This window comes from Lytechinus variegatus, chromosome 19, assembly GCF_018143015.1.
Source record: "Lytechinus variegatus isolate NC3 chromosome 19, Lvar_3.0, whole genome shotgun sequence".
NCBI classification, from domain to species: domain Eukaryota; kingdom Metazoa; phylum Echinodermata; class Echinoidea; order Temnopleuroida; family Toxopneustidae; genus Lytechinus; species Lytechinus variegatus.
Window position 1 is genome coordinate 12693712 of NC_054758.1, and position 72089 is coordinate 12765800.

Below are 72089 nucleotides of genomic sequence, written 5' to 3' on the forward strand. Positions count from 1 at the left end.
AATATCGTCCTACAAAGGAAATATGACATATTGAAATATATTTTTTTAGAAAGTATAAATTGTTCAATAGGAAGCATGATGCACTCTTGCTAGCTATGATTAATTACCATTATTTGTAAATTTATGTTAGAAATTTGACTGATTGTCATATATGAACCATTTTAGAAATCATTTATACACTTGACTTTATGAATGTTATGGATGTATTGTTTCGGAAAGGCATTTAGGGAAAATAAAAGGGGCTTGTGCGCGTATTGGTGTGTGTGTATGTGAAAGAGAGAAAGGGTGTGTGTGTGTATGCGTACTTGTGGAAACGTATATTTATGTATATTGCAATATCCTAATATGAAGCATGTACATAGGATGAGTAATGGGCTGCGAGAGACCATACGACGAGAAGTATTGTGGACCGAGCACAGACCCTTGCGGGATCACCACTTTTTTTAGATGAGAGGCTTGTGACTGGCTTCAAAACACAGAATTTGGAAGGGTCTTATGGTCAAAACATTTCCTTTCTCTGCCGGAAACAAATAAGATAAACACCAAACTGACAATTAAATGTTAAAGTACCAGTATCTAGATTTAGCTTTGAATCGCCATAACTGATTGGATAAAGAAAAGGAGGGTGGAGTAATGGAACGAATAAGAGGGAAAGAAATAATACTAAAATAAGCCAAAGAAATTAATTAATGAATGATGTGCACGTCCGTGGATTCCCCTTCTCGAATACAAATAGTGCAGTGGGTTCTTAACGTGCGGATGTTCATGGAGACTCTCCTCTACACGGGGTCTCAATTTAACGTCCTATCTGAGGGACGGAGTGTTTTCACCGTAACATATAGCCTGCATCTATGGAGCAGGGGAGATATGTTTATACACAACGCAGCCGGCTTCGGTCATCCGCCCGGGGTGGACTCGAACCTACATGTACGGCCTCTGGTTCGACAGTCACACGCTTTACTGGGCCAACTTTGTTCTCTCTTATCATGGTCACAGATCAATCACTATAGTTCCTGAAACATACAACTGCTACTCTTGTTCATCTAACACGATAAATGAAGAAATGCGTTCGCCTGCATTGTTACATTATCTTGCATTATAGTATACGACGTTCCATCACGAGGATCTCAGTCTTAGTCTCATTTCCAGTCAAATATATTGCTGTACACACGCGTGACCCCCCCCCCCAAAAAAAAAAATAAAAAAAAAACGCGTTTAAAGTGGGGTTTTTTCAGTTTTGGACGCGGTCCGCGCGTGGACTCGTTAAGGGTATCAAATACACCGATTTTCAAGAAAAAGGGTGGTTTTGAAAGACTGGTCAATGGTCAATCGCGGGGTAAAACGTATTTAGGGGATGTTTTTTCCAAAAAATCTTTTTTTAAAGAATAGCCAATCGTGTTTAGGGTATGATTTTTCTCCAAGCTTTTTCCCCCGATATCATAATTTGTTGACATCTTGTTTAGATGCCAAAATGTGTAAATAAAGCCCGCAAAAAACTTGTTTAGGGGATTGTTTTGCACACAGAGAAAAACTCGTTTAGGGGGTGTTTGGAAATTTCTTGGTCACGCGTGTGTACAGCAATATATTTGACTGCCGCCCCCCCATGATTTCTACGCCCTACTGTCTGTATGGATTTACTTATCAGTTCTATGACTACACGTGAGCAAATAATGCACTTGTTTCGCTAATTGGACTTTTGTATCAGCACGTCCGTAGAATGGGAAGAGAATGGCATTCATGAAGATGATAATAATGAAATAATCCTGACGCCGCTTGATCCGATCAACTACAAATATGGAAAGCCAGCAACGTCAAAATCTAAAATGTACATTTATTCAATTCAATTCAATTCTTTATTTCATTTCCATTCAAAACATAATACAAAGTAATATAAAGTAATACAAATCAAGTACAATTATACATGCATGTTTAAAACATTCTTTTTATAGATATGATGTATTTCATACAATCATAGTTTTCTCGAAAATTCAGTGTGTTTCTTTTTGTTTACAATGGACATTGTGAAAATTTCCTAGAGAAAAAAAAATATGACACTGATGGATTTCCATATAAATGAGTTTGACTGGATCAATTGTAACTCTTTATGAGATAGGGGCCCTGGTTCTATCTTATAGTAGTCGCTGTTGTTTTCGACATCTCAAAGTCGGCATCATCCATTCCATGGAGGATAGCGACATTATCCATCTAGCTTGTCAACAGAAAACACCATGAATTGCATTAAATTGTCATTTCAAAATCCAAACAAACAACCCGGAAAAATCTCCGATGGGCGACATCTCGAGAAAATTATTCCGGGCGAGTTCTTTTTAGTAAACCTTAAAACGGTCTGTGTGCGTGCATGCGTGATCTCTACAAACGAACTAGTGGACACGTGCGCGCATTGTCATGTAGTCTTTACCGAGCAGAGTATGAGCGGACCGTTACGGCTTTATGGCTTCGCTCCCCCTTTTTTCTCTTTTATTTTCACCACTCTTTTCGAGAAAATACGACTAGTTGATTTTTAATTTCCCACCAGTTTTTCTCACTAGAACATCAGCCAGATGGCGTTGGGAGCGTGGGAATTTGATTTCTCATCGATAACCTTGATAGTTTGGTGTCAAGGGATGCTTTGAAACTCGGGGAGATGGATTAGAATGATGTAAGACAAAAAGCCAGCCAAATGGAAAATACCAAATCACATTTATCGGTATTTCTGTATTTCAAACAAAAATACCTGTGCCCAGGCTTGTCTAGGATGCGGTAAAAATTTAAAATTATAACAAAGTACAGTTTAAATATATACTTGTTTCAGTATAAAATGTAACAATGCAAAGCTTAACAGAGGGGAGGAGGGGGGGGGGAATAAATAATGGCGACTTCATTATTCTCTCGGTTTAGTAGGGGCATAAAACAGTACCATGGACCATTTCTTTCCTGACTCTTTTGCCCGAATTCTTCCCTTTCTACCTTGCTTTTATAATGGTCTCCTATTTTAAATAATTTGATGAAAAATATCATTCCCTTGTTATTCTACTATTTTGTGCACGTTATTAAAACAACTAAAACAAATTTTTACTAAAACAAATTTTAAAGGCTCGCTTAAAACACTCGCTTGCAATATTAGATTTAGTAATGATTGAAGCACTTTCCCCCGTTTTTGATGTAAGTACACCCCTTGAACGAATGATTGGACACGATGCGATCTCCCAACTACCGATAATTCGATCTCTCGCTTCGATCGCTCTCACATTGATATCAATGGAGGTGCCGTGGCCGAATGGTCAGGCGCCTGGCTATACATATTAAGTCCGCGGTTCGATCCCGGCCGCGGTACCTATGCCCGCGGACAAGGCATTTAATCTACAATGCTCTTTTTATCCTGCTTTAAAATAAATGGAAATGCTATATGCATTATTGGTAACTTGGTGTGCGTTTGTTTGGTTAAAAAAAGAAAATTAAACCAAATTGAATTTAGTATCTATGTCTGTATATATTTAAATATATATATATAGCATTGCCAAAAGTGAGATATAGTAATGTTATGCGCCTGTTTTAAGAACCAAAATAAAATAAATTTTTTCGTGTACCCTAATTTTTTTTTTATTCATTCTTGTTTTCATATCAATATTATGCAATCACCCACCCCAGTTTTGATTAGGGCACGGCAGTGCCATAATCAGAACTAGGATTTTGGTACAAGGCAAACTTAACGAAGAATGTTTGGATCATAAAGCTTTACCCGTAAACATGGTAAACATGGTAAAGGGGAATCCATGTACGTGTTTCGTTGCGAAGCATTTTTGGATTGTAAAGCAAACGCCGTGAATCCGGGAACGCAGATAATTTAACCTCATAATATTTACCCTCAAAAGAAAACCATTATCTAGCATACCGAAACCAAAACAATCTGGAGCCAAACAAATGACCGTATATACATGTATATATGCGCATCAATTCTATGCCAGGGTGCTGATTATGGGGTAAACGGGTATGCTGAAATAAGCTTGGTTGTTAAGTAAAAATAACACTAATCCTACTCAATAATGTTTGTAAATTTCCCCATTAAGCCAAGATTTTTTTCACAGCATCTTCATTCCCCTTTTACCCTCCTTTGGATAGATTTTTACCCAAACATATGACCACCTCAAAAATCGGCCACCTCTTTTTTTTTTGTATTACCATTATTGCAGCAATTGCCGACCTGGATATTCCTACCATTGAAATAAAATGTTAAAACAAAATAAATGAAGAACTAGCTAACTAAAATGAATGAATGAATAACTTACAAACTAACTAGACGAATAGATACGTAAATGAATAAACAAGTAAATAGATGAATGATGTGATATATTAATTAATTGATTAATTAATTAACCCATTTACAAATGACTGATCAATCGATTCAATTTTGGGCTGGTCCCCGTGACACAAAGCTTAGCGATTAATAGCAATTATAAAAGAACACTTCTGATTGGTCCCTGGTCAGTATTTGGCGCCAGATGCGCGTGTAAACTTGATCTTGATTGGTCAGTTCATATAGCGATTGATCGCTAATCTTTGTGTTACGGAGCCCAGAGAAGAGTTGTTATCCTAGTTACGATCTTACCGACCGTGCATATTTTACAATTATTTTGTAATGATGCAAGACATGATTTTAATATTAGATTTCGCCAAGAAAATGCCTTGATTTCACAAAAAACAGGCTCTTTGTTCCCCCGCCCCCCTCAGTATATTCTCTTTCTTTCTCCCATTACTCTTCATTTATTTATCACCATTCATTAAATTTTATATACATAACTGTGTATCTATTTGGTACGCTCTAATACATCTCTGAAGGCTCGTTAATGATAACACGTTATACCACAAGACATCACACACCCCATCTGTATATCCTTAGGTACAAATTCAAGATCGTCTCTCTTGTAAACTTATACATGTTATAGTAAATAAGTTGCCAGTGTTTAGTTATGTTTCTCGATGGTCCTTGATCTTTGGTCACAGTAATAGGGTCTCACTCAGTCAAAATTAGCGTCTGATCGCAATGTAAATTTACCTAAGAGGGCTATGGTACGCGTGGCCAATACATGCATGGCGTAGGGAACCCGCTCGCGACAAGCACACTTTACCATGTTTACTGCCTGCGCTGATGGATGCGGGGGGCACAGGGGCATGCGCCCCCATTTAGAACTTATGGTTGTGGAATGTTTCTTCACTGTGTATAAAAGGGTCCCTTTACTGAAGCGATTATAAAAAAAATTGTAACATCTTGTCATGTGTTTGTTTATTTATCTATTTTTTTATCTGTTTATTAAATATTTATTTGTTTATCAATTCATTTATTGAAAACATAATATTTTATGAAGGTGTGGGGTGTGTTTATGCAATTACATGCTATTCTTTACAACAATTAGTTTTATTTCGCAATAAGGACACCCCCATGTTTGTTCTTTTAAGAAAAAAAAGCAAGTAATAACATGAAAAGAACAATGAATGAATAAGAGCCTTTCCCCTTTCTCTCTTTGTGTGTGTGTTCAACAAAGTTTTGATAAAAAATGTACCCTTAACTCTGGCGGAATAGTTTCACCCCACGTTTTTTTGTTATATCTTGCTTGACTGTAAATAGAAAAAATGCGGAACAAACTAGATGAACCTAAACTACTGCCACCCCCCCCCCTCATTTTATTAAATATTGGATTCACCCTCCTTGATTCTGAAGGTTACTGGGTCACACTTTGAATCGAATGTTGCTCCGGGGGAGGTTCCTGAAATTAAAGTTGGCTGTAAAACAGAAGATATTGACCTGGATCTCATTTTTGCGATTCTTATCGAATATGTAAAAAATGGCGATATCAAAATATTTTTTTGTATTTTATGTGATTTCAATTTCTAATGTATTTTTTTTCTACTTCATGTTTTTTTTTTCGAACATAATCGTCGATGACTCTATTTCGGTCGCAAATTGAATTCTATTGCTTTTTTTCTTTTCTTTTTCACTTATTGGTTTTTGCAACATTTCTCATAACGAAAATCTGGTCAAGAAAAGGCACTTCTAAAATTTGACATCAACAACGATTTGGGATATATATTATACATAAATAAACTATTTAAGTGGTATTTTCTCTTACACAATAAATAGTCATGTGCTAGACAAAAGTCAATGTCTCATTAAAATGATAATGATTACAATAATAAAATCGTTTAATTTGTTAGGTATTGGTTTAATTGCAACTTTTTATTGCTCGTTTAAAGGAATAAAATTATCTTGTCTGCTGATATGAATCTGGCAATACGTTCCAAATATCAGGTCCATGATACTCATGTGTTTTAATGTGCATATGGTGTCCTGTGATTATACATGTGAATATTATTGCATGATCTTGTTGGATATGAGTGTAAATTGCTATCATTTGAAAATAAATCCGTGAATACTGGAGGAAGCATGTCAACTACATTTGCGCGCTGATGTTGCAATTTTGCACATTCGTACAATTAAATTCAACAATCGTAATAATTTTTTTTTCCATACCTTCAAATTTGATAAGCCAATAAAAGGTAATAGCTCCTGGATGACCTCTATATAATGATAATAAGTAGCAATGGTGTAATGTTGATATCTTGAATTAAAGAGAAAGATATGGAAACAATTGTCATTATTATCTCCTCAAATTTTATTCAGCGTGCAAAGAGTTTAAAAGTGGTATTTGTAGAGTATTGATATCATCTATCTTAAACATTTTCAGACGATAAACAGAGGGCCGACCTGTTTGGAACAAATTCTAACCGCTTTCTTTTGCAGCAAAGTATACGATCAAATAGTCTTGCGGCTATTTCCCCAAATGAGGTTACAGTAGTGAAAATATGATAAAATAAATGTATTGTATATAATTTCACGAGATTTCTCTGGTAAGATTTTTAATTTATAGAGTATTCCAATTCATTTAGCTATATTTTCACGTTGCTTATTTGCGGAGTTCATGATAGATGCCTTTTCGTCTAAAGGCACATGATCGATTGTTATATCCTGTGTAAAATTGTCATTTCTATGAGATGATTGAAAATGCATAATACGAGTTTTACTTATAATAACAGAGAACTTATTACCTTTAAACAATGATGAAACTTGAATTCTAAATTCATTATATTTATCAATTCTGGTAAGTTATTGTGAGATAACAAAATATTCGTATCATTGGCAAATACGATGAAAGAAAGAATGGGAGATGTAACAAAGGTCCCAGAATAGCACCCTGCGGGACGCCGCAATTGATTAACGATACTTGAGATTTGACATAATCGATAGAAACGTATTTTAAATCATTAAAAGATAATGAAGCATTTTGAAATATTTGCAGCATAAAGAATTTGCATTGGATTTATTTTACATTTGTGTATACATAGAATTACGTTTTAAGCAATTTTGGGTCTGACATGCATTTACCATGTTTACGAAAAGTTGTGAAACTAAGGAACCGCGTATTTCCTGCTTTGCGAATTTTAACTTGACGCAAATAAGTCGTTAGACGACGCGGCGATCTTTTCGCGTAATACAGATTCATCGCGGATAATATTAAGGGGGGGGGGGTTAAAATGCCCTAGGCTACATAGGATTAAGCGACGTCACAACAAAAACTCGGTTAAAAAGAATATCTTTTTATGATAGGTCTTAACATGCCATTGCCGAGACGTGGCAGTGTTGTTTGCAGTTTTATTCCCTCCCTCCCTCTGAAAAGAAATGAAATGAAATACTTTCCGATTTATGGGGACCCTACAATTCATATCAATAATTGGATCGAGGCCCACAATACAAGTAAGACAATGTAACATACAAAATGTAAGAGGATGCGCAAATATACACCGTCGCTAATAAAATGAATAAGATTTATCCAAAGATCCTTATTTCTTCACAAAACCCTGTCACAAAGCCATGTATTATAATGTATGTAGCTAGTTTTGAAAATAGTTTCTGTGTATTCTTCTTTTTTTCAGTCGATTGATATTCTATTATGTTCATATTTTGCCTATTCATTGTGTGCACGTGTTGTTGAGCTTATGTTGATGCCATCAGGCCAAGCAGTTGGATGTGGTACCTTTTTGAAAATTTATCGAACGATAATACAAAAAAATGTTGTACAATGAAAAACTTTATAGGGGATTTTTCTTTATTGATTTTGCTGGCTTGTAAGAAAACGAACATTATAATTTGAATTTATACCCTCCAAAGACCACTCATTACGGTTTGTGAATGATCTTTGTGCGATAAATTAATCCGGATTAATGAAAGTTGTTTTGGTTTCATCTTAATTGTAAAAGCAACAAAGCTTTGCAAATCAAATGTATGAAATCTCCCCAAACAGATTTCTTGTAAATAGTTTATTACAAAGAATGGTTATTCATGAGTAGTGGTGGGGATTGTCTAAGATTTCCTACTTGCTTTTTTTAGACCGTCTGCACATAAATTTGCTTTTTACAAACATTTTTGTGGAACTTTTATACAAAGCGGCCAATTACCACTAATTGATTATTTGTCTTTGCTACATAACAATACTTTTTATTCCTTAACCATGTTAACGCATTGAATATATATATGCATATATATATATATATATATATATATATATATATATATATATATACACATGATTCTTTTATCTTTACCTCATTTCTTTCCCATTTGTACAAATTTCAGGGCGGTTACACTATATTCATGTAGCATGTTCATATATCTTTTTTGTCTTTTTAATAACGTATATTTTAGATCTTCATGACAGATGTGTAGAAGTGTGCGCGTTTTAAAAAGTGTGTGTGTGTGCGAAGGCAGTGTGTACCTTTATGTTTCAAAGGGGTGCGAAGCTGAGTTTAATCGTCAGTAAAGACATTTCAACCCGCACGTACGCACCGGCAACCAATAGCGGCAATAAATTGCCCGCGCGTGGCGGGCAAAAGAGTGGCTGCGCCCGTGTCAAAAGCATGCTCCTCGCTACCAACTGTTGCAGTTCGGCCTGACCTTTTCAACATGTTCAATATGTCAGGAAAATCGTCGGCGTGCAATTTATGGGCGACATTTTATCTCCCCAATCACAACATTCGACTCTACGACATCTGTCGCGAAGGGACTTGAACATTGGAGAGTGCATTAAGTTCTGTAGTTGCCTCTGGTTATCATTGCAAATTAAAATTCACTTGTTAAGATATACATTTAGTGTTTGTAACAAGAGACTGGTGCTGAATATGATTCAAACATCAAAGCCAAGGACAAAAGGTTTCATATTTAATGAATTCATTATTCAATAGATAAAATATCAGGAATAGGCATATGTAAGTTTACGAAGGGCCATGACTGTGTGTATACATGCAGTCAGCCTACAATAACATCATTGCATACATGCAATGCTAGCCCTGGCCGTCTTGAAAGAATCAAAGCAATGAATTAAAAGGGGAAAGTGATGTGCGTTTGAGCGAGTGATTTCCCCCCCCCCCCCATTCTCAATATTCCGTTCTATATAGATTTGGCATGTGAAAACCTCAAATGGTTTTCGACCAGCATACTTAATTTTCATTAAACAAAGTAAGTTTGCGGAAAATCGAATGATATTAAGACATTGCTCCTTACATGATTATCATTTCAAGATGCAGCAAAAAGTGCCCTCGGAGCACTTTTAAAGCAAAATCGACAACCAAATACAAAAGTTCCTCACTTCAGGGGCCGTGGAAGGCTGGGGGCTTCAGCCCCTCCTCTTTTTTTTCCAAAAGCGTAACAATTACCATATGATTGTAATTGTTTTCAAGGTCAGCCCTCCCCCCTCCCCCACTTTGAAAACCGTTCCACGGGCCCTGCACTTGACTTGCATATGCATGAAATATTTTCCTAAAATGTATTAAAGATGCCTCTCAAATTGGGGGGGGGGGGCGGATGTGCCCTTTCCTGGATCTGTCACTGCCTTGGAGGATACTGGAGCCAGGCAGGGGCATGGGGAGAGGAGTTAAGGTCGACAAGGAAAATGAAGAAAATAGCAATAAAAAAAATGATTGCTTTCATCTCAATACGTTAAAAAAAGACAATGCGCTTCTAACCAAGCAACCTTCTAAATATCGATATGTAATAGATAAATCAATTTTGTTCATTTTTTTGCTTGTCATTTAATTCATTACGTATATTATTATTGTATTTTCTTTGATAATGTGATTATGAAAAGTGCTGCAGAAACCAATACATGAAATATGTATAAAATGTGTGGATTCAAAGACCATGTTAAATAATGACTATGATTACAACTAGTACAAAGCGTTCCAAAGTCAAAATTCTCGGCATGAATGTAACTCATCCCCAATGTCTATCCCAACCATGACAACCTTCCCTCGTTCACTAAACAACTTTCTATCTTCGTCTGTCTCCCCCCCCAGTAGCGTAGTAGGGCAGACTGCCCCCCCCCCTAGGTACGCTAGTGCCCCCTCCCCTTTATTATCCTCTCTATTCCCCCTCCGTCTCTGTTTCTCTTTCCCTCTCCCTCTCCTTTTCCATTTCCATAAGAACAGTAGAAGAAACCATTGATTCTCTCCGTCATTAATAATTCAGGCTTCATGGTTTCAGTAGGCGTAAGCCATTCGCGTGCCTTTTTTAAACTACAGCGTAACATATCGACTGAGGATTAAAGAAGAGTCTAGAATGAGAAGAATGGCTGAAAAGAATCGACCAAACAACTTTTATCCTTGAATGACCAATAAACTTTGCGAATTAGCAGTAATAGTTGGCAAATGAATGTTCGATTCATTGGAATGAGAATGATGAATGTGATAAAATTTATATTCATAAAAATGATATGATATACTTGGCTAAAACATATTATATCTAGCCTCTTCTTTAATCTCTAGTGACTTAGTCGACATTTTTACGCTGTAGTTAAAAAAGGGCACGCGAACGAAATCATTAAGCCTGAATTATTAATGACGGAGAGAATCAATGGTTTCTTCTTCATGGGGCGTCGTGTTCTACTGGTTAAGACCCTCGTCTTCCAATCTGAGGGAATTGGGCTCGATTCCCAGCTATGGGGTGCTTTTCTTTAACAATAAATTTACCGACATTGTGCTGCACTCAACCCAGGTGAGGTAAATTGGTACCGACAAGAAGTGATTCCTCAAAAAAATGTGAGCGCTCTGACCGGTAGACTAGATGAGCTGGGGTAATTATGAACACCTTGAGCACCTAACAAAGTAGATATGTTCGCTGTATAAATCCTACATTATGTATTTCATTATTATCATATAGGCCTACCGTTTTAAGTAACTATTGATTTTGGGGGTCTGCACCAGGCGTGCACTAAAATATTCCGCACCACAAGCGTTCAGTAACTACATAGCAGAGCGGCGCTACTTTTACCATCACCCATTCAAATATACTCTGGTGCTGTTAATAACAGTGTCAAAATAGCACCGATCTGGTTCGAGCTACTTAGCACGCAGCATTCATACACTCAAAATGTTACTTAGCCCGGATCTAGTTTGGACCAGCGAGTTACTGAAAGCGGTATTAATCAGGCAGGTTACAGGAGCAAGATTTTTATTTTAATATCAGTTGACAGTAATAAAAACGTTCGTGAATGAACTGAAAAATCTTGGCGATAATGATTTCAATAATAATCTTGGTAGAGATAACAATAAAATGAATGAGAATAATGATAATAGTAATAATAACAACAATAATAATAATAGTAATGATAATAATAATGATATTACTAATAATAGCAATAATGATGATAATAATAATGACTGTTAGAAAAATAACAGTAGTGGTAGTAAAAGTAATAATAGTAATACTTGAAGCAGTGTGTGTTGAGTATTAGAACCCCCCCCCCCTCCAAAAAAGAGAGAGTCATTCGCCTACATTCGATTGGCTTACATTTATCAAATGCAGGAGAAGAATGGGACTTAAAACCACATGGCTGGAGAAACAACTGAAAGTAGTTTCATCTTTTAATGACGATCTCGAAATACCCGCTTAAGGTACTCCTCTTTCATTATTGATTATGTCCACAAAAATTAAAGAACTACAAAAAGTATGATAGCTACGATCTGCTTAGCAAAGAAATAATCTTCTAAGCCCTATTCATTTCACTTCGGCAAACGACTTTCCTTTAATCGTATTTGGTTCAGCGGAATATTGATTTTGTTTTCCTTTATCGAATGTTTGGAATTGTATTTTGGGGATTATCCCGGTTTTCTTTGTTGTGTGTCGCGTGGTCCACGAGTTGTAGATTTGGGGCTTATAAAACAAACATCAAGGAGATGTCTTAAGAATGAAAAGAAAGAAAATGTTTCTAAATTGATATAAGCGCGAAATTAAAGATTATCCGATCAAGGGTCGGCCGGACAGAAAACGGGCAGAAGATTTTTTTTTCGAAGGAAACACAATTTTTAAAATGTTTTTGTTATACTCTTTCCTCACCACTTCGGATAGTTCTCTATAAGATGATAATCTTTAACAGCCAGGACAAGGAAGCTTTAGATGATGGTCTCACTGTAGGGTGTTGGGGTTGTTTTGTGAAATAAATTATGTTTTCCGAGTCTGTTAGTAAGTATCACACATTTACACCTAATATTTACTGAAGAAAAGAAACTGTTTACCTGCATGACATCTTTGGGATCTATGATGTTTTCAAACGTATATAGGGTCAAAAGTTCAGCTAAGGCCCCATATATCATACCTAAATATATAAAGGTACACATATAAATTGTAGATGATTTACATTCCTTGGGTGAAACGCAATGATTCTGACGTTTTTGAGCTATGGAAAAATATCCTTTCTGAAAGCAGTTACCGTCCCAAATAAAGAGCAAAGTCTTTGAGTTGATATTTATGTATCCCACATCCTTGTCTACACGTTTAACATTTCTTTTGATTTCAGAAAATTTTCATTTTTTCAATTGTTATGATTCTTTAAAATTTTGAACCCTATTATTACCTCTCAAAGTTTAATATAATCGGCATTTGTCATTCAGTTTCAACTAAAATGTAATTCTTGAATCGCCATATCAAAATCGGTACTCAAAAAGTAGTTTAAATCATGGACTTATTACGTTGTAATAGGTCCATGTTTAAATCATGTTCACAATTGGTCGATATCATTTCTGTTTACCATAAATGCAATTTTATCACCACTCTCCTCATTTTCTCATTTAACCGTCACCCATCCCCCCCCCCCTATCTACATAATTATGTTAACATACAAACATACAAACGCATATTGATTGGGGAACCAAAACGTTTGTTCTTGTATGCATTCCCTTGTATGTAATTAACGTTTGCATGAATCACATAAAAGGTAGGGAGAAACCCCTACATGAAACCCGATTCCAAGAAGCTTTTATTTGATTTCGAATTGCATATCATCTTTACTTGCTCCACTTTTCGATTTGATAAGGATGATGATGTGGCATGTATTGTTTCCAAGCCAAATTTGCATTGAATTCTCAGCATGGGTATATACAGGCGATGTTCAAACTGACGTCAAATTTGATTTTGGTAAAAGAAAAAAAAAGAAAAAAAAGAGGTGCCGTAGCCGAGTGGTCTGGCTATACATGGAAAGTCCGGGGTTCGATCCCCTGCCGCGGCTCCTATGCCCATGAGCAAGGCATTTAATCTACAATGCTTTTTTATCCTGCTTTCAAAAAAAAAATAGAAATGCTATATGCATTATTGATAACTAGGTGTGCACTTGTTTTAAAAAAATAAAAAAATAAATAAAAAATTAAAAAATAAAATAATTATGATAATTAAGGCTAGGTAAAGATCAATAGAATAACATAATCATTCGTTATGCATTCTTAAATTTTCAATTTCATTGATAATTATGCAAACATCTTTTCAAACATCCCTGCTTTAGAACACAGCGTCACACTCTGTCATCACACAGTAGACTATGCTCAAATTCAACAGTGTGAGGATATTATTAAACTGTGGACACCTCAACAATGTGACTGTTGACAGTGTGTTCACATAATCTACAATGTGAATATGTGACATGGTGATCCACACTGTTGAAATGATCAAATTGAACAGTGTGAAGGTAACTTCCACACCGTGAACACACTGTGTTATCCTCCAGTAGGAATAGTTTACTCTATGAAATCCAGAACCATGCTAATTTTATTTTTCAAGGGTTTCTTTGTTTCACCATTTGAATGAAGGGAAGGAATAAAGTGAATAAATCATGGTATAAATCTGACTGAATGAAAGATTAATTCCAGCTGGTGTATTCATGGGAGTTGAATATTGTGATGGATGAAGAAAGATTGTATTCTTTAATACAGCTCGTATAGGCCCGAGGAGATTTTAGAGTGATTTATTTCCATTATTCCACTCCACCCCTCTCTTCTACCTTGTCTTCCAGTCTCTTAATCTGACGCCCCCCTCCCCTGCTATCCAGCCTTCAATACATCCACGGGCCAGAACCCATCCATAACCCACCAACATTTTCGCCACACTCCTTTCTTTTTCTGAAGCACCTCTCGATCGTTCAGTTTTTTACACTTAATTTCTTTCTGCAATATTGCATACCCACATTCATCCATCTATTTTATCATTTAATCTTCCAATGTTTTTTTTCAATTCTTGGGGCTCTTACGCCCCACCCCATCACACACATTGTCTCCCCCCTCCCTCTCTCTCGCTTATCCACACGGACATGACGAATACACACCCACTCCCTCTCTTCCTCTCATTTCTAATTCTTTATCCCACTTTTGTTATCTTCCGTTTGTCGTCCAGCAATTACTGTCTATTCCGCATCTTGTCATTCTCTCTCCTGCTCTCTCTCTGTCTTCTCCTCTCAATATCGTCTTTTTCCCCTCTGTCTCTTCATTTCTCGTTTCTCTTTGAATCGTTGCATACACGAAATTCTGAGCACCCGCAATGAAATTAGTGCTTAGATTTCCAAACAGCATTGATATTATGGTATCCGTGAAAAGAACAAAGCAAGATGGGGCATTACTCATCGAAACCAAAAGAGGAAACAAAATAACACAAATCGTGTATTCGTTTTATCTGCATATTTAATTGGCATTCTCCGTCTTCAACGGCAAAAATAGTTCTATATTTTCTTTTGTACAAACAAATTTACAGACATACATTATAGATCGACATGAACACAGAATATTTTGCAATAAAAAGCTTGTAAAAAAGATCGCTATGCGTAGAAAATTCATACAAAAATATACGTTACAAATTAGCCAAGCATGGAATCCCGTTGCAGATTACAAATGGTGTAATCACTGTAAAAATCACTTTGTTGTTGTTTTTTCTCCCAAGGCACTTAACTTATTACGAAATTGATTTGAAGGCAGTATGTTGCATATTCTTCAATCCAGAATAGTAGTTGTGAATAATTAATGAGAAAGGAAGAATTCAGATTTCACACACATTCTAACCTACTGAAGAAAATTTTGAGGGAATCGTTTAAAACACAGTCTATTTCAATTTTCATATCAAATGAATTTGGAATTGTGAATTCCATTGTGAATTTCAACATGACATATTACCAGAACAGTTTGATAACTTTAGTTACAAAGTAACATAAAAATTCTGATTAATTCAAATAAATATCCACATGTACATGTCAATCAAGCCTCTTGATGTACATTTCCATTTTACAATGCCCGCACCTCTTCTCTTTTGCGGAGCTCAGTGGACATTTCGTGATTATCCCCTTGTCATACCATGGCATTGACTATAATATGTTTTTAAAAATACAAAAATAGGAAGGAATCTCTCGTTTGAATACATTTCAGACCGTTTCTACTATCTACGAGGAACTATGCTACGAAGAAACATGCGAGGTACAGCAATTATGGTATGCGACAGATTTTTAGTGTCTAAAGTTTAGCGTCGAATGAACACTATGCTATAGCACACAGTTTCTTATAAAATGGAATGTTACGAAGCTTGTATTAAAGACACGTCTTTTTAGAAAAAAAGACCGGTAATAAAATAGAAATAAAGCGATATTTTTAATAAGCAACACTGGTGTTTTCTCTTCAACATTACTGTGGAAGAATGGGGAAAAACACTGCTCTGGTCCAGAAAACCGATGCAGCTAGAAAATCCCTATAGTATAAACATTTCAGAATGAAAGCAATATCTATTTTGTATATCAGTATTTAAGTTTAAAAAATACACTATATACACGTTGAGAAAAAATATCTTGGAAGTATAGAAGACGACTCCCCTCTGATAATAATCTTGCTATATAACGATATAGTACATACATGTTTCATTAATCCTCCATAGACTAAATAAGTTATAATTACACTAGATGTCGATAGAATTTTAGACAATATATATATTATGTGTTTCAATAATAAATCTTGACAATAATTTGCTTTTGTAAGAGATAAGGATCACTGGGATAAAGGGAAGAGCATATGATCCGAAGGCAGATTGTGAAATTTAGCGTGAATCAATTTGAAGTATCTTTCTTTCTTTTTTTTTCGAATGGCAGCAAATGGCAGAAAATGAAGCAGGCAATTTTAACTGAAATGTTTCCATTGCATAGTTTGCATACAGTTCTTCAGGATTTGCAGTCACGTTTAAGTGTTGAAAATAAACTTCAATTAGTATTGGATTCAAAGAAACTGTTCTTTGGTATATTCCACGTTCAAACGAGGAATACAACTTTCCTAACTGTTATTCATATACAGGTATACTGTTGTATGAAGAGTGAAATGAAATGATAGATCTACATAATTATTTCTTGATATAAAGATTCATCAACATCAGACAGTTATAATGCAAACTATTATTTTGTTATATAACATAATTTTACAAACAATTGTTGCTTAGAAAGAGTGAATTATACTTTGATTGAAATAAAGTGTGTCCTCAGATCGGGCTTAAGAGCATTTGCTTGCTCACGCTTGTGGAACGTTGCTTCGGAAGTCTAGATGGCATTAGAGAATCCAGGGGAGCAGCGAAATTCTTGCCTTGCTTTGTTTCGAACGGACGGGATTCTGCCGCATTGGCAAGCCCCGCCCATGACGCGTTCCAGTTGAACGATGGATGGCTCCCGCCAAGGGTCAAAAGAAGCCCCTATTGGTCAACTTCAAGGTTAATGCATCCAGGTAGCCACGCGCCTGATTCCGATTGGTCGAGACATCAACAAGCCACGCCCATACCTGAAAATGATTGATAAAGACACGCGACTAGTTAGCAAAGTGGATGATCAAACGAGCAAAACAAAACCACAACCTTGTTGTGCAACCGTAATTATTGATTTCTGAGGTTTTGTTTTCACATATCCTCAACGTCAAAATAACGATCGACAGTAATTCGAATGATATATATGACACATGAAATTATCATCATGCACCTCATTAGATTGCAATAAAAGACGAGTTAATGTTCCGAGATATGAATTATTATATGATTTTCGAAACAAAACAAAAACTCCCTGGTCGTGTGGACGTAAAATAAAACTTCGTAGTCACTCCTACCATGCCTACGTGCAGTTATCCCGCCAAATGTGTTTGAGTTCCAACTTCCAAAATAATATTTTTACAAGGTTTTTGTGTGAAATAATGTTTACGTTGCTAAACTTTAGGTTGAATTAAAAAAAAAACGTGATTTGTGTAGATGTATTCTCACAATCAAATTATATCACAATGGGCAATTCCTTGCATTGTCAATTATGAAAAACGTCATATTATTGGTAATAAAGGTTTTTCCTAAGATGCATATACTGGGTATCAAAATTATTGGAATTCCCTTTTTTTGTATATCAGCATTTATTTCAAATAGTAACAAAAACATAAAACTGACTCACATAACTTTTAGTATTACCATTACTACTATAATACTAATTTAATGGTTACATATGTAATATTCTTATCGCCAAGAAAAGTATCAAGAAACGATTTGTTATTTTAACCCGAATTTCGTTTTCAAATATATATCTTCTTCTGGCTGGCAGACTTGCATTTTGCCAAGTATGCTGATAAAATTAAAAAGGGTTTTGATGATATTCACAAACAGAGCACAGTGGACTCAAGCAATACTTGTATAATTTCCACAGCGCTTGTGGTTGGATCGTTATTTCTTCTTTTATTTTCATGCGACCCGGCAGGTAAGATCGGAAAATATAAGTAGAATCAAGAGTTTTCCACTATCAGAATTGATCCTGAAAAACCTTTCGTCTTTCTCCATTCTGTGTACTTTTCTCCGCAACAAGAATAACGACTTTTTCAAAACAATAATACAAATTGGACTTTTTTAGCCTCAAGAATGACAGGCTGGTGACTTAACGTAAGAAAAAATATCATATGTTTGTTTCAAATTTTACATAGTTATGAAATATTTCCGCCAACTCGATAACTATGAATATAACGGTAAATTTATCTCAATATGCATTTTAGTTAGATTTGTTAGATCGTGTTAGGCTTTGTAAACAAAAATTGAGTGGTTTTGATCGATATTTTATTTGGAAAGTCAGTCAGTGATAATATTAAGGCTTTGCAGTAATATATTTACACTTTTGATATGTTATAATTGTCTTTTTTATTATTATTAATTCGCATTGATGCTCCAGTGGTATTTTTGTCATAGTAGTGATGATCTTTGTTGAAATAAGCAAATACTTGTGAAAAAGCATTTTTTATTAACCAGAAGAAATATGTGAACCCGAAATAAATAATAAAAATTATAGTGCCCACAGGAATGCAACAGTGGTATTTGAGTTTGGCAAACCTGATGCCTATATACATCATATTCGCAGCTTCTAAACCTTTAAATGTTACATCTATAAAACTAGTCTTACCTTTAGTTTAAACAAAAGCTGGGTTGGGTGGTAGCTGGGTAGGCTTAACTCTAGAACCATTCGTGGAAGTTGAGCAGGTCTTCGTCTTCGGGGGAAAGGGGCTCACAGGGGCTCGACCCACCGGGTGAACTAGCGGGTGACGAAGCCGAGCTTAGGCTGGCTGTGGTCGGCGGCAAACTCTGACCGTTGAAGACTGCGTTGACGGCTGCTTCCTCGTCGAGCATCTGTTGGAGTTGCCTGATGTACGAAACCGCTGATCTCAGTGTTTCCACTTTGCTCATTTTCTTGTTGTTGGCGCCGTTTGGCAGCTGCTGGCGCAAGCTAGCAAACCCGAGGTTGACAAGTTTGACGCGATTTCGTTCCCGTTCGTTACGGCGGGCGACGGCAGCAGGGGCTGGTTGGTTCAGTTCGTAGCCGAGATGGTTAAAGTGGATTCTCCTCTTACAGCGAGTAAGCTCGGGTGTTTGTGAATCGTTTACTCGAAGTCGTCGCACACGCTTGGGGAGATCGTCCATCGACGTCGTCCGCACCGTCGTTTGGTTGTTCACACTGACGGCTTGAAGAAGCTGAGTTGTATGGATGGAAATTGGAACAATGTTCTCCATTTTGTGTCCTTTTTTTAATGAGATGCAGAAATGATGTTTCTATTGCCAAGATGAATAGGAATTGAGCATCCCTGAAATAATACAAAATCGTAGATGATGCTTAGGAACAGAATATTCTTCAAGATTCTTGAAGAGGCAGATCGACTGAGTTTCTGTAAGAGATTAGATTTCGGCGATTTGTGGCAAACACTTGTTGATAATCAGAAAAAAAGTGTCGAGGGATGCCGAGAGCTGCGAACCGAGCAACAGGTAGAGCGAAGAATTCTAGCAACAGGTTGTTTGGTTTGTAGAATATGGAAGAACAAGTCAACAGCCTTTAAAAGTTTGATGTTGTCCCTGCGACTATGTCACGCGAATGTGGTCGATCAGCTCTGGTGGCACGCGTCTAGTAGTACCTCGGCACACGAAGGATAAAAGCCTAACTTAAACAATAGACTCCACAAGGTGAACTATTGAGACACCTTCAATGGCCTAACCTGCACGTCACAGACTCACGCGACACCAACTTTCAAGCCACGCCTCCTTTTTTTTCTTTCCGATGGCCTTAAAAGTTTACTCTTCTACTCCAGTCTCACTCTGTCTTGCTCTCTCTCCCTTTACCTATTCTTCGACCTCTCTCACACATCAGGCACGGGGGGACAACAAAACAAACTTCATGGTATATAGTTGTGAGTAGTTGACAAGCTATTGTCTGCCTCGACATGCGTGCCTCTGGCTTCCATTTTACCTGTCTCAAAAGCTCCACGGCAAACAATAGCCTTCCAGTCTTTACTCGCGTACCCCGGCGCGTGACTGATTTGCATAACAATTGGTCCCGATCGAAACCGCCCACTCAGGGACGATTTGTGTGGTAGCCTACCCGCAGTGAGCTTTACAAGTTGCTCAACGTGGGACCTCAGAAGGGGACACTACAGCTATGTTTGTCTTGGCGAGGAAAGAGAGTTGCAAGGGGTGAAGAGGTGCACCCCACTCTAAAATTCCTCGTTATTTATTTTCCAAATTATTTTGTACAGCCACTATTCTCCGGCGGTAATGGTATTTTTTTTGCTAAGATTTTGCACATGTATCCCCACACTGACACACCCTCCCTTCCCTTTAAACCCACACAGAGTCAAATATATATTTTTTGGCAATAATTTGCTGTACCTGTTCTTTGTCCACAAAGCAATTCGAGTTTTGTAATTAAAGAATGATTATAGTTGTTAGTATACAGTCGTATGGATGTGTGGAAGTTTCTTGCATTATTTTTTTTTATCTAGAGTTGTTTCCCTTAGTTCTTCTTCTAGTTTATCCTAGTTCTGTTACGATCCCTATCCATTCTCATACTAGTCTACAAAATAATGTAGACCTACATCTGCAATGTGTGTATCCCATATGTATATTGTCTGTGTATATAGCCTGCTGTGCAAATATATCACTCGCTATTTCAGGCTGGTTTTTCCTTTGCGAACCAGTAGCAGCGCGCTTCGCGCGCTGAGATCCTCCACGAGCCATTCAGAATCTGCATAGGAGACTATTCCCATACCTCCAAAACAATCTGAATAAGACCATCTGATTTCAAAGGTCCGGTTTGTGCTGCTTTCGATATGGTAAAAAGTGAGGTTTACTTATGGAAGTCGAAAAAATGGTGCACCTCGACATCCCAGTGTAAAAACAACATAACTTTTTGTTGTTGTTAATACTGTTCATACTGCCTGTCCTAGGGGCGTTGCAAGAAAATATTTGCAATCATTTGCAAATTCAAGATGCAGATTTACAAGTGAAAGATCAGTATTAACTAAAGCAAACCAAGTTGTATTTGCTGATGCAAGGAGCTGACCATAAATCAATTGCAAATTTGCAATGAAATGCTTTGCTTTCAATTTATTTAGGGACCTGAAATCGAGTTTCAATGAATAAAAGGTTTCTTGCAACATCCCATTAGGCCTCACACTGTTTTAGCTTCAAAAGTACCGTTCCTGCCCCCCCCCCCGTGTTAATTTCCATACCCCGCCTTCTTTAGTTGCCCTCAGAATCAACCACGTTTTCCACTGGATCCTCCCTCAACCCAAGACCCCAAGACCTGGAAGAAAAAGGATTCAACTGGGAAGGTAAAACAGAGAGGCTTACACCCTTTGAGCCCTAACTACTTTGATCCTCCAGATTCAGTTCCCAATACAAAAGCACAGTGGTGGGTACTATAAACGATGTTGTATTTTCTCCTTGGGTTCTTAACCTTCAGCACACGGACACGGGTTTCTTTGCAAAATTTGCAAGCAATAGAATAATTCACACTAGGCCGAGAGCCGCAATTACATCGTTGATAATGATTGCTAATCTGTGACTCTTATAACTCCGTGGGTTATAACTAAGTGCGATTGGTACTACTAATAATGCCATTAACGTTACCATTTCTATTATTACTATTACTACTACTACTACCGCTACTACTTCTACTACTACTACTACTACTACTACTACTACTACTACTACTACTGCTGCTGCTGCTGCTGCTATTACTACCTCTACGACTATTTGTAGTACTGCTACTACTGCTACTAATATAAACTAATATTAGTTTTTTAGAGATGCATAATACCATATTAAAAGTCTCTGTGCGTGTAGAATAATTTTTTTAAAATTTTTATAGAGCTAATGCATGTACTACTTAAAGGGGTGGTCCAGGTTGGAAATATTTCACAATGTCAATAATTACAGTACAATCCACAAAGCAAAATGCTGGAAATTTGATCAAAATCGGATAACAAATAACAAAGTTTTTGATTTTAAAGATTTGCATTATTCCGGTGAAACAGTTTTAGTCATGTACTTATGAATGTTCATTAGGTGGGCTGATAATGTCATACCCCCACTTGTTGTTTTGTATTTTGTTATATGGGTTTATTAAAAAAATATATACCAAGAACTAAAACAATTGGATTGACAACTGATTAAGTGCATTAGTTATTCATTGCTGTAACTTATTTCATCATAATGGAGACACATCATTTCCACATATATGAAAAATGAAACAACTATGATTTCATGTAATAACATAGTGTGAATGTGACATCATCAGCCCACCTTATGAATATTCATGACGAAGTGGATATACATGTAACTGTTTTCAAAGAATAATTAAAAATTCTAAAATCTAGTAACTTCGTCATCATGGTCATTCTATTTTGATGAAATTTTGATAAACAGGCCCGAGAGTGATAGCTGTCGTCTATAACGTCAGCCACTATGACTGATTAAAACCTAGACGTATAAAATGTTTCATAGGTAATTGGTTTTATACCAGCTTGGCGTTTACCAGCAAAATGCTGTCCTGCCGAGTTCCTACGGGAGTTACCACAAACAGAAACAGAAATTTTCAGCATTTTGCTCTGTGAAGTTTACTTTGTTTGATTATATATGTTTTGAATGCACAGGTTTGAATCCGTTGAAATTAGTTATTCTTCTTATATCATTAGGTACGTTGTTCCACAATTTTAGCGCCATTTCCCCCAAAACTCTATCACCAGATGTCATGGACTTCGGAAGGTCCTTTGAATGTGAACGAAGATTTCGACTGGGTCGATATTTCTGCATTAGATCACTGAGGAAGGTAGGGGCATTCACATTAACAAATTTAATACAAGAGCTAGGATTTTAAACAAAACGCGAGCCTTCATCAGAACCCAGTTAAGACTACGTACATGTAGGATCGGTGTCGTTTGTTCATATATCTTTTTTTTGCGATTTGATAGCCTGGCAGCTGAATTTTGTATGCGCTAAAGTTTAGAAAGCTGAGTATCTGGGACTCCTAGAAGCAGTCTATTATTACAGTCTAAGTGACTGAATATAAATGCATGCATGAGCATTTCTGTTGCTGACTTATCCAGAAAATGCTACCACTGCTACCTCTATGCGCTACTAAGAGCACTATTACTACTACTACTGCTGCTGCTGCTGCTACTTCTACTATTATTGCTATTATTCATACTACTGCTGCTCCTGCGGCTACTACTCAAACTAATACTCCTACTACTTCTACTACTACTTCTACTACTACTACTACTACTACTACTTCTACTACTATCATTACTACTACTAATAGTACTAATACTACTACTACTACCACCGCTGCTGACATGATCATCTTCATCACCTCCACCATTTTCCTCTTTATTTTGTTTCATAATTATGGTCATTATAATCCTCTTCGTCTCCATTATCATCACAATTATAATCATGATCTTTATCAACATCATAATCGTCTTTATCATCGCTATCATCATCATGATCATGATCATCATCTTCATCATCACCATCGTTATCATCATCGTTATCATCATCATCACCGTTATTATCTTCATCAACATCATAATCATCATTATCATCGCTATCATTATCACTATCATCATCATCGTCATCATCATCGTTGTCATCGTTATGATCACTATCATCATCATGACCAACACCATTACCACTATACTTATCTTTCTCATCGTCATCTGCTATTCTCATCCAATTCTGCAGGGTTTTTCCCCAAGCTAATTTATACATCTTCTGAAGATGTGAACATGTTTACCATCTATTGCATGAAACCTTTTTTTATACTCAAACATCCACCAAGTTTTAAAATTTTAGAGGAAACGATATCACTGTAATGAAATCGGTGTGTTGGCTCAGTTGGTAGAGCATCCGTCTCACAACCGGCAGGTCAGGAGTTCAAACCCCGGCCGCTTCAGACCAAAAGACGTTAAAAGATGGGAGTTGCCGCTTCCCAAAATGAGTTTTGGAACATTTCAATTCTCAGATTTCTATTTCGAATTTCTATTTCTAAATCCATATTTACGATTTGATTTTGAACAACAACAAAACAATAATCTTATAACTTACTACGTCTAGAGCTCTATTTAGGGTGGCACTGGTGTATGTAATAAAACACGACTTATAAAGGATGGTGCAGTCCCTTAATCGAATAACAGTAGTACTATTGAGTAACACGTCCTAGCCATTTCTGTAGTATACTCCCTAGGCCTCCATGGATAACAACGTCTATTCTAAGACTTAAAAAAAATTTTTTTTTATAAATACGAAGCAAATAATGAGACTCGTGAAAATACACTCGTCGTAAAAATATGTTGACCAATGTACTGCGATAAGTGATACAATATCATACTATGCAATTTGTGAGCTTAATAAAAGTAACACGAAAAGCACATGGAGAATAATTAGCAGAGCATTGAACAGAAAGAGTTAAACACCACAAATTATCAAAATCAAATCTCAGACTAACAATTTCACTTGACATGCTTGAAGAACCGCAAGCAATAGCTGATACATGTACATTTAACTCGTACTTTTTCCAAAGTGGAAAAAAGCTAACAGAAAAAAAAAATCGGACAACTGATATTCAATTCGATAGTTGCTTTGAAAATCCATATCCATCTTCCGTTATTTTGTTGTCCCAACCAACCGCGAGAATGTTCTTGGGGTAGTAAGGAAAGAATTCAGTTCCACAGGGAAGCCTACATGGCCCTTTGTTATTTATCATATGCATAAACGACTTTTTAAAATCTTTTAATGTTCTTCTATCTTTCATTTTTTTGCAAACGATTCCAACTTATTTTATTTTCATGCTAACCCAGTTACGCTTCTTTCTATTAGAAATCCTGAACTAAAACGTGAAGTGCAGTGGGTTAACGCCAACAAATTATTTCTTAACATGCTTAAGACAAATTTTTATGTTATTTAGTAATACTTTGCAAAATCTTTGCAAGATATTTCGGACAATACGCCTCTCAACAGAGTCATTTCAACCAAATTATTTGGGCTCATGATTGACGATAAATTGAAATGGAACATTCACATCATTAATATATCCAAAACTATATCGCGAAATATAGGTGTAATAAATAAACTTCGATATTTATTTCCGAAATTAACACTCTTTATACTTTATTTTACGCTGATACTTCCGTATTTTAATTATGGAATACTGGCATGGGGTAATGCCTACAAAAATCTCACCGACAAGATATATGTATTCTACAAAAGAAAGTTTTAAGGATTACTGACAATGCTCCTATTCGTTCTCATACCGATGAGTTGTTCTACAAGTCGAATATCCTAAAATTTCCGGATTTGCTTTCGTTTTTCGTACAGGGCAATTCATGTACAAATTGAACATAAATGTACTACCAAATATATTAATATAATGATAGTAATAACAGTATAGGGTATTTATATTGCGTACATATCCACCTTGTTAGGTGCTAAAGGCGTCGGATTATATTACCCGGCTAAGCTTGGCGTTCATAGCGCACACAGCTTTTCAAGGAATTACTTCTTATCGATACCCATTTACCTCACCTGGGTTGAGTGCAGCACATTGTGGATCAGTTTCTTGCTGAAGGAAATTACGCCATATTGATTAACATTTTTACAAAAAAGAATCAACACCATTCACAGTTACCCGACCATGCCGCCACATTTGTGTAATTTATTGAGTCGAAATGAAATAAAGGAAACTTAAACTTGACCCTTCTCTCTCTCATTTCCCTTCTTTTACCCCCTATTTTTTACTCCTTGAAAAGGGTAAATTACCAATTCGTCTACTGCCATCTCGTCCTCTCACCACATGGTCTACATTCATTTAGTATAATGCCATTCCGTCCATCTACATTTCATCTAACAACCATTTGGTCCAATCATCTCTTAGTCCAATCACCATTTCGTCTACGACTATTTCGTCTCATAATCAGTTGGTCCAATATCCACTTCATTTTCATTCATTTTGCACGATTAACACTAAGTAAAAATTAGACCAAATGGTACATGAACTTGATGGTTATTGGACCAACTGGTTATTGGATGAAATGGTGAGTGGACGAATTGGCAATTAGATCATGTGGATAGTGGACGAACTGATGGTAGACCAAATGATAGTAGACGAGCTGACAATTGGACGAATCGAATAAGACGAATTAAAAAAAATTGACATGCCAAAAGAAAAGCAACAAGAAAAGTTTAACTACAAAATATAAGAACTTTTTGCTACATTTTTCCAGTTTTAACACCTACAAGAATTCCATAGGGTGCTGCCTGCAGAGAATAACACACAAAATCCTTGCTTCTCTGGCCATGCTGCATGCCTCTATACGACAAGTAACACAGACGATTTGAATTTGAACGAGGCCTGCTATTTCCCGCCATTCTGGAAAGCGTTGATTCAACAAATTCGATGGCTTCATCTGCAATTTTCAAATAATCGGGACTACCATCTATTTTTTTTTCTTATTTACTTTCACAATGACGATTAATGACTCTCTGCCCCCCCCCCCCCTCTCTCTCTTGCAAATCCTCATTTATTTAATCCTAGCTTATCTGCCCTTGAGTCCACGTGTTAAGTCACGGCCTTGGGTCATTATTAAGGCTTAACTTTTTGTATTTATATCATTAATCCATTGGTTAACAACGTCTTTTGTACGAATAGGCCTTCACACGCGAATGGATATGACAGCGTGTGCCGACGAACGCCTCGCCACGTTGAAAGATTTTTTTTTGCAATTTAAAGGGATGCTCGGGACTGAAAATATTCATATCTGAATAAATATAGTAAAATTCACAGAGCAAAATGCTGCAAATTTCCGCTAGATCATCTTTTGAGAGTTGAAACATGAATGTACCCAAATGAAATTCGTAAAGATCCTGAATTTTCAGTATTTCATTTTTTAAATAATGGATTTGTGTGTGCATAAAAGTCAAATTGGTTATTGAACCTAATAGCCCGCTTTTGTAATTTAAATAACATTTCTAATACCGTCTCGTTTGTATTACCCCAAGCAAATATACCACAATTATTGCTTTTGAAACAATCTTCATTTTTATAGTATTTGAAAAACAAGTGTTATGAATGATATTTTTTATTAAATGAATAATGGAATAATCATAGGCCTATATCTAAGATGTTCCAACACAATATATTTTTTTTTCAATTTCAAATGAAATAGAAATAACGTTGTAGCTAAACCACGTAAAATGACCCACTTCTGTTTTTTTCACCTGAAATAACATTTATTTTCTTTCATTATCATAATTTATCATGTTCTTTTTAATGTTATCCATAAAAATAATTTATCGTCATAAAAGAGTGTAAATATATAACAGATGTGTTATTACAGAGGAAGGCGCAAAAAGCAAAAGGTTATGGCGGGATACGCCTATAACACGTATGATACAAATAAAATAAATAAAAGAACTTAATAACCTTGTTATAACTTTAAAAATTCAATAGCTTCGTCAAACTTTCAGTGTTTTTTTTTTCTATTGGAATATAATTTTTTAGTCAGCCACAAAGAATAAATACGTTTTATCATAATAAAAACAGGGATTAAGTTGTCAGTCAAGTTTTTGCAGAGCAAGATCTTCAGTAGATTTGTGGCTTCAAAATGATCGGATAAATGTCTACGGGCATGACGGGCGGCTTAAAAGATTTAGGGAAGCTGTATACAAAATACCGCTAAACAAGAAAAGATTTGAGGTAATGATGTGAATGGCTAATTGCCTATTCGTAAAGTTCGGGTCCCCGCTGCGATCACAACACCCTCTTGAATTTCATCCCCCCCCCCCATTTCTCCTCCCATATTTGCATTGCTCTCAACCCATCTCACTTTCTTCTCCTTATCTCTCTCTCTCTTCTGTACTACATTATAAAAAAAATGGGTAAAAGCGCTCCATGATCGTGATTATGGCCCGTATTTTTAAGTCGGGTTTAACTCAGGTTTAGAGCTGTGGTTTAAGTATGGATAGCCAATTATTACATAAATCACTAAGAGTAGAAATATCATATTTAAGCTCATTTGTCTTTCAAATCATTCATAATTGTCTAGAAAGTATAAATCGATTATTGTCTTCACCATTGAAGAATCAGAAAAAAGAGCACAGTAAATATAAGAACTACATGTATACAACTTAATAAAAAATTTGACACTTTTGGCTTCCCATAATTTTAGTACGGACTTAGCTAAGTTAAACCTGACTTCAGAATACGGGCCTACGTGTCCAACCAACGTTGGGCATTTCTTTTGGGCATTTTTATTCATCCAGTGTGATGAAAATTTCGCCCATTCTTGAGTAATTGCTGCTTATTTTTTAAAACTTACTGGGCAATATGATTCCCGGATAGGGTAAATACTGCCCCAAATTGGTTGGACACATAATTACCCTCGTGGAGGTAGAAATGTTTCCCAATAATTTTACAGTGTATCTCCATCTTTTTATCTCAGACCAATTTCTGTCCATTGCTCATGGCATAAGTCTCCTCCACCTCCCCCTTTAAATTTTGATCCTATATACCTTCCCCTACCCCTTTTCTTTTTTTTCTGACGAATCATTCTACACACAAGAAACAATGATGAATGACCAATAAGTGCAAAATCTTGCATAATATCTTCCTTTCATGTTTTAAGGTAACAACTACAATAATCTTGTTTTTTAATAACCACCAGAAAAAAATTGATAATCAGGCAATAGCAAGAAAGACGGTAAACGCAAAAAGTAAACGATAAACGCAAATACAAAAAAGACAACATGAAATTCAAATGGGGAAACAACATTCAATAAACCTAAAATAGGAAAAATTAGAAAATTAATCAAGCAATAAAACATAGAAGCATATACGTACGTTAGAATACACAACAAATCCATGGATTAAATGTATACGTGCAATGCATCGACAATCGCGGAAATAAAATAATCATGTATTTTGCTCTTTTAGTATAATACACCTTTCATTTCATTTCGTTTACATTTTGATATACAATTTAATGCAGGAAAAGCAAATTTATATGTTTCCAATGATTATAATCAAAAGTAACATAAACAGATTGGGAATGAGAAAAGGGGAGCTTGTTGCTGCTAAAAAGCGGAGCTTGTCGGGTGCAGTCTCCGGATAAAACTATACCTGTACATCGTTTGCCGCCTGTTTTCCTTTGTTTAATTTGTGGGGTCAGTGGGGCGGTGGAAAAGATATATATTGCAATCAAAATGACTAAATCCCTTCATTCCCATTTTATTCTTCGATTATTCCTTAAATGAATCAGATTATAGTCAGTTAATTTGCTCTAATCTGATCCCATACTGGGAAGGATGAAAAGGGAGATTACTTACCCAACATTTCCTCCCCCTTCAACGGTAGCCTTCTAAACTCGCGTGGCGCTACGTCCATGGCGTCTTTGTACGAGTATCAATTACCAAGGGCTCAATGGATTATTAACAGTTTCAAAAGGCAGAGAGCGAATCAGTGGTAGTAAGAAGAACATCATAAAAAAATCAGATAAAAGGAGATGGAGAGAGATTGGTCAAGGATCCACACCACACCCACCCCATACATTTTAATTCAAATGATCATTTATTATCTTCTCATTTCGCAAAATATGATTTTCAATACAATTTATTTAAAAAAATCAATTATTGCCATAAATATACAACGGATTTGCTTACAGAATAAGGCGTAATAAGCCAGTTCAAAGTTCCACTCTGTGTATGATCTAAAGATACTGCGCATGATCAGAGGAAGGTGATTTGTACTAAAGTGACATTTTTTTTTTTAAAACTAAGATAAGCACCAACTTTAATGTATTGATTATTCACATATTCTTTTCAATTCAACAATGCGTCCGCTGACGACTGGTATCGTACAGTTTGTAAAGTACATTGTACAACACGCTATAATATGCATTCAAAGTAGAAATGCAACAAATACTTTCATCATGTTCATAGAGTGTTCAATGGTGTGCTAATGGGCGGCGCTAGTCACCTGGGGAGCGTTTCATCAATATTTTCATCCGACAAGTTGTCAGATCTGACATCTTTCCTTGATTCTGATTGGCTGTTCCTATGGTAACTGTCGGATAAACTGGTACTTGTCGGATAAAATGTCCAACAAGTCCTTTCATGAAACGCCCCCCTGGTCTTTTCAGTTTCTTCATCCTGCTACAATGTAAGGCATGTTTACATAATTATCTTGCTTTGAAATCTGTCTATCACAATGAAAGAAATGGAGGGTCATTTGACCAAAATTGTCCATGGAGTAACTACGAAATGGTCTATTCCCTTATAGCAAAAGCCTGTGGCAGGACACGCCTGTAACACAAATATAATACATGTACATTACGAGAAAGGAAGAATTGCTAGGAGAAAAATGAAGTCTTTGATAATTACTGGCATTCATGTAAATATTTATATTCTTTCATTTTAATAGTTTCTCTATATCTTTCTATAAAATAGTCTGATATGATTTTAATCCACTTAATGTAGCCTATTTTTATATTCATTTTAAATATGAATATTTATTGTATTCGACAGACAAGACAGATAGGCAAGCACGATTGGTCCATAGCGCGTCAGGTGATATGATCGAAATCTGCATATTTTCCCAGTTGATCACCTGCACCTTCGACAGACCAGCCGGTAATGGATATCTTATACGTGTATGATGCCCTATCGTGGAAGAGATGCTACCAATTGCACGGATGTAACACATGTGCTGGGACTAAAGTAACGATCGTTTGCAATCGATGAACACTCGACATCAATTGGAATCACTTTTCGGACCGGACCGCGGAATTTAAGTGAGTCCGACGTCCGAATACGTAATGTACTTACTTACCTCACTTTAAGTCCACGATGCTGGAGGCTTAAGAACCTGTTCATCGATCGTAGTACATCCTCCATGTCCTCTGTTGGTAGTACAGCATCCATGATCATGATGATATTGAGCAAATCAACAGACGTAAAGGACCGTGAGGTGTGTGTGCTAAGAAAGAAGAAAACAAAGACAATACTTGGAGACTAGATCTAGGCCTTCTTCAGTTGCTAATGTGTGTTACTGTTAGACGGGAATAACTGTCGTTTCTGGGGATGTAACAGTTTCTGGATATTGTATTGGTGAGTGGAGCCAACGTGGACAGCGGATAGAGACCGAAGCTGTGTTTACTAGCTTTGGATTTGGTCTAAGTCTAACGTCAAAGATTTGTGATGTCTGATGAGCAATGATGAATTACATCAGCTTGTGGACAATGAAGTTGGGTAAGTAGATCGAGATTTAGGCCTATGCTTAGATCTGTAAGTTAGGTCTAACTTTTTAGATCTAGAGTGTATAACTATCAAAATTAAAAGTCATAGAAATCTAAATCTTGCTAACATTAAAGTTAGTGCTAAGTTGGTGCTAACGAAATGTCAGATTTGGTCCTGGACCTGGTTCGACAACAGAAAGATCAGTGCTACCACCAACAGTAAAGCCGCGACCTAGTCTGACATAGATCTAGATCTAGTCATCATTTAGCTCATCCCTAAGTTAGATCAGAACCTGCACTAGTCCTGATTCTCGGTCTGCCTTGGGTCCTGGACCTGGACCAGACATTAACGTTAGATCTAAAGAAACTTGATTGATTTTGATTAGAAAAAAGGGTCAGCCATTGTACCTAACATTGCTAACGTTAGACTAAAGAAATAACAGTTCCATCAGTCACTGTGAATATCATGAACAAGTCTAGTTCTACTGCATGCATCATAGGTCTCGATCTATCTCCATCACTCAATAGAGATATTGACCGGTGGGGTGTCGTGTGTAGAATAACATTCTTTGGGCCGCCTGAAGAATTTATATTTTCCCTCGTGATTATATTTTCTCTCAGCGCTGCACGCTTCGGGAAAATACAACCCCTTGCGAAAATATAATCTGGCGGTCCAAAGAACATGAAGAATGTTGAATCACACACATCATCAGTCAGTACATGTACTGTATCTAAGCATTAGCTTTGATCCAGATGAGTCATGGCGGCTTGTTATTAATCAAAAGTCACCTCCACCCGACAAAGGAAATTTAATTGCTGGTGTCGAAAATATGTTCATTTGACGGTCAATCGGATCGCGATCGCCGAGGCCTCTAACCTGTCCTTGTGGTCTAGTGGTTGAGGAGCCGTTGGTCAAAGCTGGAGGCCTGCATGGGTTCGATTTCCGACAGAGACATTTTATCGGCATCACCAATTCTTCCAAAGGGCAGATAGCATCTGACATGTCTGAGGAACCTTGATCTGAGCTAAGTACGGCTACCATTTTTCTCTTCATTCAAATCTTTCACAACATATTTAAATACAAGTGTTGTCAAAGCTGTTGTACAAGTATAATATTTCACATTCATATATATATATAGAGAGAGAGAGAGAGAAAGAGAAGGGGATGGTCCAGTTCTGTTTCAAATCAACCATTTGGTGCTGTGATTTCGTAAGTTTTTATTTATTGGAAAAATGGTTATAAACAAAAAAAGTACATGTTATTTTGACCTACAATGGTGGATTAGAAAACATTTCAAAACACACATGGGCCCTATTTTCAGTTCCCCTATCTCTTCTTATGTATTTAAACTGCCATGGTTGGGGTCAATAAAGGTGCAATTTTCATAATTTTATCCTTGACCATTTTGTTACAATGGCCCCGTGCCAGTAAGGTTATGGTATACTTAAAGAGACAAATAAATGAAAGAATAAAACCGGGTTGAGTTATATGGAAGGGAAAAAATCAAACATTTTTACAAAAATCATCAGATTATTTCCCCATTCCCTTGCTGTGACTGGTGGAATGTTTGCGTTTTGTCCAATACTCGAGAGTGAAGTTGATCTTTTCCCAAATTATCACTGGCCTACCAATTGCCCTTTTGAGTTAATATGCCGAGCCACTGCGTGCTATATAGATATAGTAGTATAAATTATATACCAGATAGGAACGAATGTTTTCTCCAAGTATGTTCGGCCATATTCTGCCTTCTCAAAATTATTATTCAGACTTACAGAAAATTGTTTATTTTACGCTGCAGTAAAACCGTAATTGAATAGCAATAATTGGAAGAACCTGCGTTTGACCTCACGCTATGCCATTGTTACTTATTCACAACCCCATCTTTATAAGCAGAAAATTGAATTTTGTCCTTATATGAATATTTCAATGACAAAACGGCACGCGACTGTTTGTCGGTAGAATTTCGTAAAGGGAGGCGTTGAACCGAACTGGCCCCGGTTGAAATGGATGGTCTTGAGATTCACTACGCGAGATCTGAATAGTCTGCAGGCACACAGACCCTGATTAAAACCTGGATAAAGAAGTTGGTCTTCACGTCAGACTAGCACATATTGGGGCTTTCTGTACACTGATTAATGTAGGCTGCATGTTCAGACTACTTTCCTTCAGTGAAAATTAAAGTGCAGAATAGAGAAGACAAAGGGACGGAGGATGATATGGGGGGGGGGGGGGGAGGAAAAGCCAAAGGGAGACATAAAGTGGATCGGTATGAATACGGGAGATTTTTTTGAATAATTGTTTTCATTCTTGAGAAAGAATGATAACATACAACCACACACACACACACACAAGCTTGAAGCAACATAATGTTATACCCGCTGTACACGGAAGAACATTCTGTATGGATATAATGATGCAGTATGTAAACTTATACAAAGAAAGAAAGAAAGAAAGGGGATAGAAAGAGTGAAAGAAAGTGTTGAAAAACAAGAAAGTCTGAAAGCATTTAGACTAGGCTAAAACAACGACAGAGACATGAGAGAGATGGTTAGAGAGCCCGTGCCACTTTTATTGACCAAAACAATGTTGTCAATGATACGTGATCATTAAGCCAATTTTCGGATTAATTTAAGTCAGTAATTACCTCAAATTACTTAATACGTCTGACTGCTCTTGATATCTCTATTACCATGTATCTTTATCCTGCTCCCCTAACTATCGCAATGTTAAAGTTTTCAAATGTAATAAGCTCCAAACAGTATCGCATGTCACTAATCCTTAAATTACACCAGCCAAGACCGAGGTGAACGCCAAATCCTCTAAAATTGCCCACTTTTCGAGCAAACATCAAAAGGCATTAACGGTACCGTACTGTATGCGTATTGGCTTGTTGCATTTTCATGAGTAAATTGCCGACGAAATCTGGATATTGTGGAGATTCTCGCAGAGGAAACTATTTGTTGATTTTGGTTAAGCACTCTGAACAGATGAGTTTTTACCCCGTATCAACAATAGTAATCCAGTTTCACCCAATTGTTACAAGAAACATGGAAGTATTGCGTTACTGAAAAAGTGAAGAAACTCAATGGGAGTGAGGCCATATGACTCATAGCATTCTGTGTATGTCATTGTGAAGTTCAAAACCAAAAAAAAGCAAGGTGCAAAAGGTTTCAAAAGGAGTTTTAAAAAAAGGTCAGTGGGGAGTCCTACATGAGTAACCTCCAAAATATGTTACGAAGAGGTGTTAGATCTGGGTTTCCTGCGTTATAATGGCATGCATGTGTTATAATCAAACAGGGACTGTAATACCATCATGTTGGCCTGACTGCAATAAAGGACAGCAGTCGTGCAAAGCGAACAAATTAGTTTGGAAAAATTCGGACCGAATGAATTATTTGATGATGGTGGTAATGGCGATGTTTATGGCAGTAAAATTTGAAAGTTGCAACATGATTTACCAAACATATCGATGGTAACTGGCTGGTAGTTTGTCTGACTGAAACTTTGATCAACAAGTGAGTCTCCACACAAAGACTAGCACATATTAAACTTGCTGTTTCAATAGGGCCTTCAGTTCGCAAGTCATTACAGGCTGCACATTCAGACCCTTAACTGAAGTGAAGGGTTTGTTCATCAGACTCGCTCGTAGCTGCATTTAAGGAGACCCCGAAGATTGTTTGTGGATATTGCTAATTGTATGCTGTCTCCGGTCATAACCGTGTTTTTTTTTAATTCATTCTGGTAGGCCTATCATGACAAAGGGTATGGATAGGACTGGATCCGTGGTTTGAGTCCGTTGTTTTAGGGGTCAGGAATTCGTGCTTGCGATAGCTTAAACGAACACTATATACTTCTCACGATCTAAGGTAGATCGTGAGGCCGACACCTCGGGGTAGTATATAGCCGTAGAGTCCATGGTCTAACTGAAGGCCAACGCCATGCGGAGCACTGGATGCGTCGGTACGCCATCTTGAATTTCATTCCATTACCATATTTTCTATTGGCAATCGGGAATGTGATAAGAATGCACTGATGAACGAGGCGTTATTAGATTAGAATGCGAAGTTTTATACAGACAAACTTTTTATACTCTGTATTTCTATTTGAATATATCCCCTACTCGCTCTCTTTCTCTCCCTCTCCACCAATTATCTTCTTGTTATTACTTTTTTTTTAAATCTTCACCTTTTCCGAATATCTAGTTATTTCATATACCATTTATATATGTCTTTTTCATGTTCTTGATTTTTACTTGTTCTTATATCGTCTTACCCCTTGCTTGTTGTCCCATTTCTTCAGCAGGTGTCGCCCCCTTACTAGAGAATATTTTATTTATCTTCCATTATTATTATTATTATTATTTTTTTTGGGGGGGTATATTACCCTCAACTTTTTTTCTTTCAAATATTCCTCGTCTTTCTTGATCACATAACACAGAACATGACAACCATGATCATAATAATGTCAAGTAAATAATGATGAATGTACTGAGAAATTAAACTGGAAATTTAAAGATGAATTAGCTCCAATTTCCAAGCGACGTTTGATAATGTAGCCTACGTCTTCTTTATCAGTTTATACAATTAGAGATATAAATCTAATTGATGTTGCTCGTTTAAATCGTCTTACAAACTATCATATTGGGGTTATTATATCGTCGTATCCAGTATCTCCTGTAAAAATGATCTATTTCCATGTTAGCAAACCGCATCCTCACAGCAACAAGTTAAAGAGGTGCCCCTCTTATTGATCAATTCAAGAGTATATGACCGCAAAAACCATAATTATACCTCGCTAAACATCCCTTGAACAGTACTACCTGTTGCGCCAAATTATTCCTTGCAATTTCCCAAAATTGAATCACCTTTGTACCGGTTTCCGTTTAATTGAAAACATCATTTGAACAAAGCAATATGTCGATTAAAGTGATGGATTATCTAGGAATCTACTATAGCGGCATTAATAGAATAGCGAGGTCAAGTTGGGCTCCACCTTGTTGGAATGATCGTCAAAAATATAAATGAATAGAAGTTGTTAGCTGAAGAACGATTGCATCTACTACCATCAATGCTTTTATAATGAACATTATATAGCTCGAGTGATATTAGCATATTCCATTAGAAAAAGCATCGACTGACATGCAGACCTGGATTAGGATCGTTCCCATATTTTATGTTCATGGTGAACATGGCATAAAAGAATTTGAAATAGAAGTCTATTCTACCCCCATATCAAAATTATGATTTTTTCATTGATTATGAATATAATTTTCCGATCGTTCAGTCCCACTAGATACAAATACTAATTCAAACCAATATTTTTCTCCGTCTGCTTGCATGTATTATCTAGCATCGGTCATAATTCTCTATTTTATTCCTGCTTTTTGGGGAATTGTAAGTCGGGATAACGACTTTTTGTCGAGAAGAAAAATATGGAAATGCCAAAGGAAAATAGATCTGAACCCCCCCCCCTCACTCACTTAATGTATAGGAACATATTTTTATATTCACCTAATATCATGGGATCAGATTCCTTATTAAGCTTACCTCGAAGTCGGATCAACACCTTCCAACAAAGGTCCTTAATCAAATTTGATATGGCACTAATTGAACTTCAATTGCCCGCTTCAGGCATTTTGACATGAGCCATTTTCCTTCTTGAAGTTCACCCCCAAATATAAGCCTTTATAATACCCGCTTTTATCCTTCCCAAAGGAGTGGGACCAGTACGCGGTTATATTTCTCGGGGACTAATGCCGATACGCAAGCTCCAAGAGTGCACCCCTTGTGCCAATTCGAAAGGGGGGTATTTTTCTCCCCCACTTAACAATTGGTCTTAAAATTTATTAATCATATACGAATAAACACTTCAGGTACTTGCTTTATGAGAATAAAGCGAGGGCATAGAAGGGGGAAATCTTGGTTATGTTTTGTAAACGAGCTGATCCCTTGAGTAAATTTATTTTTGAAACTGTGCTGTGCGTTTGTTTGAGTTGGAGAACAACCAGGGCAAATACCCAATGGCGATCGGGGTATAATGGTCAGATATGTTTGGTATAAGCGGACACCGAGTTGCCCCCTTTTGTTGGAGCAGTATTACCCCTGTGGAGGTTAGGGTTCTGAGGACCAGACGAGGTCCCTTTTTTCTGAACTTCAATGCGTAAAGGTCTCTTCGCAGTCGGTGACCCATAATAAACATTTCCACTTCTCTTTCTTTTTAATTCTTTTCTTTTCTTTTGTTGTTTACGAACCGGGGTTTGTATGCCAACGGTGGACGTGCTAACGCTAAAAACGTTGAAATATTGTTTATATATTTAATGTAACCCACCCCTCAAATAGTTCATGTACTATGAAAATCCATAATAATGGTTAAGGTAAATCAATAGGATATTATTTGTTACTATAATGTTTAGTCTGTCCATTGTTAATGATGCTCGCAAGTAACAAACCTTCCTTCTCAGTCGGTTCGTTTTTCACTTCTGTATTATATCTTACATACTTTTTGCCTTACATTGTATTTTTTCTTGCAGTATAAATCTATTGAGTAGTTTAAAAACCTGGACAGTTCGTATTCGTATGAAGAGAAAACCCCGAATTTCTGATAATGGAGAAAATGACAAATGGAAAATTTGAAAATTCCACTTGTCCAAAATTACTTACGACATTGCCAATTTGACATATTCTTATTATGCATCTTGGCTTCGTTATCTTATTTGCAAACAGCAATGCCATCTTCAAACTAAATTTTAAAAAACGCCGAAAAATGTCACTGAACTTTTGGTAATAATGATTTTTATCACAATTCCCAAAACTTCCACCAAATGTGTGTATTAAAGATCAAAACCATGTGCAAATATAGTCAGGTGCGCCGTGAATAGTTCAATTAATTAGTAAAATGAGAAAAGAATTCTGGTATGAGATCACGCGTACCCCGGTGGGTGTTTCAGAAAGCTGTTCGTAAGTTAAAGGGGAATGAAACCTTTGAAACAAAGAGGCTTGTGTAGAAACAGAAAAATCAAAGAATAAGAATAAAGAAAGTTTGAGAAAAATCGGGCAAATAATGAGAAAGTTATGAGCATTTGAATATTGCAATCACTAATGCTATGGAGATCCTCCCATTGGCAATGCAACAAGGATGTGTGATGTCACTGATGAACAACTTTCCCTTTGGTGGACTATAAAATACCCTCAAAATGTCTCTTTTTACTTTTTCTTATGATGATACAAACTCTTTATCCAAGATGTATTCTTAAAAAAATATGTATTACATGCCCTCATGTAGAAAGAACACAGGATCAATAAAAAGATGTGATAAAAGAGGCAATTAAAGTGAAATATATACTAAAGTAATGGGGAGAGTTGTTCACAGGTGACATCACACATCTTTCTCACATTGCCAATTTGCTATCTCCATAGCATTAGTGATCGCAATATTCAAATGCTCATAACTTTCTCATTATTTGTCTGATTTTTCTCAAACTTTTGTTGATCTGTTTCTTTGATTTTTCTGTTTTTACACAAGCTATCTTGTTCCTATGGTTTCATTCTCCTTTAAGATCGACTTTAAGAACGACTGGTGATCCTTTCTTGGTATACACTAAAATGTTAATTAGCGATGGTTTAGCGCATAAGAAAGATTCACCAATCGTTGTTAACTGACGAACAGCTTTATGAAACGGCTACGAGGTATGTTTATTCGTGTTTTCGATTGTACGTGTTTTCCTGCAGTAGATCTAGTCATTTCTGTTACTTTCCTTTTATCATTTTAAGATGTTAAAGCTTCCTTAAACTATGCCAGAACACAAACTGTTAAAAAAATTAAGATCAGCGTCAGTTTATGAAGAAAACTGTTCAAAATTTTGGATCACTCTCAGGTTGTTGGCTCCTTTTTAAATTTTGCCTTTTCAGCTTGTGCTTAAGAAAATGACGCACGGAATTTGGGGGTAAAGTTAAGATCCTTCGCGATTGTCATGGAAGCCGATGTGATAAAGGCACCGGTCGGATCAATTCGTTTATCGGGTATTTGTGAACATGGTGTACATGCCTCCGAATGAAGCCATGCTTTTCCGATCAAGCACCTAGCCAAAGTTGTTGAACTAACCGATCGATAGGGGGACAATGAAGAGGCCGCTCGAGTCGGACAAAGGGCATTCCTCGGTGCCGCCTCGGCGCTTGACAATGGGAGGATTATAGCCTATTGGTCGTCAAGCACTCGACCCGTACAGGCACGCGACTCGGCTATTATCTGGAGATAACGAGTAAATAGTTTGTTGGTATCTTTCGTATCCAGGGCATGTTCATTGTATACGCCACTCCCCTTTTCATATCATTATTCATCATATCGACCCAAAAGTGTCCCTTTAACCCCCCTCTCCCCTTCTCTCTTTCACCTCCCAACCTCTATCCCTTCGTTAACATGGTTAAGACTAAATTCCTCCCCTCCCATTTGTTCTGTCTCATTCAGTCAATAGACCAGTTCGTAGTTAACTTCATGGACAATTTTGGTCAAATGACCTTCCATTTATATTATTATGATAGACAACTTTCAAAGCAAGATATTACGTAAGCATGCCTTACATAGCAGGATGAAGAAATTGAAAAGACCAGGTGACTAGAACAGCACACCAATGAACACTTTATGAAGGTATTTGTTGCATTCCTACTTTGAATGCATATCATAGCATGTTGCACAATGTACTTTGGCAAACTATGAAATACTAGTCGTTCGTGGGACGCCTTGTTTTTTGTGGATGTAAATGAAAACCACAATTCAAAAGAATATATGAATAATCAAGACATCAAAGTTGGTGCTTATCTCATTAGATTTTAAACCACCATGCCACTTGTCATGCTTGTGTACAAATGACCTTCCTCTGATCATGCGTAGAATCTTTTGATCATGCGCAAAAAGGAACTGCGAACTGGCCTATTCCATTTCTGTTTCTGTTTGTGGTAACTCCCGTAGGAACTCGGTAGGCAGCATTTTGCTGGTAAACGCCAAGCTGGTATATAACCAATTACCTATGAAAAATTTTACGTCTAGATTAATCAGTCATACTCCAATTCTAGTATTTTCACAACGATGCATATTTATAGTTATTACATGGATCTACCACTCTGACGGTAGGTCCATGGTTATTATTAGGACTCTGTACTATATCATCTACATGTATACTAGCAGACATGCTAAGGACAAGTGTAACCCCTCCCTCTATGTGCGACATGGTCCTTGTCCATATTGTTTGCTCTTAATGTTTCTAAAATTTACATTAATTAGACTAATTTGTTATTATTATGGGAAAATGAAATAAAGATGTAAAGTCACCCTGCCTTAACTCCATGATAGGTTTGACATTGGAAAGTTCCTGTAGCAGAAGTATTGGTGGTGGAGTTAGAAGTAGTAGTAGTAGTAGTAGTAGTACTGGTGGTAGTAGTGGAATTAGCAGTAGTAGCAGCAGCAATAGTACAAGGCCGCCTAGCACTAGTAGTAGCAGCAGCAGCAGCAGTAGTAGTAGTAGTAGTAGTAGTAGTAGTAGTAGTAGTAGTAGTAGTAGTAGTAGTAGTAGTAGTAGAAAAGAAAGAAAGAAGAGGAGGAATTATTGATAATAGTGCAGCAGCAGCAACGCAGTTTTATCTAACTAGTTAATGCGTTAACAAAATTTTCTTTTTGGTTTTGCTCTCTTTCTGCGGTTAAATCTGCATCAACCTGTAGTTTCATTATCCTTACAAAATTACATTTCGGAAGCGCCACTTCAACCAATGAATAGCCCCCAAAAGAAGATTGGAAGTGGTGAACGCCATGCTATCCTATGCTCTTCCTCCTTAATTTGGTCCTCTTGACTCTACCCCCAATTAGTTTTCGCGACAAGCAATCAGACATTAATTGGCAAAGAAGCCACATCGCGGCGTCCCCACGGGCCAAAAGCAGCTCAGGTAAAGGACCCATGGAAATGGTAATCTTCCACCAACAATGAAGCCACTTGAACTTTGAGAAGGGTAAGTAGTCCCCCCTTTGAAGCCCAACTGATAATGCCGATTGAAATTTGGCCTGAGGTCGGCTATAAAGATGGGTCGTTCAGCCATCATCACCGGGGGCAGTATCTATTACATCCGGCGGATAAGGATTAGAACTTTTTGGAAGAACGCCAGAAGAATCAAGTCACCCTTTTCTTCTCTCAGGTTAGGCATCAGGAAAATAACAATACAGGAGCCTCAGATTTAAGCACCTTATTTTCACATTCATTGAATACGTAGCATGCATAATGTACAAGGCATTGGCATTGGGTGGTAGTCACACCCATCATGCTAGTGAAACCGACCCCAGCCCCGATCAAAACTACTACGCTTTTTTATTGGCAGACCATCGGTCTGTTCGAGGTTGGTTTCATTGGTATGACTGGACCGTTACTCTATAGTTGTGGTTGTTCGAGATTTTGCAAAGATTTAAGGCGTACTCCATGTTAAAAATATGATTTGAACAGATGAAGGAAAACCAGACAAACACAACACTAAAAGTGTCATCAAAATCCCTTGGTCAAAATCCGACAAGGAATAATAAAAAGTCATGACATTTTAAAACTTTGCGTTTATCGGTGGAACATGTAGTTCTGTGCATATCGACATGAATATGCTATATATAAGCAAGCTGGTGATATCATATTCCCAATTAGTGTTTTGCAATATATTATATGAAATGATATTTATGCAAATTGTATCCACAAAGAATGGGAAAGAAATTACTGACGACAGGCTTAACCTGACAGATCATTGCAGATAATCATTCTTTATTTCTGTTGAAGGGAGACATACACATCACATGCACATGCATTTTACGGCAAAGTAATTATCATGGTTTGATATAATCACTCATTCAATGAACAAGGTTATTACCTTTTCTCAGTTACATCTCTATGTGTGGCTAAATAAGGGTAGCAATATATGGATTATTTTCTCTTTTTCTATGGGGCAAATGCTTGATTTCTTACACTGTCAGTTTTCTCTCATGTAAATCTAATTCTCTGAATTATTTTTTCTTAATCAAAAATAGAGATTGAAAAATGAAAATTTTCTTGTCATGTTACTTTCTACCAATAGAGGGCGTGCACATAAATATGAACAAAATTCAAGTTTTTGAGCGCGCTGGTGAATACAAAAAATATTCCCAAGTTACTAAGCCACACAAAAGTGATATTTTAATGATTTTTTAAAGTGTGTGCTATGTACAGAATTGGCATACCATAGTCCTACCTGTAGATTCCCCACAGGCAGGATGGTTGCAGTGAACAAGTGATTATAACTGAGAAAAGGGAAAGTGGGGGCATGGATAATCACAGCCTACTCATGACAACATGCGTAATCATAACTGATTTCACAAAATATTGCTAAACGTTAATATTCTGTGATATAGTTTTTGTAATATTTTTTTTTCATTCTTCGCTCATCCCCCTCCTATAATTCACTTGTTCACTTTTCCTCTAATTCTTTACCCCATGATTTGCGCTAATCTTTGCCTTTTCCTTTGTAGCCAAACTTTTTCTTTAGTGTCCGATCTCCTTACGAACTTCATGATTACTTTAAGGAACCTGCATACATTACAAGCTCTGCTTTTTATGCAGGTTCCTTCATATTCAACTTTATATACTGCCATTATCTTTGCATTTTCTATGTAATCAAATGTATTTCTTGTATCGTGTTATTATTTTGTTATCTTGTGAAGTATGAAAATAAATTCAATTCAATTTTGTTACAAGACTTTAATAAGTTTTTCCATCCCGGAGTACCCCTCTAATTGACATAATCCCGTGCCCCCATATTAGTAGCAATGGTTGTCATAATTTCTATTGTCGTAGTTTAGTTCGTGGGGATATTAAATTTTCGATGCTTATAGTCATCAGAATGAAATAAGATTTGCTCTAAATCAGTACTATAATGATTGGAGTTTTTTATGTTTATAATAATAATAATAATTATAAATGTAGGGTATTTATATTGCGCACATATCCACCTTGTTAGGTGTTCAAGGCGTTCCTGTATTACCAGGCTAAGCTAGGCGTTCACAGCGCACACAGCTTTGAGGATTAACTTCCTACCGGTACCCATTTACCTCACCTGGGTTGAGTGCAGCACATTGAGGATCAGTTTCCTGCAAATAATCACTATAAAAAAATGGAGAGTGCAAAATAAATGAAATAGATGGAAAGGACTGCTACATGTAAGACTGCTGCTGATTCATGTAAATCATAGCAAATAAAATTAAGTTTGAATAAAAACAAAATAAATGATTATGTTCCTTGCTTGATATTTCCCGCTTCTACACCCTGACTACAATTTGCCACCCCCCCCCCCCCTCTCTATCTCCCTCTTCGGATCAGGTTCTACTTTTATTCTCTCTCTACCCCATTTTATTTCGCTCGTGTTTTTTTCTCTCTCTCTCTCTCTATCAACATGATCAACGTGATCTAACCTGGGCCACGTAACACAAATGCTAGCTATTAATCGCTCAAAGAAATGGCCTATCAAGATCATCGTTGCATGCACTTTTTGCTCAGTAGACTGATGAGAAACCAATCAGAATTGCTCTTTCAAATTATCGAGTGATCACTAACCTTTGTGTTACGGGGGCCCAGAAACCTGTATAATCCTCTCAAAGTTCGGCACGCGTCCGGGGCCAGGACCATATTTGCTGAACGGCTTATGGCTTGATTGTTCCTATTTGTTCAAGAAAAAAAAGACGGGGTAGACTGGATGGTGACCTATGAACGGCCTACTTCTGAAAAATAAAAACAAGTGGGCATGCAGTTCCTGGAGATTTCTAGTATGTGTAGAATTAACTTGATAAAAGGAGTTGTCGATGTCTTTCTTGATCTATTTTTGTATGTGTGCTGCCAAAATTATATGATTTGGAGTTGCCTATAAAAGAGAAAAGATAAAAGAAAATCCTATATTTGAGAGAGTAATCTTCCTATTCAGACTGTCAAAATTTCAAGTTGAAATAGTCAATGGCAAACAAGATACAGGCGTTTCTTTGAGATTGAGACAGGTTTTCTGTGGACCGTGAATGCTGAATTTGTGAATGCTCTCGCCTAGTTTCTTATGCATTCAATAAAGTACTTGTTTGGCATGGGGGGGGGCATTGCTGTACACATGCGTGAACAAATTATTTCTATACACAAACTAAACGAATTTTTCTCTGTGTGGAGAGACTTAGGATGCTTGAAAGTAAAATATGATATCATACTTATGTATTTGTATATGGGTGTATTAATGTTTAGGTATATTATGTATGTGTATGTATATTGTATGCATCTATGTATCTCGCATCTAACATTTCATCCAAGATTGGTATTTTTCTTCTGTTTTTCTTTTCTTTGTATTTTTTTAATACCTCATTGTCACTATGTTTATGTTGTATTATTATTTTTTCTTATGTTTCTTTGTTTTTGATGATGACCCTTAAATGTCAGGATTTTATATCAATAAACTTTTGAATTTGAATTTTGTGTGCAAAATAACCCCCTTAACAAGTTTTTCGCGGGCTTTACATTTGGCCCCTAAGTAAGTTGTTAACAGAATATGAACCCGGGGAGAAGCTGGGGGGGGGGGGTACCATAAACACGTTTGGCTAGTCTTAAAAAAAGGCTTTCGAAAAAAAAAACTAAATTCGTTTGACCCCGCGATTGACCAGTCTTTCAAAGCCAACCATTTTATTGAAAATCGGTGTTTTTTGATACCCTTACCGAGTGCACGCGCGGTAAGGGTATAAAAAAACGATCCCTTTAAACGCGTTTTTTGTTACGCATGTGTCCAGCAATATATTCGACTCGCCCCCCCCCCCCCCTCCGGGATAAATTTTGGTTATACTTTAGATATATATAAGTTATACATCATTTCAAAGGTTAGGATGTGCTTTTTTAAAACTCAATGATTCTCAAAAACTTCATTTCGGGCAACTCATTGTTGGTTTGGAGTTGGAAGAATTGTGGCATGGCTTACACATGATGGTTTTGTTTTTCTCAAGGATATACCAGCCGTCTTCAGGATTTGTTCGGTCTGTATAACATTCCGCTCCATTTCAAGAAAATAATAGAAATCAAATCGCATCGAATCTGTGACGCCCTCTTGGAAATTCTAAGGTAGTAACGTAGTTCAGTGTGTCATAAAGATGGGCACTTCATGATGTGCCATCAGGGGTCCGTTGCAGAAAGAGTTGCGTTTAAACGCAACTCAAAAAATCAATCGCAAGTCCCAAATGCGCGCTGTTGATTGGTTGAAAATCAAGTTGCGCATGATTTTTAGAGTTGCGTTTGATTGCAACTCTTTCTGCAACGGGCCCCAGGTAAATTCTCGACAGGTCATTATCTAATATGATTCATCAAAATTATCAAGGTACACAAGGAACATGGACATGAACATATGATAATGCGGGATCCATTCAAGGGGAAGTTCACCCTGACAAAGGTTTATTGTAAAACAGCATTACAAATGATAAAATACATAGCTAATGGTATATCATAATCCATCCAGAACTATAAATGTTATCAAAATCTCTTTATTTATTGATTTGTAACGTCATGTTTTGCAAGCTGAATCCTTAATCCTCATTTATTATCCTTTGGTAAAAAAAACAACAGAACGAAATGTAATTTTTTTAAAATAGCATGTTTTATATAATGTATATCATATAGTTAAGAAAATTGGTATTTGGTGTATGTAACCTTACAAATTTATTGTAGTAAAACTGTTTCCCCTTTTTTAAAAAAACAGTTATTCTGTAAAATTGTAGAAAACCGTTGGTGTAATGAACAATTTAGAGAATGATTTAGATAAATTCTTTTTCATTTTCTGTAAAATCTAATTTTTTCTTTTGTAATTTTTTTTGTTTTTTTTACAGTGTAACAGTAATGAGGTACTTTCCTTTCAAAGATATTTAACAAATAATGTGAATTTTATTCTATTTCTTTTCATTTAAATAAACCAAAAATGTAATATCATTTGATTTTGCGTCTAATGTAAAACAAAGCGGTGAGTACGAAAATGCAGCGATTTATAATGTCAAAGCAATTCTCTGCGACACTGAATGGTGTCTCAAGATGGTGGACTGTTCTGTTGTTATTTTGGGTGCTTTCACATGAAATCAGCATAACAACTATAAATGGCATATCATTAACTTTACAATACCGTTAATATCATTGGACAATATTTTACACAAGGTTGCATTGCCAGCGAGGTAGATAGTCAATGCCCCCGTGAGTAATTGGTTACCATTATTTTATTCATGAACGACACGGCCGTGTCGTGATGCAATTGTGGCTACACATTATTCAATCTTAACAGTGCATGATTTGTATCAATTACATGCGTTGTTAAGTTTGACAAATTAGTAATAAAATTCTGAAGTTTTACACCTTGTAATTTTTGGATCCCACCGGAAAGAGTTGGGGATGTGTGGTTTTCTCGTACTCCGCCGCAAACCTGACGCGTTTGCAGAACTAATTGTATTTTTGCATCATTATGCCTCAATTCTTTGCTTTCAGCAAATCGAAAGCGATACATCATTTCTACAAGAAGACACGGATCGACCAAAGTCTGGAAGCACCCGTGAAATTCCGCCGTCCAACTGAACTTCAACTGAAACACAAACTGAATGAATCATATTCCGTGGTCGTGGTTATCCTAGCAAATAAATATCTTTGACCATGTTTACAAGAAATTGTCATTGCATTTTTGAGACATTTGGCTGTTTGGATGAAATTGTTATATTGCTTGTTTTATTTAGTAGTATTTTACTTTAGTAATAAATATTCTGTAATATGTTTATCAACTTATGATTTCGAAAATTGATTTCCAGTTTTTGCGAGGTTTATTTCAAGATATTTTGAAATATTTTAACGATGGTTTAAAGTGGTTTGAGTGACCTATCTTTCACGCTTCACGGAGAAGAAGAAGAAGTATGAAGAACAGAACAAGAAGAAGAAAACGAGGAAGATGGAAGAATTCAAAATAACAAGTATATACGTATAGAAGCTTCAAGAAGAAGTAAATAAAGAAATTTAATTGATCTACTTTTTTCACCTCATTTTCGATTTTCCTTTCATTTACATCCTTTGATTTTTCAGGACTTCATCGTTTTGTTAAAATGTGCATTTTAGGTGATTCGCAACACGTGCCCCCTGCATTCACAGTATAGACCCTAATCAGGCACATATGATAGACAGAAACAGGACAGGTCCAAAGTGCCCTTGCCCGGAGGACCTATACCTTCCTTTAATTGGGAAGCAACCTATAATGAAGGTCGAAATTCGATGTATATTTCTTTATAAACACTATTTTCTGTACAAAATGTAATTATTTTCGTTGTAAGCACTTCGAGGAATAATTCAATTGTGCAAAAGATCACCCCGCCTCTTACATCAAGTGGCGCGTGGCCAGGACTTAAAGGGGAATCCAACCCAAATAAAAAATTGTTTTTATAAGGAAAAGAAAAATCAGACAAGTTGATAGGTGAAAGTTTGAACAATATTGGACAAACATCAAGAAAGTTATGAATTTTTAAAAGTTGTAAATATTGGTAATCACTATACCCATGGAGACTTCAAATTGGCCGCATATGGGATGTCATAGTGATGCAAGGCAAGGACTATTCCTCCATGTACTCCAATACATATTTTGGCTAAAATGTCATTTTTCCCAAAAGTTTTATTTCAAATTATATTTTCCTTTCATGAGGACATTAAACAATATACTACATGCGTTATATTTAGATTACTGCCCCAGGGGAATGGGTACTTAAGAGAAAACCATAAATCCCTGATAATAAAGTACATGGCCTATGAGAAAGTTGTCCTTGCCCCTTGTCATAATTTACTTACTGAGTTGCCAATTTGAAATCTACATAGTATTAGTGATCTGAATTTTAAAGCAGCTATAACTTTCTTATTTCTTGTCCAATTTCTTTCAAACTTTCACCATTCCGTTTAATTTATTTTTCTCCTTCCCGACACAACATTTTATGGCCAAGGCTGGATTCCCCTTTAAAAGCTCGTTGAGTTTGAATTAATTTCATGATGCATTTTCAAGTTGTAAACCAGTGAAAGAGTAGATGAAGCGCAAAAAGATGCGATCTCGAGTCTGATATATGTATATATATTTATATATATATATATATATATATATTGGCTAATGGTACTATACTAATGGTACTAAACACAATTCTAAAGATAAATAAATAAAAAAAGTTCATCCTGATAATGACTAAGCTTGAGCAACAGCTGTTGTATCAGAAAAAATAGTGATGGGATAAATATCCATCGTAAAAATATGGATTTTAAAAGTTTTGAATTCATGACGTCATATTTTTCGAGCCGCTATTCAATCTATAATCACATTTATCAAATGGTTGATGATGACGAAGAGTGTTTTGTAGTAGTTTGTATGCCATGTATGCGTCGCGTGTCTGATGATGTTCTGTGTACACTAGGTATAAACCATAATATACACTCTAACAAAATATTGAGTATAAGCATGGAGCTATAGCTCCATGGTCTAACCAACATTGGGCCTTTCTTGTGGGCATTTTCATTTATCCAGTGTGATGAAAATTTTGCCCATTCTTAAGTAATTGCTGCTTATTTTTTTTTTACCTTACTGGAGAATATGCTTCCAGCATTGGGTAAAATACTGCCCCAAATTGGTTGGACACATAATTACCCTCGTGGTGGAAAACATTTGACCCATTTTTTTTTCTTTTTTACAGTGATAAGCTAGTCGCATTTAATGTCTTTAAGTCATAACATAAAATCATCGATTCGATTGATTATCCTCTACCGGATTCTCTCTACTCCGTGTTTGTTCCTTTAATTCCATACTATTAAAAATGTTGGGCGACGTACTTTCCACACATCAATTGGTTAAAACTTTATCCAAATTGTCGGTAGTTTTGAACCAATAATGTGTGCTTTGGGTGAAAACTACAAAATATTTGTTGAAAACTACCCAGAGTTGGATTTTTTTGTTTTACCAATTGTTGTATGGACAGTATGTTGCCCAGAATTTTAAGGGTGTATTGCAAAGACTGAAATTAATTCCCAACACGCGTGTCAACGCACCCACCCACCCCCACACAGCACACCTTCATACGCGCACACATACTCACATGAAACCCCGCGGCTCACAAGACAGTCTGAATAAGACTGAAGCCGGGTCTCGGCGCTAATTGGTTCATTGGCCTTGGATACGAAAAAGAAAAAAAAATCTTCCAGAAAACTTACAATCATGGAGACAATCAAGACGCCAATTTATAGGCCTTTATCCAACGGAAAAAAAATGGTAGAGATATAAGGTTACCTTCGAGTGAGATGGATTTCAATAAGTATCCCAGACAAAATTAAATGTGAATGGGAGTTGGAGAATGGAATATTTCAGTGGCATCCCCCGCCCCCTCCCCTCATCACAGTCTGCAGGCACAGACCCTGATTGAAACTTTGATCAACAAGTGTGTCTCCACGCAAAGACCATGAAGACTAGCACAAACGAAACTTGCTGTTTCAATTCGGGAGCGAGAGGGCGTTTAGTACACAAGGTATGAGTATCAGGGCTCACAGGCCTAATTACTTTCCCATAGACTCGTGTGTTAATGTGGCACTTAAAAAGAATTCATAAAAAATAAGGAGGAAATTCGAGGGTTGAATGTTTACTACCAGTAAATAGGATAAATGTCTGACATTCCAGATCTGAACAGAAAAGGGTACCTCGACCGGCTCATTTTAGAAATAAATCAGCATTTATGAAGACTACACCTGACGGGACCAAATCCATCACTTGAGAGAGTAAAATGACCTAAAATGACCTAAAATGACCACTTGAGAGAGTAAAAATCAGCAACATCAAATTTAAAAATCGAGCAATGGGTCGGGTCGAACGAATATGTATGGCCTGCCAGTTGTGATTAGGCCCGTGCAACCATCAGCTGTACATTAAGACCCTTAACTCGAGTGAAGGGACTGCACAGGAGACTTCCTACACTCCTCCTCTCTAAAGCTTCAGGAATTTTGTACCGAGCCAATAGGGTAACAATATGCAAAATTATCATAACAATGTAACATATTATAGTGACAGCAGTGCTTCCACTTTTCAAAACGAAACTTCCTGGAATTTACTCTGAAAGATCTTGAAATTTTACAAAATATCCTCGAATTTTCTGGAAGGTTCTCCAGTCTTCCATAAGTTATAATTCTCTTCTATACACACACAAAACATGAAATATAGGGCCCATGGCCGTAATTGAGCCAAAAGTTTTGAGGGGGCAAAACCTGACCTAACGGGAAAAGTTTATAAAGAGTCGCGAGCGAGCAAAAATTTTGACATTTCAATTAAAATGATCCAATTTTGTGACAGATTTTGACATAATATTCAGATAATATGATATCATTCTCGAAAATGATATACTTCCTGGAATTCCTCACTTCCTGGAATGATCCTGGAAAATAGCAAAACTTCCTGGAATTTCCTGGATTCCAGGAAGAGTGGAAGCACTGTGACATTGAATCTCTGAATATGTATAAGTTTGTTGATTCTTTATGAATTCAATGGAATTTTCAGCGCATTCTGTAATCTTTTATGCTTGAGAGTTACGTTTCATTTTTTTTATTTCGATCAGGCCCGCAACCAAAGTAGTCCTTATTTTTGCATGATGGGAGAACAGTATTGTCACGTTGACAAAACTGAATATGGGCTATTCATCCGTTTTGTATTTTTGTTATTATTATTTTTTAATACGGAAAACAAATACTATACTATTGTCATGATTGTTGTTGATGTTGTTTATTGTAATTAACACGCGTGTTAATAAGGGAAATAATTGCAAGTGTTACACCATTAGTGCGAACAACTGAACAAGCTATCAGTTAAAGTTCGAAGGGGTGCAATTTCTGGGCATTTTATAAGTGAGCATGGTAAACTACACTTTGCATTTAAAATGGATTAGTACTGTTCCATTTTTTTTCTAAATGGTTTGGCACCAAAATATCTACAAGACCTTGTCGCGCCTTATGCACCAGCTCGAAGCCTGAGATCATCACAGCAACTTCTTAAAACTCCCAAGACACGAGTAGCATATGGTGCACGAGCTTTCTCAGCCTCAGCACCTTCTCTCTGGAGTAATTTGCCGTTAAATTTAAGAATTATACAATCACTGGAGACCTTCAAATCTGAACTCAAATCTTATCTTTTCTAACAGTATTAGTTATTGGCTCTTTGACACTCATCCAAACTTTCTCATTCTTTCTTTTTTGTGCGCCTCGGAATAGAATATTTCTAGATAGATGGCGCTATATAGATGCCTATTATTATTATTATTATTAAATCTCTTAATTTGGCTGCCATTGAATGTGTGTAGAAGCTAGTTTTTTGTCTTATTTCAATTGATTTTAACGGCATTGCAGTTCTTTTTTTTAGGGGGGGGGGTATGTTTTATGTCCTTACTGCAAATTGACTGAGATTGTGGTTAGACTTGTATCAGGTTTTTTTTCGGCAGGACAAGTACTCAATTGACCTATTTTTTGAGCAGTGTGAGCTGCGATTATTCTCGGTGAATTAAAATGAAATCTCTGGAGTGATTTCATTTACCTTTTGGGGGGGAGAGGCGTCGTTTCTGTTTGTTAATTTATTATTATTTTTTTTGACGAGCTGTGATTTGATACGTGAGTGAATAGGAGTCTGAATCACACGCATCTGTGGGCTGTTAAGGTATGGTCCGGGCTGAAAATATTTATATCTTCATACATAGAGTAGAATTCACTAAGCAAAATGCCGAAAATTTGATTAAAATCGGATAACAGATCATAAAGTTAATGAAGTATAAAATTTCAGCAATATTTTGCGAAAAAATTCGTCATGAATATTCATCAGGCGGGCTGATGATGTCACATCTCCACTTTCCATTTTCTTATGTTATTACATAAAATCATATTTTTTTCATTATTTCATACTTGTGTGAATAATAATGTCCCCCTTATAATGAAATAAGTTGCAGCAATAAATATCTAATGCAATAAATCAGTTATCAATCCAATTTTTCTAGTTCTTGGAAGAAAAAATTGAATAAACCTAGTTTCATATAATAAAATACAAAAGAACAAGTGGAGATGTGACATGATCAGCCCACCTAATGAATATTTATGACGACTTTTTTCCCAAAATATTGCTAAAATTTAAATTCAATAAGGTTATTCGTTATCTGATTTGATGAAATTTTCGGCGTTTTGCTCAGTGAATTCTACTCTATTTATTAGGCTTTAAATACTTTTAGCCCGGGCCATCCCTTTAAGATAGACAGCTTTAAACGTAGATGGCACTATTCACCAATTGTTGCCAGTTGTTATGAACGTTTCTGGATATAGCTTTGAAAACGAGCTGGTCGATCGTTTGTTTTAGAACTGAGCAGTGGGGACAACTATAATTACGTTCTTGTGTTGCGGCAAGCAAACTTATAATAAGTTTCAAAAGGATGAGGTTAATCATAACAACTGATTGTGCCTAGAAAACCTACATCATGCATTAGTAAAGCAACAAAACAAACTTCTCTTGTTCCCCCATTATAATTATTATTTTCATTATACCATCGTAATCATTATTATAGTTGTTATTGTTTTTATTATCATTATTATTATTGTTATCATTATTATTATTATTATTATCATTATTATCATCATCATCATTATTATCATCATCATCATCATCATCATCATCATCATTATTATCATCATCATCATCATCATCAATATTATTATATTTTTCATGATCAACAGCTCTTTCCCCCGATCTGACTGAGGGAGTGTAGATGGAATAATACACCAGAGTTTTCCCTGTGGGTTTTTAATGTGCAAAGGTGGTGACTGTCCTCTATACGCAGGGCCTCCATTTAACATCCCATCCGAAGGAACCTCCATTTAACATCCTATTCGAAGGAAGAGTATTCTCCACTGTAACAAAGTCTGCATCAATGAAGATAGGGGGGGGGGTGGGGGACTTTTACACATATCGCTGGCTTCAGTCATCAGCCGAGGGTGGACTCGAACCCACGACGTTTGTTTCGACAGTCAGACACTTTACCGACTGAGTTAAGTTGCTTCATATGTGTTACAGGCGTATCCCTCCAAAAGCTTCTGCCTTTAGGGAATCACGCCTCCTAAATATATGTCTATATTGTTTTATCACAAATGTGTGAGGCGTCATGGTCTTGTGGATGTGACTCTCGTCTTTCAATTTGAAGGACGTGGGTTCGATTCCAGCCATGGTCTGTTTTCCTTCAGCAATAAATTTATCCACATTGTACTGCACTCAGCATAGGTGAGGTGATTGGGTACCGGGTAAGAAAAAAAAAAATCTCGAATGCAAAAACGCATGTAGGCAGCACTGCTGTAGCTGGGTTATCATCGCAGTGCTTTGTATCTTTAGACAAAAAGCCCTTTAAAACTCCAATTATTATTATTATTATTATAATTACTATTATTATCATTATTATTATATTTATTATTATCATTATTATAATAATTATTATTATTATCATTATTAAATGGTTATGTATTATGTATGTATTGAAGAATGGTACTTATGAAAATGGAAGAAAACGTTTGCGTATTTGAACGAGTGAATGGATGATTATAAATGAACTCTTACTAAAGTCAGTGGTCTCTTGAAAATTCTATTCAATTCAATTTATTTATTAAACAACAATATAAATAGTACAAACATGAAATAAATCATAGACAAAAATAAAGTATGAAATACTGTTTCCGTTCCACACGTGTTAAATGTTAAGTGATTTTTTCAAACCTATTTGATCAACCTCATTCCATATCGCCACTCATTTATGTTTCCGATTACCTTTGCAAGGTCGAATGGAGTTCACTCTTTACTGTGTATTGACTGACTGTTTCCTTTGTATTTGTTACCATATATAATATATATATATATATATTAATAGAAAATGCAATTATGTTCAATGTTTTGCTTGTCAGTTATATGTATATTATTATTGTATTTTCATTGCTCATGTGTTTATGAAAAAGTGTTGCAGAAACCAATAAATGAAATGAAAAAGTGAAAATAATATATACCTTGTTTGTATATTTGCGGGGTTTTTTGTCAATCTATATGTCTTTTTTTACCTTGTACTAGCATTTGCAATTCAGCCTTTGGCTGCAACGAATGTTTTTTGACGTATCAATAAAGAACATTATTATTATCATTATTATTATTATCATTATTATTATTATCATAAAAGCATTATACTAAAAGTTTAGCAGCTAAAAGGAAATTGACCTTATGAACCAAATGACATATTATTTGAACAATTAAAGCAGAAAAGGGAAAGAATTAACTAACTAACCCAGGCAAATAATCAAGTAAAAAATGAATAATAAACGGTAAAAAAACACCACAATTATAAAAATGTATGCATTGTCAATATGTGATGAACAATGTCAGGATTTGGACACTTAACTCAAAGAAAACAATTAAATGATCATGTCACATCAAATAGTCCAAGAAAAAGGTATCTTTATTTATTATCCACAATAAAAACGCCATATGATTCTGGAATATACTCATTTAAATACACAACAAGTATTATCACCTAAAACAACGTCATGGAAGAAAATGCATAAACAAATATATGGAAATTCTTTATCGTTAGCAATGGTACTACGAGCGATTATAAACATTCCATTCGAGTTCCACGCCATCCAGAAACGAGTTGAATATTGATATAAAAAGCAAACAAGCGTGTGTGTTTTTCATCAAATGGGATAAGTATGTTACAAAGTAATGACATTTTGCACAGATCAGTGACATACGCATCACGAACGCGTAACGAAGAATACTGCCTTTTTTAGGTCTTATTATTCTTGCCCTTCTTTACTCAAATGATTTGGAGAGTTGGTGTGATTCGTCATGTAACGTGTTAACATGACCATACAGCAATGCAGCCGAATATATTTTAATCAAAAAAGACCTTCCTTTTCAGTGGCGTAATGAGGAAAAAAAATGAGGAGACAAGATATTGCTTATTGCGTAAAATATGTTTTTAAAAAATGAAAAAAAAGGTGCGTGAGACCAAATTTTTCAATTTTTTTACAAAAAAAATCCAATGTTGCGATATATTTTGACATAATATTCAGAAAATAATTTCATAGTTCACCCTTCTCTCGTTCTTTTTCTTCTTCTTTTCTTGATCGATTTTTTTTTGGGGGGGTGGGGAGATCCCTCCATCTGTACGCCAGTGTTCCCTTTTAGCCGAAATTGAAGTGATCGATGACTCAAATAATAAAATGCTAAAAGAAAAGAAGATAAAGTGTGACATCACAGACCCTCTCATCGACATACAGGCAAGGAAATGCAAACCCGATTGAAATAATCTGGGACCTGAACTACAGTGGTTACCTCACAATTGCAATGCCATTTAGGCGAGCCATACACAGGCAAAATACATTATGTAACATTTCAGTTATTCGGAATAGTGATTGGCACAGAAAAAGCTAACCAAACAAACAAACACAAAAAATGCGCCAAAGTTTAAATACGTAATTCATTCCAGCCTCGTCCCACGCGACTACTTCTTTAAACAGAATGTAATAAAAGAGGGCGCGAGTATCAAGCAATTGCACAATAATATAAATGCAATTTTTGTTTGACAGGCAAGATAAACTACCCAGTTGAAGGTATGTGACAAAGTGTTTAAGAGGAATCAAAACAATCGAGGAAGAAACAAACATATTCACAAGTGAAGCCAATATAATATTTTGAATTCGCAACGTATATGTACATTTATTTGTATAAATGTATCCCTGACGAAGACGTGAGGTTTGCGTCGAAAATTTGAACTTGAAAATAAACGTTGTTGAACCTACTGTGCATTACCCCTTTGTCCAACACGCGGAACATGTAATATCGTCATGATCGTAATATATTATATATATATATGTATGTATTAACATTGGGCAAGGGGGTCGCACTGCTCGTTCTTGTGAAATATGTCATTGACAGTAAGCATAAGTAGTAGGGCCTACTGAATCACCACACCCTCGTGCGCTCTAAAAAAGAGTTTGGCCAATACTTAGTAAAATGGGAACATGTTTGTTTGCAGGGTAAAATGATACCAAATACTTAGCAAACTTCATGCGATGTTGCGTTGAGGTTTACCCTTTAAACTTGCATTTTGTCAAATATTTGGGGGGAAAATGCACAGCAAACATGCTTGTTCCTTTTCTACCCTGTTAGAAAAAATAAAAGAAGTTCCTACAGCAGAGTCTCGAGAACACCTGTAATCTTACCGAATTGCGTAATAGTCATTCTGTAAATTCATAAAACAAGAATTTTTCTGCAATTTAACAGAACAGGTCTGTTTAAAAAGGGGAAAAGGGTGTTTTATTCAAGGAAATTTGTAAGATTCCATACATCAAATACCAATTTCCTGTAAGATTACGCAATTCGGTAAGATTACAGGTGTTCTCGAGACTCTGCTGCAGGAACTTCTTTTATTTTTTCTAACAGTGTACCCAATATTGGGTTGTTTGTCATCATTCCATGATAATGAACACAGATAGCTTAATTTAGATTAAATAATTTGGCATAATATCTAATGTAAGGCAAACTCTTTAATACCAAGTTAGTCGACCAATTTCCTATAGTTACCATCTTAAAGTCAAACAAAAAAATTACCAGGCATATACGTGGTTAAAAATTTGTAGCCATATTATTTTCACTCATCATTTCTTAATGAACAAAAATAGCTTAAAAAGTTAGCCCGTCAATTTCCTCAAGGTACACTGTAAAAACTGCGGTGTTAAAACTGACACCAATTGGTATTAATAGAGGACCACACTCTGAGGTGTTAAAATTACACCCTAGAGATTAAACATAACACCAAAGAGTGTAAATGTAACAACAAAATGTGTTGTAATAACACCTGTAGGTGTAAAACTTACACCACCAATTTAACACCGGTGAAAAATAACTGGTGTGGTCCTCTATGTACACCGGTTAACACCACAGTTTTTGCTGTTTACCATCTTCTAGAGAAAGAAATAGCGAGCGCATACTCGGTTAAAATGTGTAACCATACTATTTTGACTCATCATTCCTTAACGAACAATAGCTTAATATGTTACACAATTTGGCAAGAATCATAAAACGTGTAAAATGGTACATAATTCCTCTAGTACCAACTAATGTTGTCCAATATTCTCACCTTTCAATACGAAAGTGAGGTGATAGAATGTATTATATTTAATTTTTACATTGCATAATAAAGATAAAGCTGAAATTCCTACAGAGTATAGGTGCAAGAAAAGTGCTTAAAGATAAGTAGGCGTAGTGAAAGATTCGGAGTAATAGTCACACATCAACGTTTTCCAATATTTGAATCAGATTTCTAGATAAGAAAGACATGTATCGAGCAAGACACTTTTGTATAAGCGGAATAAGATACATATTACATTTTCTTTGCATTGTTTCGTGCGTTATTAAGCAATTATTTCAGTTCTATCTTGATTTACCGTCTCTTGAAAAGTATTAGAAAGCGATTGTGAATGTAGCTTTCAAAATTCAGATTTTCATAGAACAAAATGTCGCCATCACTACACAGTACTCTTACTATCATTACTATAGAAAATGAAAGTTTCTTGGCAAATAGTTACACGCTTGTTCCTGCTGAGTCAAATTTGGCTCACTGTAAAAAATATTGGGCACAATTTTAACCAGCACGAGGGTAGTTATGTATCCAACCAATTTTGGGCGGTATTTTACCCAATGCGGGAAGCATATTGTCCAGTAAGGTTAAAAAATAAGCAGAAATTACTTAAGAATGAGCAAAATTTTCATCACACTGGATAAATAATAATGCCCAAAAGAAATGCCCAATGTTGGTTGGATACATAATTACCATCATGGAGCATTTTTGCCCAATATTTTTAAGAGTGCTCTGAATAGTATCGTCAGCCTAGAATCAAATCTTCCAAGAGTTATAGTGACTCAGATTGCGAATCGATTTGAATTTAAATGGTGTGAGATCAGCTGAAAACCAGCTGAGTAACTCAAAGTCAAAGTGATTCGGAATGGATCATTTTTTACGGGAAACAGACTTGACTCCAGGTGACATTTTCCTAGTCAAACTTGACTCTTCAGAAATAATAATGTGCAGCTGCATATAACAGTTTCCTAAAAGGCTTATCTTTATCAATATTTTAATTCATATTTATTAGTGTGTAATCCATACTTAAATATTAAATCTGAAAGCTTATAAGTTCAGCCAATAGAAATCTACATTGATGAAATTATTTACATCACATACAAATATCATAATCGTATATAAAAAAAAACTTAATTGAATGCAAGATACGATAATCTAGACACTTTACAGACATACGTATTGCTCACCCAACCAATTGAATTGATTTCATCGAATGAACGAAACCATATGATTGATGAGTGTGAATTACAAATACAAATTATTTCAGCTTGATTTATTGCTTTCAGCACTGAAGCACATTTAACTGTATATACATGTAGGCCTAATCTTAGATATATCGTAAGGCATGTACAGTTGAGGCTGAAAGTTTACATACACCCATGAAATTCAGTGAAATTTGTTCGCTTGCCAAACATCGTAAAATTTGCTATATCTTCAGATATATAAATACTACCATGGCAAATTTGGTATCAATTATTGAAAGAACGTATTAAGCTCTTTCGCCTGATTGGGATGCCGTTGGGATCAAAGAATATTTCAGGTGCAATTTTCTTTTAAGAAAAAAGTAATAATCGTGCCAAATGTATTCTTTGTTTTTTATTATATTTTCAAACATCGTTTCATAAAAAAAAATAAATATCAAATCTATGATTTATACTACATTTTCTATCATGATATGTCACCACTGAATAAAATGTGAAATCCGAAATGTTTGTGTTGAGAAGTAACTAGCCCAAATATGAAATGTTTTTATGTCAATTTTTTTATTTTCAATTTGTCTAAAATATGAAGATCTTGGGGAAAAATGACACCTAAATATTTTTCAGCTCCTGATGACAAAACAATGTGATGAAGGGGCATGACTATCAAATTCGTCATGATAGCACAGATATTTTATAAGATACAGTAAATGTTATGATGTTTGACTTCCTGGGTGTATGTAAACTTCTGGCTTCAACTGTATATACATGTAACTAATAAATAGTACCAATAGGAAAAATCGTACACTGTAGTGTCCAAATTCCTCTAGAATGGATCAAGGTTCGCGATTATTGCATATTAAGGCCTGGTCACACCGCCCGAGCGTTGTTGGAGCGGTCGTGGAGCGGAGAGAAAAAAATCATCACCGCTCACTACCGTTCACCATTTTCGATTTCGATTGTTTTTTGTTTGTTTGTTTTCGATTTTTCCCCCAATTTTGTGAGCGAAATTCGACCCTCTCTCCCTACAGCTCCACGACCGCTCCAACAACGGTCGGGCGGTGTGACCAGGCGTTTAAGGCATGGTCACTCCGCCCGAGCGTTGTTGGAGCGGTCGTGGAGCGGAGAGAAAAAAAATCATCACCGCTGGCTACCGTTCACCATTTTCGATTTCGATTGTTTTTTTATGTTTTCGATTTTTCCCCCCATTTTGCAAGCGAAATTCGACCCTCTTTCCCTACCGCTCCACCTCCGCTCCAACAACGCTCGGGCGGCGTGACCAGGCCTTTAGGCCTTGTCCTACTACAGGCCGACGGACACAAACCGTATTCAAAACGGGTACAGGGGACAAGCAAAATTTCGGGGTGGCTCCATCCGTTTTCATCCGCTCCAGATAATTTACAAAATGGGCGAACATTGAAATCACAGTGGACGAATGCTCGATGGATACAAAGCGTATTAAACACGTATGCAAAGATACGGATACATAACGTTTTTCAACGGATGGCCAGATTCTTTTCCGTTTTACATCCCCTTTGCATCCGTAAGTGCAGTGGAACCGGGCCTTTAGTACTCAATACCAAAAAACTACTTGGATATTTACCCAGCAGTTACCGTAATTACGAAGCAATTATACATAATGCAGCCTTTATAATGAAAAAAATAGTAATAAAAGGACAAGCCAATCTATAGCATAATATTTGACTAACAATTGTTTGAGTCAAACTATAGACACACCGGAAATATAGCTTTGGGAAATTGAATAGTAAATAGGTAAAATTTTTTAAAAGAATAAACACGAACATGAACAGGAATACACCACCGATATGTTGCTTTTCTGTATTTTTATTATATAAATGTATATTTATTTGCAATATTTCTATCTCGCGTCTGTTTTTATTTGGTTTGGGGTTTTAAACAGTTTTAAAAGAAATTCGCTAGATTTTTGTTAAGAAAAAAGAAATGTGACAAGACATGCATGTTAAGGAAGGGGCATGCAGCTCCTCCATATGTCATGTGAAAGTGATTTGATTTTTGAGGCGGATATATATTACTAAACACATCATTTGACATCCCTTACCTTTAGTAAAAACATGCTAATCAAATTTATATTACATGATGTATGTGGGAGCCACTCGAATACGGCGTCACATATTAAAACAGATTTTATTCCGTAACTCTCCTATTATATTAACGGATTTTCCTCAAGCCTTCACCAATATTTTTTTAAAAACATTTTTCTCTTTGAATTAAAACCATCTTATCGCCATGGTGAGTATCCACTTTAAATGGTTTCCCTTAACTTACATCGTTGGAAACACGAGGCACTGGTTTGTACGATAAAAAAAATGAATTATCAATTCACTGCTGCCTTTTGCCCATTATTTTGCTTGTAATACTGCGAAGCGCATCCAAGATTCGGGGAATCTCGTACTCATTCGGAACCTTTCGGCAAACGTTACGTTCAAAATAATAAAAGAACGGAAACCATCGTAGCTTCTCGCTGCTCTTCGTTAGGACGTAAATGCTTGCTTGTGAATGGTAATAATGAAAGACTACGAAGACGAGGATGATCGCGATGACGACATCGACAGTATAATGTCCCCTTCCTATTACCATCAATACAGAGCCTGTAATGTTGATAGCTGTTGACAACAATCGTATAGGAAATAACCTACCTGGCGAATCTGAAAAAGAAAAAAAATTGTATTTTTACTTCACAAGTTCAATGTGATAAAGTGTTAATTTTTTTAAAGCTTGTTTTTCCTTTATTCAGAATCCAAAACATCATAATATAACAGATGTATGCATTTATAGAAACTTAATATTTTCATAAATTGTACGTTGTTGCCATACCTCCTGTTTTCACAACAGAATTGTTTTTACATAATATTCTGCTGCATTCAGTATAACAATAATACAAATCGAATTAAAATGTCGATAATATCAAGGTACCCTTTTTTGTCAGATATACTGGCACTTCATTTCATCTCTATTTCTTACGATCTTTTTGACAGTGCCATTTAAATATACAAGTCTATGTTTTGCGCTTGTGATACCTAAATCGGAGTTGGGCGAAATCTCAATGGCTCTGAGTGTAGGACTAAAAGAGCGCCATCTCTTGACAGATTGATAAGTGAATTAAAAGAATGAAATGAGCATTGGATTTAGACAATGAATCGTACTTCATACCTGCCCCCTCTCTCTATATACAATATTTAGAAATGAATCAATGAATGATAACAAACGTACAAATCTTTATCAGTATGCCTATCTAAAACAAAGACATTACTACTACCCAATACAATCGGTATACAATGATACATTTTTTACTTAGTTAATGACTTACTATTCTATAATCCAGTGCTGGTATTATTATTATCATATTATTGTTGTTGTTGCTGTTGTTGTTATTAGCAGTAGTATCATTGCTACTATTATTATAATTGTCATTATCATCAATGCATAAGTGCTTACAATCAATTAGCTGAATAGAGCTGTAATAATCTTTGAACAATACGTTCGAAAAAGATGATTTTTTTTATAACTGTTGAATCTAAACAAACTTGTTCAAATTCTCATGATACTCACATTCTATTATAAAAAGATTTAAAACGGTTAGAGAAGTCACGTGGCCACTGAACATGTAGTCACCGCACATCTTGATACCGCTTAACCGGGATCCCGACTTCATCCAAACTAAGAGTGCGACCTTTAGTCTTTTAGCAGGGGTGTCCAATTCCTACGAAAATAATAACAATATGAAAGTAACAATTATCTAAAAAAAAAATCAATTATAACCAATCACTCGATAAAAATGTATTTTTGCTTCAGTTTATTGAATAATTAGAAAAAAGGAACCGTGTTGAAAGTGAAAATCAACATTGTTGTTCCCTGCTTAACCCTATTTAATTCAGCCCCCTCGATATAAATCCCCCATGAGAAATTCTTTGACGGCATCGCGTGCTGACTTTTTAATATCACGTCCCGCGCAACTTTTGAGACCACAATCGCCACCTCTGGGTACGTGGATCCGAAATTAGCCCACATATAAGTGCAATGCAGACCCAAAATTGGTCTAAAACTTGAATTTACGTACAAATCCAATGCAAATAGTGTTTTTAAGCCAAAATCCAAAAAATGTATCACTAGTTTTCCTCTTACTAATTAAAATCTAATTATTCCATCTGGTTTATAGTCAAAATTAAGTCCCCGACAATTTCCATCGAAAGAACAACAAAAAGTCGAAAAAAAATAAATGCATAAGACTTTTATAAATCAACAACATACGTAAAAAAATCATTGTCATGCTAAACTTTTTTTTAAGTACATTTGATCAGATTCATGCACAGAGTCTGTGAAGCGGAAATTAGCATTTTACAGTTTTAGGGGCATTAGTTAAAGGAAACCAAGACCCCCAAAAAGAAGCAATCTTATTGGAAAGAGTAAAATGAGAGGAACAATTTAAAAAAAGTTTCATCAAAATCAGTTATGAAATAAGCAAGTTATGGACGATTAAAAAGTATTGTTGTACTTACTATGTGGATCCTCAAATTGGCAAACGTGCTTCAAAATTGCTGAGTTTGTGGACAATTCTCCATTTGTTTTGTACACATATTTTCATATTTTCCCCTTTATTTTACATATTTCACATTATCTCCACCTGACCTTGACCTATATGGTGTGGATTATATTTCCCCATGACATATGTTGTGCTCAGAAGGAGGCAAGATGCAATTTGAAAGATGAGGAAAATCTGAAAATTTGTGTACAAAAAATGAAGAGTTGTCCACAAAATCAGCCATTTAGAAGCACGTTTGCCAATTTGAGGATGCCCATAGAAAGTACAACAAGAGTTTTCAAATTGCCATAATTTTCTTATTTCTTAACCGATTTTGATGAACTTTTTTTAATTGTTCCTCTCATTTAACTCTTTCCAATAAGATTACTTCTCTTCTTGGGTTTTGGTTTCCTATAATTAGAGCAAACTGCTGTCCCGGTTCGCAAAGAACTTATACACTGTAAAACTGTGGTGTTAAAACTGGCACCAATTGGTTAATAGAGGACCACACCCTGAGGTGTTAAATTATACACCCTAAAGTTTGAACTTGACACCAAAGAGTGTAAATGTAACAACCGAAGGTGTTGTAATAACACCTATAGGTGTAAAACTAACACCACCAATTTAACACCGGTGTAAAATAACTGGTGTGGTCCTCTATGTACACCGGTTAACACCACAATTTTTCTGTGTAGCCATGTTAGCTGTTCATTGGTATTTCACCAGCATTTTTAACACATTTCATGTGTTCTTGGATCTGTCCCCGACGCAGGGGCAAACATTCCCTAACGAAGAACTGCCTGAAAGGTAACTTACTATTGTAGAGCACTCGCTTGGCGGTGGTAAAACGGGCAACGCCGTAGACAAGACGGTGATTATTCGCATTGCATAAATAGTTGCCATGATAACGCAGAATCTTCTAATCATAATGGTCCTGTATAAAACAGAATGGAAACAACATTTGTGAATAAATCACCTCGTGACCATTTGATGTATTTTTATCAGGATTCAATTAACGTCATTAAATCTAAATCTAAAGCGTTGACATTATTGATCATACTACATGTACTATACTTCTGTCAAAATTGATGAACTTCGGTATCCGTGGAACTGCCATTCACCTATTATCTTGTATTATCTTTCAAATCGTAAACAATGCACCAAATAACTGTGTACAATCCGAATACAGGACAATTATATGTGGAGCACCGCAAGGGTCAATACTTGGCCCACTTTTGTTCCTTTCATTTCATCAATGACATGTATCGTTTGTCCACCCTCTATTTCTTTATCATGTACGCTGATCGAATCTTCATAATTTCGTGAAGCTGTTTATGCTAAATCATAATTGTTTGTAAATAATTCAATGCAAACAAACTTATGATCAATAATAAAAAATGCAATTATATAATATTTCGCTAATATAAAGGGCATATCGATTTTAATGAGGTTAAATGACAAGTCCACCTCAGAAAAATTTTGATTTAAATCAATAAAGAAAAATCAGACAAGCATAATACTGAAAATTTCATCAAAATTGTATGTAAAATAAGAAGTTCTGACATTTAAAGTTTCACTTATTTTTCACAAAATAGTTATATGCACAATTTAGTCACATGCAAACGAGAGAATCGATGATGTCCCTCACTCACTATTTCTTTTGTTTTTTTTATTGTTTGAATTATACAATATTTACATTTTTACAGATTTGACGGTTAGGACCTCCTTGCCTGAAGCACAAAATGTTAAATAATGGAATTCCACATGTTCAGGGAGAAATACACAGGACGATGAGGAGAAAATTGAAATATTTCATATTCACATTATAAAGTACAAAGGAAATAGTGAGTGAGTGATGTCATCAGTTCCCTCATTTGAATACCGATTGGGATGTGCATATAACTATTTTGTGAAATTAAGCGAAACTTAAAAATGTCATAACCTTCTTGTTTTATATCCGAATTCGATGAAATTTTCAGTATTATGATGCTTGTGGGATTTTTCTCTTTGTATTCAAATCAACTTTATGTCGGGGTGGACTTGTCCTTTAAGTTAAATAGCCAGGTTATTCCAAGAGTTGATATACAAGGTTTCTTGGCATATTTATCAAAATTGACCCTGTTCTTCGAATTCGCGCATCATTTTGCTTCGTTTTGTTTAGGTAACATGAACTATGTGCAATCGTTGATGATGCCCTATCCAAACCAACATTCGTTGTACAATACAATACAATATAAGTTTTTATAAAGCGCTCTTCACAATGATTGTATCACAGCGCTTTACAAAATGAGCAAAATCAAAATTGTGAAAGAAACAAAAAGAAGAAGAAAAAAATACCTACAGGCATAAATAACAAGTAAATTAACTATTGAAAAGAAATGTCTTTAATGACCGTTCATGGACGGTCATACCCACTTCCTCTTTTGACCCCTTCCCTTTTCTTTATTTTTTTTTTCTTTTCATCTTACCCGTCTTCTTTTTTTGTATTGTGTATTGTATTTGTGTTACAGGCGCATTCCGTCACAGGCCTTTGCTTTCGAGGAACAACACCTTCTCCCGTTCAGAAATACATCGTGTGTGTTTATGACAAATGATTTTGCATAATTTATGTTGGAAAATAATATTTTGTGAAAAAAAGGAAGAAAATGAATGTTTATTTGAATTCAATCGATCTAAAATTCAATTTACCCAATTGGGACTTCAAAGTTTGAATATTTATGTTTTCATATACTGAAATACAAAGGAACATATGGGAATGTCATCATAAGATGATCATTAAATATTCATGACGACATACGTAGAACTGTTTCACTGAAATAATGCAGATCTTTAAAATGTCAAACTTTTTATCCCTGATTCAATTTTGATCAAGTTTTTAGTGTTTTGTTTGTCTGATATTTCTTTATCTTTAACTATGGCATCGTATTATTTGCAGCCTGGAGTGCCCCTTTAACTGTATGCTGATGGTATTTTTGGCCCATATTCTGAAGTCAGGTTAAATTTAGACCATGCATGGTATAACTCTGTGCTAAAATTATGGAAAGCAAAAATTGAGAAAAAAATATTAAGTTGTATGTTTCTTATGTTTACTGTGCTCTTTCCTGATTCATCCATGATGAACACAATCATCTTTTTATACTTCCTAGACAATTATGAATGATTTGAGAGCCAAATGAGCTAAAATATGATATCTCTACTGTTAGTGATTTATGTAACACTTGGCTATCCATACTTAAACCACAACTATATACCCGAGTTTAAGTTAAACCCGCCTTCAGAATACGAGCCTTTGAGTGTTAATAGTGTACAAATGTTCCCTAAAGTATCATAAAAATAAAGAAAGTATTCTGCTAGAATGAACACAGTGCAATCGCAGTGTGCTGAGTATGAAATACTATTCAAACTGTTAAAATGCTCCAATTCGACAATCTGAAGATATTTTCACACTGTGGATGCCTCAACATCACTGCTCAGCAGTATGGCTGTTCGCAGTGTGTTCACATGCATGCACAGCGAAAACTGTGGTGTTAACTGGTATACATAGAGGACCACACCAGTTATTTTACACCGGTGTTAATTTAGTGGTGTTAGTTTTACACCTATAGGTGTTATTACAACACCTTTGGTTGTTACATTTACACTCTTTGGTGTTATATTCAATCTCTAGGGTGTAATTTTAACACCTCAGGGTGAGGTCCTCTATTAACACCAATTGGTGTCAGTTTTAACACCGCAGTTTTTACAGTGTGGTAGACTGTGTTAATGTGTGATTCACACTGTAGATGAAATGCTCAAATTGAACATTGTAATGGGGATTTCACATTGTGTTCCACACTGTGGTACCCACTGTGGGACACTTTTCTTCCCAGGAGGGTACACTATAAACAAGTGGAATGCCTCTGGCCGTCTCACCTGCATCACGCGATTCAACATAGCAGCAGTGCTGACTTTGAAAACTACTATAACTCGCACAAGATGTTCAGTGATACTTGGTTACTCTTATTTCCACGTTTTGTGAACTAGACCAATACACTTACAGAGATAGGATGGTAATTCAACAAATACCCCCAATGTTGCCAAAATTCATTGACCTCACATGACCTTTGACCTTGATCATGTGACCTGAAACTTGCACAGGATATTCAGTGATACTTGATTACTCTTATGTCTAGGTTTCAAAAGTCAGATCAATAAACTTGCAAAGTTATGATGGTAATTCAACAGATACCCCCATTATGGCCAAAGTTCATTGACCTTTGACCTTGGTCATGTGACCTAAAATGCACACAGGATGTTCAGTGATACTTGATTACTCTTATGTCCAAGTTTTATGAACTAGACCAACATACTTTCAAAGTTATGATGGTAATTCAACAAATTACCCCAATTCGGCCAAAGTTTATTGACCCTAAATGACCTCTGACCTTAATCATGTTACCTGAAACTTGCACACGGTGTTCAGTGATATTTGATTACTATTATGTTCAAGTTTCATGAATCAGATCCAAAAACTTTTAAAGCTTTGATTGTAATTCAATAGATACCACCGAAACGGCCAAAGTTTATTGACCCCAAATGACCTTTGACCTTGGTCATGTGACTTGAAACTCATGCAGGATGTTTGGTGATACTTGATCAACCTTATGTCTAAGTTTAATGACCTAGATCCGTATATGTCCTAAGTTATGATGACATTTCAAAAACTTAACCTCAGGTTAAGATTTGATGTTGACACCGCCGTCGGAAAAGCGGCGCCTATAGTCTCACTCTGCTACGCAGGTGAGACAAAAATGAAGTGCTAATTTAGCACTTTCAATGCTTGTATAGTGACTGCACTACCAGGGCTGATTTTCTAGTTCAAATTTGAACTAGAAAATCAGCACTCGAAGTGCAGTCACTATACAAGCACTATAAGCGCTAAATTAGTACTTCATGATTTACAGTGTAATGCATTGATGCTAATTAATTGCAAATTATCTAACTAAATCCACATTACTTGGGGGTAACCTCCATTATCAGGTTGCACTTCTGTTGCATTCAAGTGCAAAGAACGACGTAAATACTTTTATTTTCTAATGAGTCTAACATAATAGATAGTATGTATTATGTGATAATTATAAGAAAAAAAGTATATCATTGAGATCTGGTAACGCATTCCATTTAATTCAACTCACTTCAAAATGGGCGGAGTAAAAAGGGGTCAAACGTGGTCACCATGGAAACCATGAATATACTTTCAATTATCGACTGTTCATCTACTATGACTGTCTTTTCTATTGTGTAGTAGAATAAACAGTCGTTCATATGCATATTTCCGGTAAAAAACCGCGGCACTTTGAATAGCTGTGTGGTTCGTTGATGCATGCATTCTTTTCTATACAGTGAGTCCCAGAAAAAAAGAGAAAATTTGGATTCCCATGTCTTTTTTCTTCAAAGGACCGCAAGGACCGTCTTTCGTGTCGCCAATTTTTTATGATGCGCCATGTGAAACGCATTTTAAATAAATCATCTGCAAACATATTTTATTCGTACGTTAAAATAAACAAAATATTTGTTTACAAAATGATGTGATATATCATGAAATTGTATAAAATTTGATTTAAAAGCAAGCTAACGAATCATATTCTTTATCATAAATTTCAGTAACACCCCGCTTATAGCGTATCATAAAAGATGGGCGACACGAAAGACGGTCCTTGGTAAGACCCTTTCGTGCAATCGGCCCCAGATTCACGCGTTCATTTCTGCGCAAATCGCTACTGATATGGCCAGTATGTATTGTTTCTACTCTGCCATGCGTAAACAATTTGCTATAAGCTGTTGGTTTCAAATAAGAGATGAAATTCCCCTCCTGCCATGAGTATCAAATGTATAGTCATAACATATTTAATAATTGTGAAATCTATCTCTAAGAAAACGGGTTTCCTTTTTTGTGGGACGCACTGTATAAGGTAAAATGTTATTATGCGTGGCAGATCCCCAAAAATGGGGGACTACAAAGAGTTTTGCGTTTTGACGTTTAAAGTGCTTGCGAAACAGCAGCCTTCGCCGCGAATTTAAAAATGTGCATGCTTTGTGGAAAGCGTGACAAAAGAAACGAAATGTCATCAACTATAATACACACGATGGGAGCTCTTCACTGGGCATGAATGTGATAATATTGTCTGAAATTGACATTAGTCATCCCGTGGTATATTCGAACGTTAGACACCATACTGGAAGCCTGCACTATAACCAGGGCGTCAAATTATTTTTTCTTCCTCAGGAGCAAGTTTTGAGCTGGCAAAGCTTCCTCAATCAGCTGGTAAAAAACAACCAATTGTGGTCGATTTTTCATAATCAACATTATTCTGAAATGTCTACATTTTTGCGCATTGTGAAGAAAGATACAACATGAGTTACATATTCACATAGTTGACTGTTACAAAGTCACCCCAATAATACTTGATAACTTATGTATAGACTTTCAGTACTCACTTTGGCTTTGTACTGTTACAGGTAGTGCATGAGCATCTAAATGGATGAAAGATCCATTCCCAATCAGAAACTATTAGTTTAATGATGGAGTTGGGTCGTTTAGACCTAGAGGTACAATACACCTTTCCAGCCTGGACGTTGGGACTTCTTACTGATACAAACTTACAGTATTTATTCAAACACAAATTACCTTACATGATACATTTGTACATGTCATATAAACTAGCTTATGCTTATTATTACATGATACATAATATCGGATATATATATATATATATCAGAATCTCAAGTATCAATTAATAGATAAATAACATTGTTTTGCGCCTATACTCAATTTCCTCACTCAGACCTGTCCTCACCTCACTGGCACTGTGCAAGTGCAAGGTAAAATATGTATAAAAAATCCAGAATAAGTGTGCTCAGTATTACTGAATTACTCTGCTACGTTTTGCAAGCTAGTCTAGACGTAACTAAATGAATGAAAATATGGCACTTTTTTCTAAGTCTCACTGGCACTGTGCAAGTGCAAGGTAAAATATGTATAAAAAAATCCAGAATAAGTGTGCTCAGTATTACTGAATTACTCTATACGCTTTGCAAGCTAGTCTAGACGTAACTAAATGAATGAAAATATGGCACTTTTTTCTAAGTTTTCTCTTTTTTTCTTCTTTTTTCCTCCTCCTCCTCTTCCCCTTTCTTGCCTTCCTCTTTTCTTTCTTTTCCTCTTCCTCTCCTTCTTTTTCCTCTTCTTTTTTTCTTCTCCTTTTTCCCATTTTTATTTTTTCTCATAATTATGAAGGCACAATTTCCTCAATTTCTTCTGTTGCTTCCTGGGAGCGGTGCTCCCCGCTCCCGCACAATTTGACATCCTGACTATAACATACCTTCTAATTCTTATGCATTATTCCGACTGTTGTTGTACTTTAAAATTTGACTATGTATTGTTTGATTTTGTTGTACTTTGTGAACGGAAAATGAATAAATGTAAATATAATTATAATTTTTAGACAATCATGATGACACTTGTTTTTGATGTTCCTTTCTTTGAATCCAAATTTCCTTATTGGTCATACTGTTATTGTAGAAATTTCACACAAGATCCATAGTTATTTAACAGCTTCCGTTGTATAAAAGGCAAAGGAAAAGCTTATTACGATTGTTGAATTTAATTACGCGAATGTGCAACATAATATTACCTTGACAGTGGCTGAATTGGGACTATTGTTGTTTCAGGCAAATCCCACGAAGGAGTATGATTCAATAATTTGGAAGCCAGTTCGTAGTTCCTTTCTGCGCATGATCAAAAAATTCTACGCATGGTCAGAGGAAGGTCATTGGTACTATTTGGTTTAAAATCTAATGAGATAAGCACCAACTTTGATGTCTTGATTATTCATATATTCTTTTGAATAGTGTTTTTCATTCACATCCACAAAAAAAATGCGTCCACGAACGACTGGTATTTCACAGTTTGCCAAGTACATTGTGCAACATGCTATGATATGCATTCAAAGTAGGAATGCAACAAATACCTTCATAAAGTGTTCATTGGTGTGCTATTATAGTCATCTGGTCAATTCAATTTCTTCATCCTGCTGTGTAAGGCATGCATATGTAATATCTTGCTTTGAAATCTGCCTATCATAATGAAAGAAATGAAAGGTCATTTCACCAAAATTGTCCATGAAGTAACTACGAACTGGTCTAATGTGAGGGTATTACAGGGCGAGTGTGTTATTAAACACGACAAGACCTACTTAACAGCGACAACAACAACAACAAAATCATATGATCAGGGCAGAGTAACAAATTACAAATACTGAACGCAAAATAGTATAAAAACATTGAAGCATACAATATGGCTTATGGTATAGGTATGCATGTTAAATTGTGTATTCAAATCAATTCAAATAAAACTCAAATAAATCATTTATTTTCTTCCATTTCATTACATTTTTTCGTAAACATAAATTCATACATAAATCAATTTGTTATGAATAATGTAAATATGTACATATTGGGTTTAAGGAAGAAGGCGTATACCCTAAAAGCTGAGGCTTGTGGTGGGATACGCCTGTACTATAAACTACACTAAATTAGTTCTATATCGGATTCGTGCCACTTCATTCTTTATTTACTTGAGGGATTTGTGAAC

General features: G+C 36.0%; 2 protein-coding genes across 2 annotated transcripts; both read right to left on the minus strand.

Moving 5' to 3' along the window:
• Positions 1–15030: 15030 nt before the first annotated feature.
• LOC121406072 (achaete-scute homolog 1-like) lies at positions 15031–19887 on the minus strand. Its single transcript, XM_041597081.1, has 2 exons — positions 18801–19887; positions 15031–17163 (listed from the first exon to the last, which is right to left on the minus strand). The coding sequence occupies exon 1, from the start codon at positions 19403–19405 to the stop codon at positions 18851–18853; it is 555 nt and encodes a 184-aa protein (XP_041453015.1). The 5' UTR covers positions 19406–19887; the 3' UTR covers positions 15031–17163; positions 18801–18850.
• Positions 19888–60116: 40229 nt separating this feature from the next.
• Positions 60117–64390, minus strand: LOC121405970 (sphingomyelin synthase-related protein 1-like). The gene is made up of 3 exons (XM_041596966.1): positions 64274–64390; positions 62488–62638; positions 60117–61583 (listed from the first exon to the last, which is right to left on the minus strand). Exons 1-3 carry the CDS (start codon positions 64382–64384, stop codon positions 61258–61260), a joined length of 588 nt encoding a protein of 195 aa, XP_041452900.1. The 5' UTR covers positions 64385–64390; the 3' UTR covers positions 60117–61257.
• Between the last annotated feature and the right edge of the window lie 7699 nt (positions 64391–72089).

Bases quoted from the DNA above. Each gene is read 5' to 3' on its own strand.
- LOC121405970 (XM_041596966.1), bottom strand. From the start codon at position 64,384: ATGATTAGAAGATTCTGCGTTATCATGGCAACTATTTATGCAATGCGA. The intron at 62,639-64,273 runs GTAAGTTACCTT...TTATTTTCGTAG, and splicing joins CAAGCGAGTGCTCTACAATA to GAATTGGACACCCCTGCTAA. The intron at 61,584-62,487 runs GTGAGTATCATG...TTTCTTTTTCAG, and splicing joins AAATCTTTTTATAATAGAAT to ATTCGCCAGGTAGGTTATTT.
- LOC121406072 (XM_041597081.1), bottom strand. From the start codon at position 19,405: ATGGAGAACATTGTTCCAATTTCCATCCATACAACTCAGCTTCTTCAA.